Raw genomic sequence first — 72,089 nt, 5'->3', positions numbered from 1 at the left:
AATCTGACAGATAATTCAATTTTTAAGTAATGCATCTGTGACAAACACATTCATTTGATAATTACACATGAAATGTGATTGCATCCTGTTTCTTTAAGATCCTAGCAGTATTTCTACACTTTATAAGGACACAACTGAGCGACGTCTGCAAAGAAACTAATGGGTCAAAACGTACACCTACTAATTTATTAGTAGTTGAGTCGCCTTCTGTTTGATGAACGTATGCAGTTTCTGGACTTATTCTTCATTCTATGGATGAAATATTTTAAATTCTAAGTTCTTATCATCCAAAATCACTCGCAAACGAGTGGAGGCGTATAAAAAAAAAAAAAAAAAAAGTTCTTATCAATATTATTACGACTTGCTTATTTGTTTTATTTGAAAGTGAATTTTTCGAGTTCTGTCGGTTTAGGGATAACACCGTATTGCAGTGGCGAACGGTGACTTTTTTTATAGGTAAGATAGATTTTTTTTAAATAATTTGCACCAGCATGTACATCCATACATATAAGTAATAAAGTATATATGGGTACATGGCTTCGTTTTCTACGGTTTTGTGTAAAAACAACTTCATCTCTCCAGCTCTAATTTTACTTGCTGACAACAGAAGGCGGAATACCAACTTATTTTTAATCAAAAACAATCAAACAACAATTGATAACTATGCGAAATATGTAGGTATATTTTCCATTATTTTACAGTACGTATGCAAAAGATTTTTTTTAAAAATGGCAAAAAATAAGTTTAATAAAATAATTATATTTATAATTCCTTTTTATGTAGCACTGATTGAAAACACCGTATATTTTTTTTAAATTTACATTTTATACTAAAAACATTTACCAATTAAAAATAAAATAAACATAGTATTGTAAGACGTCACTCTCCATTATCTAGACAAAAATTGTTTTTTTATTTTATTTATATATGGAGACACTGTTTAATAATTTCTTTTCCATAGCTACTAACTATGCACGACACTCTCCGATTCCGCGTTTACATTCCTTAGCCAACAAATTTACTTGTGAAATAGACATTTTTAATACGACAATTATCAATTTTAAAACGTTCTTAAATGCACTGTTTGAAACAAATTATTAATGTCGTAATAAAACTTTCTTTTTCATACAATTCTTTCTCTGTTCTTGATGTGTATTATTATTATCTTATCTCTTTCTGATATTAATTTATCAAATATGTTTATGTACCGTATATTATATTATTTTTACATATATACTTACAACAATGTTTGATTATGTCCAAATGCTTGCAGACTGGCTGGATTTCCTCCCTAGGGAGTTGTTCATATTTAAATTTATTTCAACAGAGAGGGAAATAAAATTAGAGACCAGAGAACCATTAGAAACCAGAGAGGGAAGGAAAAAGTTGAAATAAATTTAAATATGAACAACTCCCTAGGAGGAAATCCAGCCAGTCTGCAAGCATTTGGACATAATCAAACATTGTTGAATTACTACCTGGTAAAAGAAGAAGTATAAAAATTGGAAAATTGTTTCCAGGCGTTGCCTAGTAGGTGATTTGGTTCAGCCGGATGAATCTCACCCACGTGATAAAGGTTTCAGCTCTTTCACTTCACAAAAGTCAACAGATGGAAGAGTTGAGGAAATGTGGATGTTCAAACATGGGCAGAATGGTGAATGTTACACAGTGTGTAAAGTGGCCACTTAAACCAGCCAATGACAGGTCATAAGCCCTGTAAATGCCTAGACTTCCATATTCCCTTCTCGAAAACTTTTTCCCTCTCTGTTGAAATAAATTTAAATATATACTTACTGTTAACTAATTTTCATTATTTGTTGTCAACAATAATTTGTTGATACCATTTTTTTAATACTTATAAGTATATGAAAATGTATTTATTTTTTTTGTTTGAATTCTTTACAAGTTATTTACAATTAGCCTTTTAATTCAATTACTTTTCTTATATCATTTTTTTTTTTTTCTTTTTTACTATGTAAAGTTTCACTTTTTATTTTTCATGGCAGTATGCTTCTTATTGTTTCTACATGTATACAAAAAAGCGTTGTTTATATTTTAAATTTTTACGCACTATGTGTGTACTTACCTGTATATTTTTTGTAAATGCCCCTTGGGCTTATTGTAAAATTAAATAAATAAATAAAAATAAATAAAAAAATTATTTTAAAAAAAAAACAAGACTCGCAACTTTAATGATCGTCCGAGTCCAAGGTATAATTTCTCTAGAATGACGCATGATATGATGCATTTGCACCTTCAAATGACCAACTCCTTCTACGTTCAAACTATCAAATGAATACTAATTATATTCAAACTAAGTGACATCAGTCGTTTGATAATGATCAATTAATTGAATAATAAATCAAACTATTTTGGGCGTCCTTAAACGCTTCTCAAAATGTTTTTTTTATTTTATATTATTCAAATAAAATTAAGGACAGAGCCTATTTTCATCATAAAATTATAACGAAATGTACAATATACTATTTTATTTTATATTTTTTTTGCATAAAATGAGTATACATATTTGATAACAGGGAATCTTTATAAAACTGGTGAAAAAAAAAAGAAAACGGAGGGTTCTCTGTTTAGGATAGTCTCCATCTAACATGGCTCAGCCTGTTCTAAGATGGAGATTTTTTATCTTTAAAGGATAAGTAGTTATATACTAATATAACAATAACAAAAAAAACAAAAACTACTTAATTATAAACCCCTAGCTAATCAAATGTAAGAAATAAATAATCGTTATTATACAAATATAAAGTATATACAGGGTGTTCATTAAACCCTGTCACATCCGAAACCACGATGATCAGCATGACCATAAAGACATATTGGCACATTAAAATATTTTTTAGAACGAATTTTAAAAACAAAATATAAAAAAAGCAAATGGTTGCTTACTTCTGCAGGGGAGAAACTAGGAGGGGGGAGTCTGATACTACGCCACGCTCCCCTCACTTCTTTCCTGCAGAATTAAGCAACTATTTGTTTTTTTATTTATGTATTTTTTTAATTTTCTTTGTTCTAAATATTTTTTTAAATATGCTAATATGTCTTCTTGCCCATGCTGATCATCGTGGTTTCGGATGTGACGGAATTTAAAGAGCACCCTGTGTATGTGCCAATGATACATGTTACTTAGACAAAAATAAAATAAAATAATATATAATAAAAAACAAATATAAAGTAATGAAATACTTAAAAATTTAAATAATATGTGTACCAATTATATTAAGTACTACGTTTATTGATTTACATATATTTTTCTAAATAATCTCTCGCTACACTATTTATATGTGCAGTTATTTTTATTTTAAAATTAGTTTTACATTTTGAGTCTTTTATATTTGGCATCAAATTATTTACATGATATTTCTATTTTGTATATTTTTTTATAAGAATTGTATTATTTATGCTTTGTATTTCTCGATTGTTATTATATTACATCACATAGTATTATAATTCAATTAATTTTTATATTATTTTGATGTTTTTTTGTAGATATCTTTTGATAAAACTCCATAGTTAATAATTTAGATAAAATTATTAATAAAACTTATTGGTTCAGTTTCACTTTTATTTAATTTGATCAACGTGCGCTTTCGCCTAAGAAGGCATCTTCAGGACTGGAAAATCGTTCAACATTTTGAACTTTTATAATATTTGAAAGGAAAGGTTTCTTAATCTTAACAATTATATTTTTTTATTTAACACATTAAAATACATAATACAAGGGCGGGCACATTGCCTTAAGGCAATTTCTTCCTGCCTACCCAAACCGTTTAGTTTGAAAAAATTACAAGTACACGGACATATTGAATCTTACAATTTTAGACTAAAATTAAAAACAAAGATTAACAAAATAAAAATATATTTAAAAAATAACACTATACTATGAAGAGAGGAGAGGGGATGGGAAGGAAAAAAGAAGGATAAAGGAACAATTTAAATATTTAGATAGTGACATTTCAATCTTGACTTAAATGCAAATAAAGAAAGGGCGTCTCTAACATTAGTGGGTAGATTATTCTGCAATAGAGCAGCTACTACTGTGAAAGAGGAGGCAAGAAAATTAGAGCGGTGAAGGAGTATTAAAATGGTTCTCTCGTTACTTGAACGCAGAGATAGTCCGTGTTGTGATAGAGGTTAGAAGAGCTCTCTCAGATAAACAGGCGAAGTAGGATTATTTAAAATATTGAGAAGAAGTGATATAATGAAAATGTTTCTTCTATGCCTGATACTGAGCCAGTGTAGTTGCGTGCGATATTCGGTTATGTGTTATTAATTAAGTATACCTGCATGCATGTACTTGCGAACTAATATGCTAACAACATCGATGTCTTTAACGTGAGTCTTGTATATTTTAAATATCAATGTATATGTTCCATATCAAATAGAACTTAATATTCTGTTTATATTGTATTTTATAACATTATGTACCTAGCTGATTTAAACTGCATTTCTTTGATATGTTTGTATTTTATTTGTTTATCTATTTTTTTTTTTTTTTAAATATTAACTATACTTCTAAACGCAGTTATATATATAATTTCTTTAAATTTATGTTGTTTACATACTCATCTTCTTTTTTTATACCAACTTTACTTCTAAACATTGTTCTATCTTTTATTGCTTTATATTTTAGTTTTTAAATTTTATTTTATTTATATACTCATGTTTTTTATAACTTCCATGTATATAAAAGCCTTATGGGCGTGAAAAATTAATAAAATAATATAAAAATAAATAAATGCCTGATTAGATTTACATTCTCGCCTGATTTCATCATTCGGGTTTCAGTATTTTATTTTTAGTGTCCCATCCTTCGTGAATACTTAAACTCATTTAAATATCAATATTTGAACCCATTAGTTAACCCATTTTTTTTAATGATCCTTAAGATAAAAATCACTTTATTTAATTTACTTTCATATAATTTTGAGTTCTCTATCCTTACCTCTGATACCAGATACCAGTCTCGAAGATGTCGCGAAAGCGATGAAACCGGTCACTGGATATTACAAATTTGTGGATTAAAATATCACTCGTCTTTTATTTACGTAATAAATTACAATGAACTTCCATCAAGAATTTTCACTTACAAACTTAAATGTTTTTAATTTATTTTTAACCACTTATTTTTTATTTTTTCTACCGACCGGTTTCAAAGCTACACAAGCTTCTTTATCAAGGTATAATTATCTAATTTTTTTATTATTTTTATTAGTATAGATAATTAGCTTATTTCATATTTATTTTATTATAACAAACTAGCGGACCGGACAGACGTTGTCCTGCCGGAACGTTGGCTTTTCATTGATAAGTAGGTACCTAGGTACTTGTTTATGATTGAATTCCAAAACTGAAAATTATTGTTTCTCAAATATTGAATTTAATTAGGTACCTAGGTACTTGTTTATGGTTGAATTCCAAACATAAAATAATTCATTTTCAAATATAGAATTATTTTTGCAAATGTCAAACTCGGCTGTTCTTACCAACAGATTCATGAATGCGATTTTCAAAAACGTATTAAATGTCAGTTAATATTATTTTAGTATTACCAAAAATCCAGTAAAACGAAATAAATGGAAATAACTTATAAAGAATGTAAGGAAAGAATATGATTGGGATCTACAAAAAGCGAATGTTGTTTGTTAACATTCAAAAACAAACTTTTTTTAAAAACAAAAAACGACATCCTTCCATTTTTTTTGTATGCGCATTCTCGTCAAATGCAACCTTGGTGGGTCGATGAAAAATAGATTTATGCTTCTAACCTTTTTTTATTAGATTCGATTGAAATTTTTTATATCTACGAACATGCGCAGCGCAAAGATCTACATTTGCTGAAAACCGAACGTAAATCGGTTAAGCCGTTTAGGAGGAGTTCAGTGACATCACGCGTACAGAAGATTTTTATAGATAAATATAACCACAAAGTTGGTGCTTCAAATATAAATTTTATAAAATCATCTCATTTATTTTCTTATGGTTGGAATATTTGGCAATCCGGATGACTGCAGTTCTAATAAACGTTGCTCTACAGCAGTAATAAAAATGTCCCTTGTCTCGACATGATCCTTTGCAAATATCAATGATTAGTTTATTTTCAAAGCACGTTGCAATTATTATAAAGTAATCCGATTATGGTGCATTTAATGACACACTTATGTCACCTTAGGATAATCTAACAATACTGTTTTCAGAGTGTGACTTGTCTATATTTTCTATCATTTTATCTGCATACTCAGGTGAAAGCGCTTGTAGGTCAATAAATAAAATAGTACAAATTATTTAATTACGAAGTTCGATGCTAAGTATTAAAATTATGATGAAATGGATGTTAACTTTATAAAGAATCTTTACTGGCAGCAGACAGCTGTGATAAGATTAGTTCACAATGTAACGAGAGATATTGCAATTAAGCGTGGAGTGAGGCAAGGCTGCATATTATCGCCCTTACTTTTTAACTTATACTCGGACAAGATATTTAAGAATGCTCTCTCTGATGTCAGGAAGGGAATAGGAATTAACGGCGAAATTATCAATAACATCAGATATGCTGAAGATACCGTTATCCTGGCTGACAACGCATGTGTCCTTCAGGAACATTTTAGTAAAATTGACAAAGCTGGTAGAGCTTGAACATCAATGTGGCCAAAACAAAGATGATGGTGTTTAGCCGAAACCCTCACAATAATGCTGTAATGCGAATAAATGGTCAAACAATCGAGAGAGTGACTAACTTTAAATATTCAAATCACTTCTGATCTGGATCCGGATAGGGGAATAAGATACAGAATAGAGATAGCACAATCAGCATTCAATGCCATGAAATCATTCTTCTGCAGTGATAGCCTTCATTTAAAACTGAGACAGAGGATGGTCAAGTGCAATGTGTGGTCAATACTGCTCTACGGGGTTGAACCATGGACTCTCAAGGTGAACTCCGTGAACCGATTGGAGGCTTTTGAAATGTGGCTTTACCGGAGAATGCTAAGAATTCCGTGGACAGATTTAGTGACCAACGTGGAGGTGCTGAGACGAGCCAATGCTGAAAAAGAACTACTGTCCTCAATAAAACAGAGAAAACTCGCATATCATGCGCGGAAGCAAATATGCTCTTCTACAGCTGATCATGATGGGGAAGATCGAGGGAAAGCGTGGAGTTGGAAGGCGACAGATGTCCCGGCTGAGAAACATCCGCGACTGGACGGGAGTGCGCGGGGTTGAGGTGCTGTTCCAGTTGACACAGGACCGGAACGCCTACTCTAGACTGATCGCTAACGTCAGGGAGACCTGATATGGCACATAAAGAAAGATTTATATTATTGACTGACAGTATTCATATCGGCTACTCGACGGCATTAAAGTTTTGCTAAAAACATAGTGGGCATTACATATAATCCCGGTATAAAATTACGCCTAGGCAAAGTCGTAGAATCTTCTTTTTCTTTTCAACGTCCGCTCCCAAGTGGAGCATGTGGACATCCAAAACAGACATCCAATGTGGACCTAAAAAATGATATGTCAATCCTTAAAGCACTCTCTTACACACGTTTGTCTTAAAATAATGTAAAAAATAAATGAAATTGAGCGAGAATTTTGCGTACCCAATATAAAACGAAATAATGCACACTAAAATGGATACAAAGTCATTGGAACAATAGGCACCATCCCCCTCTCGGCAACTATGTACATATGGGCCATCTTCAAGGAATTTAGCAAACAGCCTGTGTGTGCCACTGTGACTACCCAAAATCTACGAAAGCTACCCTTCGGATATTTTTATCCGTTTTGTTATCCATATTGTTGAAATGGTGCTTTATTTGTTTTCCTTTTTTATTGTTTACTTTTTAGAATAAACGCTTTACAAATTTACTACTATGTTCAATATTTATTTCTGTAAATTTATTGATAATTTTAAGTTGCTAGAATTTCACTCGTCCATGCACTTTGTAGCTGCAAGACGATTAGTAATCTAGCTTCAATGGGTAAATGTTATCAACTATCTAAATTTAGTAAATGGGGTCTAGAATTTCAACCGTCCATGCGCTCAGTAGCTGCAAGACTTGTTGTAATCTAACTTCTATTTTTATAAATCTGTAAACATCACCTAAACTCTAACTTCATTGTCAAATTTTAAAAATGTAAATAGGGGCTAGATTTCTTACGGTCCATGCGCTCTGTAGCTGCAAGACGTGCTGGGATATTTATTTATTGTACAGCGCCCTTGAGGTGATTTTCACAAAGATAGTACTATATTAATTATCCAACTATAATAATAATCGGAATAATATTTCAACAATTTTTGAGTATGTCCAAATGCTTGCAGACTGGCTGGATTTTCTCCGTAGGGAGTTGTTCATATTTAAATTTATTTCAACAGAGAGGAAAAACATTTTTGAGAAGGGAATATGGAAGTCTAGGCATTTACAGGGCTTATGACCTGTCATTGGCTGGTTTAAGTGGCCACATTACACACTGAGTAACATTCACCATTCTGCCCATGTTTGAACATCCACATTTCCTTAACTCTTCCATCTGTTTACTTTTGTGAAGTAAAAGAGCTGAAACCTTTATCACGTGGGTGAGATTCATCCGACTGAACAAAATCACCTACTAGGCAACGCTTGAAAACAATTTTCCAATTTTTATACTTCTTCTTTTACCAGGTAGTTAATTCAACAATGTTTGAGAATGTCCAAATGCTTGCAGACTGGCTGGATTTCCCCCGTAGAGAGTTATTTATATTCAAATTTATTTCAACAATTATTTACTTTTCACAAAAGTAAACAGATGAAATACTTTTTATTGGACCAGAGAATTTGAAAACAATTGAGGATTTTCGCTAGAAAAATGATTGGTCTTTGCCAGCTTTTTTTAAAGATAAGTAAATATTTGTGTCTCCAAATAAAATAATAAATAATGCTTTAATTAACGTTTGGGAACTGTCCAATTTTTTTACCGGTCCGTTTTTATGTGGACTTGGCCTACATTTTTTAAGTTAAATATTTTATATAACAGATTTACAAACAAAAATTACCGGCGCAACTATTCTGAAGGTTATCACGCCCGTAGATAACACATTTTTTTTTTTTAACAAAAGAAATATTTGCGTTCTTATTATAATTTACGCAAATATTTTATTTTTGAGGGCCATTTTCAACGAGTTGTAAATAACTCACTATTAGAAAATGGGAATCAAGTTGGGGTAGAGTAAGAATCGAACCACGGACCTTTGATCCGTGAGTCCGAGGTACTAGCCACGGGACCACAACCCGATTCAATATGTAATACATAAATACGCGCTATAAAGGCGTTTTCTACGGTTGCGAGAGCGTTTAGAATAGCAGCCCTGATTTTAAAAAACCCCTTCTCAAACAAAACAAACGGACTATGACGCAGAGAGGATAGAACGCCATTTCACTCTGCATTCATACATCTTCTCATTCACGCACGCCGATTATTCCAACTCTTTACATGTCTATCTTTAAGTATTTGATGGACTTGATCGTGCCGTATCTTTCTCGGTCTTCCTCATTTTTTGCTTCCATCAACAAACCCCTTCTCAATACAGATTTTTTAGCGAGTCGGGGCAAGTTAACAGGCATGGGCCGCTCGTGGCTGTCTCACTATAAGGAGTGTCTCTGTACTCAATAAATGTATACATTATGTAATTAAGGTGAATCTAAACGAAAATATGAAACTTATTCTTCATAGATGGAGCTTTTATAATTTTTTGTTGAAAATGCAATTTTTACGTTTATTTTCAATGGAAATTTTACAAAACTTGGTTTGCGGAAACTTCACACTAAACTGATTGTAACCAATACCATAACAATATAATTTAGGTCTTGTTCACAAAATGGTGTACAAAATAAAAAATAAGTTAAGTAATTTTTTAAAATAAGAAGTTATTTTTAGTTTTGTACACGATTTTGTGAAAAGGACCCAAATTATATTGTTATGGTATTTGTTACAATCAGTATAGTGCAAAGTTTCCGCCAACCAAGTTTTGTAAAATTTCCATTGAAAATAAACGTTGAAATTGCATTTTTCAACAGAAACTGATAAAAGCTCCATCTATGAAATCGCGAATTCACCAGTACTGCGGATGCATGTGCTTGCGAACCAATACGCTAACAACATCAATGTCTTTAATGTGAGTCTTGTAAATTTAAAATATCAAAATATATCATGTTCCTGTTTTTTATATTTTATAACATTATGTACCTAGCTGCTTCAAACCTTTATTTTATTTTATTTGGGAAATCAACAGTTCTACATACATATTTTTAGTAAACAAACAGATATAGTGTATAAACTCAGAACTAATAACAGATTTCCGCATAGTATACAAAGTTAGTAAAGAAAATATTTTACATATCAAATAAATACATACAATTTATACATATAAAAATGTTATTTTCATGTACTCAATAATCAAATATTTTTTAAATATTTATTTTAAGAACATTAAGTTACTGTAAATTGGGCGGAAAAAGGACAAAAATGCTTGAAGAGAGGATAAGGAGGGGAGGGGAGATGTACATATTTATTATTATAATGTCTACTAAGTTACATAATACATTTTTAGTGTAAATTTCAAATCTGACAGAGTGATGTTTGTATAATCTATATTTTTAAATTTTGTATTGTACATTGAAAAAGTCCTACGAAAAAAAGCATTTTTAACATACGATGTTTTACTTATTGGTACATGAAACAGGTGGTACCGTCTACAAATCCTGGCTGGCACATGTATTGTTATTAAACCAAGCAGCTCTGTACAGTCAACTATTCCTGTCATAATTTTGTAAAGCAGTAGTTGGTCCGCACACACTCTGCGGTATTGTAGAGAAATGATTCCATGGAAGGCGGAGGCAGTGAGAGTAGATACATAAGAAATACCGGTTTTGTATTTAAGGTACTTTATAAATTTGTTTTAAATATTTTCTATTCTACTTATATATATGGCATACTGGGGATTCCATATCTGAGAGGCGTATTCCAAATGGCTTCTGACAAATGTATAATATAATGAAATAAGGGCCTTTGGATTATCAAAGTGTTTACTCATTCAAATTATGAAACCTAACATGCTCAATGCTTTGGAGGTAATTTTATTGATATGCGATTCAAAAAGTAGTTTTGAGTCTAAAACAATCCCAAGATCTTTAATTTCGTGCTTTCTCATTAGTACATTATTGTTTAGTTTGTAATCAAAATTAAGAATTTTTCTTTTCCTTATGAATGTAATACAGACACATTTATTTATATTCAAAAACAGTTTTTTTTAATACAATAGTCAGTTAGACGATTAAGATCGTCTTGAATCATGAGGCAATCTTCTCGAGATTTAACTTTAGCGGATATTTTCATATCATCGGCATAAAGAAGAAATTTTGAATAAGGAAAGCAAACATCAATGTCATTTATATATATATATATATAAGAAATAATAGGGGACCGAGTAGACTTCCCTGGGGAACACCAGAGGATATTTCTGCCCAGTCAGATTTATACCCACCAATTACTACCGATTGACATCGATTAAAATATATGATATCAGCCAGCGCAGAAGATCACCAGAAGATCATCACTTTAATCTGGATTTCTTAAATATGTTTGTATTTTATTTGTTGATCTATTTTATTTTTTTAAATATTTTTATTTTATTATACATCTTATTTTTATTACTATTTTTTTCTAAAACTAACAATACTTCTGAACACAGTCCTATATTTCATTTCTTTATATTGTATTTTTTGAAATTTATGTTGTTTATACACTCATCTTTTTTCAATTTTTATTTTTTTATACCAACTATACTTTTTAACACTGTTCCTATATTTTATTTCTTTTTAAATTATTGCTGTTTATATACTCATCTTATTTTTCCAAATCACAACTTATGACATCAAAATAATTATACGCTAAAACAATACTCACTTACAGATTCAAAAACTACTCTGACTCAAATGAAAGACATAACCCATACAATACATCACATACAAATAATATAATCACTAGATCCTCGACACAAAGACAACTTAAACAAATACTTACTAATACCACTTCCGGACAAAGGGATTTTGAGTATTATTCAATTAAAATCTACAATATACTTCCACTTTCTATTAAAACTATTAGTAAGGAGAAAATGCTTAAAAAGGCTATAAAAAAATGGATAGTAGAGCTAGGTAGAAGTAAAATGGATTGTCTCATTTGCCCAAACCAATATTAAATCAACTGCTCCACAAGTGTATAGCTGATGTTAGGTTTTTGTTATTTTCATTGTGCGTTTTGTAATATAAATGATGTCAAATATGTTAGTATTATAAATTTTTATAAAAGGCAGATATGCCGTTCATGTTAATAAAATAAATAAAATAAAATAAAAGCAGGTTTTTTTTTAAACATGTTCAATTATAGGTTACCGACGCAGATTCTTTAAATTTTCATGCAAATATACTTATTTTCATACACAATTATCGGTTTTTCTTTATAGACAGTCGAAGATAACTCTGTTAACTTTCCGTCGTAATCGGGGCCCTGGGTTGCTTACCGTCCACGGACCAATCAGCAGAACTGTCCCAGAAGAAGCGGAAGAGAACTTAAGCTAGGGTTTCCTAGGACAGCGGTGCCCGTATCTTAACGGCCGTAGTGAACGGTGATGCGGTGGACAGCCGTCGTAGTGTTGACTAGAGAGTGGTTTTATTTTTTAACGGTGATATCAACACCATTTTTAAAGGAAACCACTCTCTAGTCACCGTTACGACGGCTGTCAACCGCATTAATGTTCACTACGGCCGTTAAAATACGGGCACCGCTGTCCTAGGAAACCCGAGCTTTAGACGTCACACGCGGATGGATCTCAGAAATACGAAACTTCTCAAAATCATGGCGCTGATAAAACGATGCATATTTTTTAAAACATTTTGGCTTACTTTGATGGATTAACAAATAAAAAAATATGAAAAATTCTCTGAATATCATCATTGATTATGACAGTGGCAAATAAATTATTCTTAAAATACTAGCAGGGACATGATATTTCAATATGTACGTTTTGCCTAAACAAATTTAGACGAAATATAAATATTGATGGAATATGGATTCGCCTCGTCACACATACGACCGAATACGTAAATTACAACGACAAAAATAAAGTACACGCATATAATTAAGGAACCGCATACGTGCATCAAACAGAAGGCGACTAAACTACTCTTAAAAGAGTAGTTTTACGTTTTTTTAAATTATTTTTTTGTTTGTTTTGTTTTTTACAATAAACATAAGCGATAAAACAGAGTATTAAAAAAATAAAGCATAATTACATAGCAATGAAATACATATTAATAGTAAATATCTTCTTTCAAGTCGGTCCCTCAATGCTGAGGATCGTGATCACCATGAACACAGCTAATTAGTCTGTTCCACTCCAGTCTGTCCTCAGCCCGACGTACTGACTCATCAAATTTTAGCCCCGTAGCCACCTTTATTTGGTCAGTCCATCTATATGGGATTCTACCCCGGCTTCTCCTACCTTCAATTCGGCCAGACATTATTGCCTTTTCTAGATTGTCTGGCTCACGTCTATATTTATTTATTAATTAATTAATCTATTTATTGATTTATTTATTGATTTATTTATTTATTTATTTATTTATTTATTTATTTGTTTATTAATTAATTAATAAATTTATTTATTTATTTATTTATTTATTTATTTATTTATTTATTTATTTATTTATTTATTTATTTATTTATTTATTTATTTATTTATTTATTTATTTATTTATTTATTTATTTATTTATTTTTTATACGGCCTAAGCCAATTACAACAGTTACATGAAGAAACATAAATGCAAGAAACCGAACAAAAAGAACATAAAACTATTTAGCAAAGACAAACAAGGGCAAAACAATAATTATATACAATATATTTATAAAAACGAAAGTCCAAAAACTTTGAGCTAAACCATGCCAATCCAACTTCATCCCACACTGTTTAGTCGCGAAGAGATCTTCGAAAAGCCGGAAGATCTATCCCAAAAAATTCCAAGCCGTGTGATGGATTGACTAATCTACACATTCTGGACATTGGGGCATAAAAACTGAAGTTGCTCTTAGAAGATTTTATAAATAGCAGACTTTGACTTTTATGTCCAAAGAAAGACAGTATCCTTCTCAAACACACCACTGATAGACGAGTTGTAATATGGAGCTCTTCCAGTATCGATGCATTCGTCCATCTGGCTGTCCAAGGCACTCGCATCAGCCTTTCCAACACCACATCTCGAATGCATCGATCATCTTCCTCTCGTAGGCACGCAATGTCCACGTTTCATAGTAAATATAGTAAACAAAAAAATCCCACAAAGGCATGGCCTGTTCGTGGGTATACAAGAAAATTTTAATGAATTTTTGCTCCTATAATAAATAATGGACATTTATAATATTTTTGTGTAACATGAAAAAGAAAAAATAAAATATTCTGCAAAAGATAATAGGTATGGTATTTCTTTTTTATAGTAATTATAAAAGGAAATAAAAAATATTTATAAAAAAAACAAAAATATTCTTTATTATTAAAGGGCAACAAAATAAATCATAGAAAAAAAGAGTTCATATCTTTAGTTTGAATTCAGGACCCATTAGTTTCTTTGTAGACGTCGTTCAGTACGCAACTCCCGATTTGAATTCAACTATGCCGTGTTGTGTCCTTTTAAAGTGTAGAAATACTGCTAGGATATTGAAGAAACAGGATGGGATCACATTTCAAGTGTGATTAGCAAATGAATGTGTACGTAGCAAATACATTACTTAAAAATTTATTTATTTTTCTATCTGCCAGATTGTCGACGAAATCAAAATGCACATTTCGTTAGTGTTGGCAGGGTAGTAATTTTGTTTACCCTACTTTGCTCATCTAATGAAAGAACTTATGACAGTTGGACCTCGGATTAAACAACACCGTGGTGGACATTTGATCGACATTATCTTTAAAACATCAAATATTATTTAACATGACATAAAAATATCCGTTTTATGTCAAATAAAATTTGTTTTATATTTTAAGTTCAAAGGTAATTAATTATATTACTCGTATTAAATGACCCCTTACTTATCTACTCTGTTGTGTCAACCAATGTTTCCGCGTGCACAATAAAATTTTAGAGAAATAAACAAATTGCTTTTTTTTGACCTTACGTTTGTGTTGTGATCATATTTTTTTCAATCTGGCAACATTACGCAGCGACTTCGCGAATGCGCACGGCGAAAGTGGGGCAAAATGGGGGGATTTTTGGACACAGTCCGATGTATTCAAATATGATTCTACGCTCCTTGTGGACTATTAATAATTCTATGATTCAAGATTTAAGAAGAAGAATATATTTATATCGTATCATATATTGTGTTGTACGAATTTTCGATAGACATTTGCTTACTGGGTCTATCTTTTCCACTTAATTTTAGACATCTTCTTTCCTTGAATTGTCCTATGATCAATAGTGTGATAGTCAAACATTTAAGGAAACACAAAAAAAATATCTAAGACACGAAGTATATATTCTGACAAACTAAATAATTTACCAATTAAAATTATGCGAATTAAAATTAAATGAATCACTTATTATTATTTTATTGTTCAGCCCTGTTCTATAAGTTATTTACGCGTGATCCGCTCGTTAAATGTTGTCAAATCTTTCGTTAATTTGCAACAATTTTGCAACCTTGCAACAAAAACATTGGTAAATTAAGGCATGTATCACTCAAATTTGGGTGCTTTGCCGAGAAAAAAAAATATTGTTGCGTCAGTAAAAAAAAAATATGGTGCGTCGTGCACTGGTTTATTAAAAACGTTTTAAGGGTATTTTTGTGATTAGTTTGAAAATAATACCTAAGCCTGTTTTTGTCCTCGCAATTCACGCATTCGGCCTTATGTGCGTCGAGCGTAAATAAACAAAATAAATCAACGTTTCAATAATTTATTATCGACTATTTGCGTTCGCGGATGTTGACTGATGCGTTTATTTTCGTTCGTATTATATTACCTACATAATAATGGCGTCATCTGGAAATCGATCGAACGAGCTATTTCTGACGCCATAGATAAATTGCAGAAAATCAATGTATTCAGGGCTGAACCAAACTTCCAGGTGCTTACTGATTCTTCTCTCCCCCGGAGAGCGGTAAATTTGGGTATTTATTTTTCGCCTGCGTTTACACTTTACTTATTAAACTTCAAATTAATATGAACACGTGAATCAAACATGATGATTTTCGTTTAGAACATTATTGCGACCTTAAAAATTACCCAAAACACCTAGGGCCTATTTCACTACCTCTAGGAAGGAATGGAGACGTTTGGAAGAGGCCTTTATCCAGCAGTGGAGAGAATAAGGCTGCAAAAGAAGAAGAAGAGTAAAGCTAGGGTTTCCTAGGACAGCGGTGCCCGTATCTTAACGGCCACAGTGAACGGTGATGCGGTGGACAGCCATCGTAACGGTGACTAGAGAGTGCTTTTCTAGGAAAACGGTGTTATCAACACCGTTTAACATCGTTTTCCTAGGAAACCACTCTCTAGTCACCGTTACGACGGCTGTCCACCGCATCACCGTTCACTACGGCCGTTAAGATGCGGGCACCGCTGTTCTAGGAAACCCTAGCTCTAGGTCTTGATTAAAACTACTCGTTGAGTAAAACCAAAAATCTATCTCGCCACCGCCAAACAGCGCTGTTCGGCGAGTAAGTGCCAAGTGCCTGAGTAAACTACTCAGAGCGCTTTCCTATGATTAACTGATAATCATAACCTAGAGAAATAACAAGATGGCGGCAAAACAATTTGACAGCCAGCGAAGATGGTTTGTGTTTCGATTTGTCAATTTAGAAAGCATATTAAGAATAGTCCAGAAACCGCATACGCACATCAAACAGAAGGCGACTCAACTACTCATAAATGAGTAGGTTTACGTTTCGACCAATTAGTTTCATTGTAGACGTCGCTCAGTACGCAACTCCTGATTCGAATTCAACTATGCCGTGTTGTATCCTTTTAAAGTTTAGAAATACTGCTAGGATCTTAAAGAAACAGGATGCAATCACATTTCATCTGTAATTTGCAAATGAATGTGTATATAACAAATGAATTACTTAAAAATTGAATTATTCTTCCATCTGTCGGATTGTAGAAGAAACAAAATGGAAATTTCGTTTGTGTTGCCAGGGTAGAATTTTTTTTACCCTACTTTGCTCATCTAATAAAAGAACTAATAAAAATTAGACCTCGGATTAAACAACGCCGTGGGGGACATTTGAACGACATTTTATTTAAAACGTCAAATATTATTTAACATGATTTAAAAATATCCGTTTTATGTCAAATAAAATTTGTTTTATTTTTTAAGTTCAAAGTTAATTAATTTTATTACTCTTATTAAATGACCCTTTACTTATCTACTCTGTTATGTCAATCAATGTTTCCGCGTGCACAATAAAGTTTTAGAGAAATTAAAAAATATATTTTTTTACCTTACATTTGTGTTATGATTTTTTTTCCCCATCAAGCAACATTACCCGGCGACTTCACGAATACGCGCGGCGAAAGTAAGCCGGAGTGGGGGAATTATTAGACACAGTCCGATGTATTCAAATATGATCTACGCTCCTTCTGGACTATTCTTAATTCTATGATGTCTAGATATCTTTATTCCCTTTTTAGAAATATTATAAAGAATTATTTCGCTCGCGACAGCCCTGCGCGCTTTTCCCGCGTCTCATTAAACTTTTCCCAGTTTCCCGCTTTTTTACAACCGCCATTTGCCATTACGCATTACGTCACCGCGGCACTTGCGCGTCCCACAATTCACCAGAAACCGTCCGCATGTTATTTATACACACAAACACGACTTATTTTATCGTCCCACATCTCCAGCGCAAATGAGCGAAAGAAATAACGGAAAACATCACAAAAAATAACAAGCCCCCGTCAATTTGCCGCGTTTTATTGACAGCCGGCCGCCATTACGCGGATTTTGACATTCTAGCTCCAGTGGCGGCGAGGAATTATGGAAAAGTTCGAGGCCTCATTTTTGCGTTTAATATGAACACTGAACACACATGCAGGTAGGTATCGTTTATCGTTCCTTAAAATAGAGTAAAAATTCACCCAAAATACAACTATTTTTTTGGCCCTCAGTATCAATCAAAGATGGCGAAACGCTAAAAATAGTATCAAAAGCGGCCAACTGCATATTTAATGGTTAAAAAAATTGCGTTTCTTGTTATGTTAACCTTAAGGTTAATTAACAATATTTTGAGTTTGTCAAAATTTTTGTAGACAAGGACTGGATTCAACTCCCTGGGGAGCTGTTAATATTAACATATTACAACAAAGATGAAGAAAATTTAAGATAAAGGAATATAGAAGTCTAGGCATCTACAGGGCTTATGACCAGTCATTGGCTGGTTTAAGTGACCACTTTACACACTGTGTAACATTATCTATTCTGCCCATATTTGAACATCTATGTATATTTCTTCAATTCTTTCATCTATAGATGTTTGTGAAGTTAAAGAGCTGAAACCTTTATTTACGCGGGTGAGATTTATCTAATTGAATTATTTCACCTACATACTAGGCAACGCCTGAAAATGTATTTTTTTTCCATTTCTATACTTCTTCGTGGACCGGGTAGATTTATTAACAATATTTTGAGTTTGTCCAAATTTTAGTAGACAAGGACTGGATTCAACTCCCTGGGGAGCTGTTAATATTAACATATTACAACAGAGATGAAGAACACCTCAGATAAGGGAATATGGAAGTCTAGGCATCTAGAAATGGCTTTAAATTAGACAGCGGAGAGACTATCACTCCCTCTCACTTCTGTTTAATGTACTTCATAGTCCTAACGCTCCTATATACCTGCGTGAAAAATTTCAACGCTTATCAGTTCATGGTTTACCTCTTCGTTCTAATTCTCAATGCACTCTCTTAATACCCATCCACAATTCCTCTTTCTTCTCTAACTCATATAGTGTCCATGCGGCTCGATTGTGGAATCATCTCCCATCCACCATCAAAGATGTTACTACATTATCTCTGTTTAAATCACGTCTGAAGAAACATCTCCTTTCTCTTCCTTAATCTCTCATACCTTCTTATTTCCTCTTTTTTCCCTTTTCCCATTGAGTAATAGTTTTGATTGAAGGTAATTTATAAATAAATACGTTTATTTCTATTTTTATATACCTTAAGCTTTTTAATCTTTATTTTCTATTGAATATGTTCTGTAACTTGAATTATAAAAATAAAACTTTTATTTTATTGGTTGGTTGGAAGAAATTGCCATTTGGCAATACCCGCCAATGTACAAATAACATTATGTACAAAAAGTTAAATGAATAAATTAATAAATAATAGATTATCACTCTGAGGTATGAACTATTTGAAGGAATAAATAAATAGAATTCCTCTCACAATCAAGTGAAGCAGCAAAATCAAAAAACCAAAAAACTGTCAATATAAGATTATTGAATCGGGTTGTGGTTCTGTGGCTAGTGTCTCGGACTCACGGACCAATGGTCCGTAGTTCAAATCCCACTCTACTCCAACTTTATTTCCATTTTCTAATAGTGAGTTATTTACAACTCGTTGAAAATGGCCCTAAAAATTAAATATTTTGATTAACCATAAGAACGCAAATATTTATTTTTCTTTAAAAAAAAAGTTAATAAAATATAATTTTACTACTAAGAAATTGAACAACTATCAACAAATTGGTCAGTAACAGACTAAACTAATTAATTTTCGAACATTTACTGAATTTTTAGAGTTTAAGTTGTTTTAATTAGGACATTAAAAACCTGTATCAGTAGTCAAATATATTGAAATCAATTTGTAAATGGATATTCATTAGATTTTGGTAAGTGCCTAATTAATTTGGAATTGAAATCTTATGTTTGACCTTATTTCTAACACTGAAAAGATATTGATTTTTTTAGCACTCAAAAGACTCGTAAATAATTCATTTGCGCGCGGTGATGTAATGTCGTGTTCCCACAATCAAAAGACGGAATATTCTAAAGTTCAAACATTTGAAAAAAAAAACTTTGAGACATACTGTTTAATAACTAAAAACCAATGAACTAAAAACATATCAAAAATAATATATCAATAAATAAATTTAAAGTTAATCTATTTTTTTTATTTTTTTTTAATTCGTGTAAAAACAACATTAAATTTTAATTAGTATGAATGTATTTTGTTTTATGTTTTTTCTTTATATATCCTATGTTTTTCTTTTTCTTTTTCTTTTTCAAGTACTCGTATTTAAAATTATATAAACTCTTATAAATAAACAACTAAAACAGTGTAAGTCACTCTCCAAGCACAAAAGTTAGTCTCTTTTTTTGGAGAGTTACAGTGATAACATTTACTAGATGTGTACAAGTAGATATGTTTATAATTTTACAAAAACGTGTACTTTTTATGAAATTTATGAATAAAAAATAAAAAAAATCTTTTTCCATAATTTATAAAAATAAACATTTAATTTAGCCCTGATATAGCCAAATAAATTTAAAAATCATAAATACGCCATTCATCTTACATGCGTGCGTCCCCCATCACTGTCGATAACCGACTGAATCTGTTTTATAGAACACAATTTTTTTGTCAATAAAAATGAGAAAATTATAATAAAAATATATGATTTTCATCAAAAAAGAAGCTATTTAAATCAGATTTTTTTACCCATAATTTAAACAAATATTTCAATCGAAACAAATTCAAATAATGAATCTCTATCATATTGTCCTTATGAAATGCGTTGAACGGTTTTGGAGCTATGAAAAATGAGTGTCTTTGCCCGAGTCTGGATTTACAATAAGGGATTTCAAGTAAACTATTCAATCTTTGACTGTAGAAATTAAATAGATATATGTATGATTTTTTTAGGAAATAAATGTTGGCACATAAAAACATATTTTAGACATTGCTGGCAATAGATTAAGTAGCTTTAAAAGTTCAGTTCAGTTCAGAAAAGTTGAATTTTTATGAAGTAATATTTTAATAATTAGTTTTGTACGGTTTCTAAAGGCTTAATATGATTATTTTAGATTCCTACCCATCCAATAATTCCATAAGAAAAATAAGACTGTACAAGAATATGATAAACCATTTTGATAGTGTTTGGATGAACAAAACTAGTTAAACGCTTGAAAACATAGGTCAAATATCTTAATACGTTAACATTTTTTTCAATTTGATTAGTCCATTTATGTTGACAGTCTAACACAGTGGTTGGCAAACTCATAAGTCAAAAGAGCTTATGATCAGCAGTTGAACAATTAAGATTTCCTTTAAGAACCAAATTCCTTAATGTTTTGAACTGTTTCTTCTGTAATGCCAACGTACCTTAATGATAAAGTACGTGCATAAGCAGCAGAAAATATGCGTAATCGCTCCCCATTTTAACTAGAAATTCTTTAAATTGCCGATGATTTTTTTATTTTTTTTAAAGGAAAACCCCGCTAAACCTCTGTTTTGAGGCTCGTCAGAAGGTGTGATAGAGGGGATATGGAAGGAGGTAATGAAAAATACACCAAAACACCCAGACCAATTAGGAAAAAAATCTTTCTTTGAATAAAAAGCTTGGATAAAAACCTTTGGCTAAAATTGTGATGACAACATTGATCATTTAAACATTTCTTCTGGAAATGTCTGCGCACAAAACGGTTCTTGATGAATGATGCAATTGTAAAGAAGTATCTCGAGATATTTTTTTTTTTACTTCAAAATATTGATAAAAAAAAACATTTTGCCCCATTTGCATCTTTGAAACAATTTTATCGAGTTTAATATGATGTTTTTCCATGCATTTAATGACAGCATTTGCAATATTCTCGCCAAGTGTTAGAACCATAGAATTAGGAATAGTTCAGAAACCGCATACGCACATCAAACAGAAGGCGACTCAACTACTCATAAATGAGTAGGTTTACGTTTTGACCATTTATTTTTTTTGTAGACGTCGCTCAGTACGCAACTCCTGATTTGAATTCAACTATGCCGTGTTGTGTCCTTTTAAAGTTTAGAAATACTGCTAGGATCTTAAAGAAACAGGATGCAATCACATTTCATCTGTAATTTGCAAATTCATGTGTATATAACAAATGCATTACCTAAAAATTGAATTATTTTTCCATCTGTCAGATTGTCGAAGAAACAAAATGGAAATTTTGTTAGTGTTGCCAGGGTAGTAATTTTTTTACCCTACTTTGCTCATCTAATGAAAGAATTAATGAAAATTAGACCTCAGATTAAACAAAGCCGTGGGGGACATTCGAACGACATGATGTTTAAAACATCAAATATTATTTAACATGATATAAAAATATACGTTTTATGTCAAAAAAAATTGTTTTATATTTTAAGTTCAAAGTTCATTAATTTAATTACTCTTATTAAATGACCCTTTACTTATCTACTCTGTTGTATCAATCAATGTTTCCGCGTGCACAATAAAATTTTAGAGAAATTAACAGATTTCTTTTTTTTACCTTACATTTGTGCTATGATTTTTTTTCCCATCAAGCAACATTACCCGGCGACTTCACGAACGCGCGCGGCAAATGTGAGACGGAGTGGGGGAATTATTGGACACAGTCCGACGTATTCAAATATGATTCTACGCTCCTTCTGGACTATTCTATGGTTAGAACTTTCAGTGGCAATAATCCTTCTTTAGAACCGGTAGATGAAATAAATCGAAAAAAGGTTAAACTTGCGCTGTGCGCGCGCCGAATCGCAGTTTGCCGACACAATCAAAAGTTCGATATCAATTATTGTGTTTAGTTCAAATAAGATATGTAGATTATCATTTTTGTGTTTCAGATTACTTCGATTGTGAGGATGTGCGTAACAGGGAATAGATAGGTACCGCGAAACCGTTGATTTTCTCCAAAAAAATGTACATTGTGCTTTGTTTTTTAATTACGAAGAATGACCTTGGTAATCATTGAATTGGGTTACAATTGTAAATTCAGTCATATTTAAATGAGATTTCAAGCAATTTAAAATTTTGATGGCGGGCAAAATTACCTGCATGTTCCTCCATGTTTGCCCGCAACCATTATTTGTTGAACTGTAGCTCATATTTATTTATTTATTAACGGACATTGTCCATGTATACAATTTATAAGGTTTAAATATTACAATAAAATAATAGTTTAAAACATTTTTTAAAAAAAGAAAGAAGCATTGACAAACATAAGGGACATCGAGACAAGATCTGGACTATTTATTTAGTGCTCGTTTAAATCGTTGTAAACTTAAACCAAAAAAGTCCAGATCTTGTCTTGAGTTAACAATACGACAAAGGCGGGTCATTGGAGAATTTAGGCCATAGTTTGTTCTATGCTGATCGATGAACAGTACTTCATTGTTTCTCAATCTACGAGTCGGAATATTGAATTTTACTTGTCCCAGTAATGATGGAACATCGATTATACCATTTAGTATGCCGAACATATATATGGAGTCAATATTAGTTCTACGTTTTTGTAGACTAGAAATATTTAACATTGACTCTATTTCAGCATAAGAATAATTATCTCTCTCTAGTCCAAGCATCCACGCTATTTTTCGAAGCAAGCGATGTTGGACTGATTCAATGTGATTTATGCGATTGACATAGAATGGAGACCGGACCACAATTCTAGGAGGCATATTCTAGAAGAGGGCGAACAGTTGAGCAATAAAGAGTTTTGATTGTACGGACATTAGTAAAATCAGAGGATATTCTGTTAATGAAGCTGTCATATGACTTTCTTGTCTAAGAACTACTTTATTGAATTATTAATTCAAGGGCAAAATTGTCGTTTGAGCATATTTTCAAAGGCTAATTAATAAAATATTCGTCTAAAAACAATTGGGCAAATTTGCCCGCCAAACTTTATTTGTTTTCATACAAGCAATTCATAGGCCTTAGGGTTATCAAAATGTGGTTGATAACTTAAGAAAAATTAATAAATCTTGATTATTTAAAGAAATGTTTCATTTAAGTACGCATGCCAATAACATTAGTCATAATTACCTAAATTACATTTTTTAATATCAGGTAGGTACACAATTTTTTCGAAATGGTAAATACTTATACCTATGTTGTGAGAAATAATAATTGTTTCAGGAATATAGTTAACTCTTAAAAGACTGTGGTAAATAATCCCTTTGCGTGCGGTGATGTAACATCGTGTTACCACTAGTAAAAGACGGAATAATTTAAATTTCAGACGTTTGAATAAAAAACAAACATGGAGAGATACTGTTTAATAATTCCTTTTTCATAATTTATGAAAATAAACATATAATTTAGTCCTGTTATAGCAACAAAAAAAAAACAAAAATATTACGCGCGTGCGTCCCACATCACTGTCATCAACCGACCAAAAACTGAATCTGTTTGACACAACACCCGCTACAGAACAGCGTCTCTGTCTTTCTTGTTATGAGTTCTATCTTCGTGCTCTCTCTTATACATATGTGTTGCTGAATTAGCGGAAATTCATCCGTCGCGTGGTAAGGATATATTTTTTTGCATTAACATCCAGCATAGTTGTACAAATTTTACTTTCTAAATCCAGTGTGAAAATATCCATTTGAAGATTACAAAAAACACGAGTTCATCATTAAAAAAAATAAGAGAGATATATCAAGTTTTGTGTCCCATGTCGACTAGTGTGACATCACAGCCACACAAGAGTTAACGAACAACTAAGAAGGTTAACGACATCAATTTTAAAAATTAATATAAATTATTTCGGAATTTAAGTCCATAGCTACGAAAGTGAAATAATATCATTTGAGGGTGGATAATAATGGAGGCTGGTTAACTCCAGATATAATGAAAATGATCTAATATAGAAACAAATTGTATACCATGTAAAAAATGATAAATGCTTCAGAAACTATTAAAAAGCAATATAAGGAATATAAAAACACACTATCAAATGAATTAAGAAAGGTAAAGAAGAATTACATTTAATTATCCACAAAATGATAATATTTTTGAAAATCTAAAATACCTAATGTGTGCAAAACCTTCATAATAGTTTTAATTTAATTAAAACTAATTATTAAAATAAGAAAGTGACAACCCTAACACATTTTTTCGTTAGGGAAAAATTGACAACCCAGAGGCTCAACTTATGCATTTCAATTTGCCCACCGTCATAATTCTTGAGTTAAGCTACTAACAGCACATAATATGAACAGGAAATAATCTGAAAACCTTTGTCTTTGCTATCGAGCAGTATATTAAAAAACACAGAGTCGTAATTGGCCCGCAAAAAAATATACGCGCACTTTGACAGGTTCTGACAAGCCACTGAGTAAAGCTAGTGACTACAGCTTCTGAGGGAAGTTAGTGACATAAATCTACTTTCGTCCTTAATGTACCAAATTTACCGAAATCAAATGGAAATATGTTTTTTTAAAGGTTGATCATAGATTAGACTTTTTGGGCAAAATATCCATTCAGGCAAAATTGGACGGTTTCGCGGTATTTTAATTATTTTTCTGTCAATGTCTTGCAGATCCGGAACTGCGCGAAAAAGACCACTGCATGTCGAAAGTGTATTAATGAATCAATGATGTCGAAACTTTTATGTGGATAAATCAGTCGGCATTGAAATTCAACCTAACGGCGTCGATGATATTCATCGGAATAAACCAATGAACCATCAACTGGCCCCAAAAATCGGTATTATCGTAAAATTCACTCGGAGAAATGTCGAGGATCAACTGAAGAGCAAAATTAAATTGAATAAAGGACTCACCACAAAATACATCGACTTTCCTGGAGACGAAAGAGAGATATTCTTCAATGATCACCTTACACCAATAAATAAACTACTTTATAAAAACTGTTGGAAAACTGGGAATAGCAAAAACTACAAATAATTACTGTTGGATCCGTGATTGCCGTATGTTTTAAAGAAAAAACTAGATGTCATATCACCGCTAATTCCCATCACTCGCGAGCAGGTTTCGCAAAATATTATGATTACGATTCTTTATTTATTAATTTCGTGTTGCGTTACGTCTTTTCAGCACTCTCTAAAATAAAATAACACACTTTAATCGCCATTACAAAAAATACGTTTAGAAACACAAATTGTTATTGTCACGATTCTGTTTCACGCAGATTTAAAACTGCATCAATGTAGCCGTGCGTGTACGTACTGGTATGTTAGGAAAAGCCGACGCGACCAAATCTTTACACTTTCATCATTAGAAAAATGAAAAAGTGTCAGTATATTTTTTAAAAATATATATTTATTTAATGCACAAAATACACAATTTTATCGTAGCAGTTATATTTTTTTATGTCCCGACTTGTTAGAAAATTCCGTGTTAAGTCGGGACTCTTCTATATATAAATCAAAAACATTTGTAAACATATTAAACAATATACAAAATAATCAAAACACTATACAAAATAATAATGAAAAAAAAAAACCAACAAAATATAAATGTCAAGAATTGGAATGCAGAAAAGTTATTTAATAATACATAGCAATATGTTATTAATAATTTATACTAACATATGACCTGTCAATGGCTGGTTTAAGTGGCCACTTTACACACTCTGTAACATTGACCATTCTGCCCATATTTGAACATCTACATTCCTTTCATCTGTTGATGTTTGTGAAGTCTCCACTGTGGAATCATCTCCCATCCACCATCAAAGATGTTACTACAGTATCTCTCTTTAAATCACGTCTGAAGAAATATCTCCCTTCTCTTCCTTAATCTCTCTTCCTTTCCTCTGTATTCCTTTTTCCCATTGAGTAATAGTATTGATTTAAGGTAATTTATGGTATATACGAATACTGCAATTATACAGTTATTTCTATTTTTATATATCTTAAGCATTTTTTTAATATTTTGTATTGAATATGTTTTGCAACTTCAATTATAAAAACAAAACTTATATTTCATTGGTTGGTTGGAAGAAACTGCCATTTGGTAATAATCTTGCCAATATACAATTAACATTATGTACAAAAAGCTAAATAAATAAAATAAATTACTATTACATAAAAGCATTTTATACTTTACGGATCTAAGCTTGGAGGTGGAGTTTTAGCAAAATGTAAACTCTCGCCTTCCACACAGAAGCCAGGCTCTTTATAGACCTGGGCTTGGAGGGCTAGAACTGTTCACGGGGACCCGTCACAATAGATCTTCACAGGTCGCAGTGATGTCAGGAGCTTGCATAGTACTGACCCCCACCTCTAAGAATTATACACTGGCTCAAACATTTGATTTCAACTCTTAATTTATACTTACTTACATCTACTACCTGCATCAAATAATTTATTGTTGGTTGTGATTTTTTACAATTAAATTTAAATGTTCATGGAAGCAGAGAGAGAGGGAAGAAAGTAGAGTAGCTATACAATGTCTTCTCCTTTTTATGAACTTTTTAGGTAATATTTTTATTTTTACTTTTTTAGAATTAAATTATTTTTCCCCTCTCCTCCTGCATTCATTAGTGTGAAATCTGTAATTGGTATTACTTTTTTTTATTGTTTTTTTTGTACCTTGTTTTATATAAAGACTGTATGATTTCATTAATAAATAAATAAATAAATACCTGACGGTACATTCATTTAGTCCTAGATCTTTTCCCGTGGTATTCCAAAGGTAGAAATGAAAGGCATAGTGTTTGTATGTATTTTAATTTCAGCATATGGATACATAATACTTGATACATTACATAAGTCAATAATAAACGTACAGTGTAGTATTCAAACATGCTTATGTTATTTATAATGTCAATCTGCCTCACATTACAAAGAACTTAATATTGTTAAGCTTAGAATCTAACGTTACCTAACTATATCTCTAGACACAATAGTTATTATACTTGGATATAATATATACTTAAGAAATCTTAAAATATTAGACAGTTAATACATATTTCTGATAGAAACTTTTTTATTGGTTAAAAAACACTTTACAAAGAGAAAATTTTATATCGACCAGAAATGACACCGTAATATTTGTCTTCTTAAACCTACCTATAGTAATTTACAATGAACTTAAATGGAATGATAAAAACGTTTAAAATTTTGACTAAAAAATCAAAATCGTTTTGTATAATACTCGAGATGTGTTGCGACTTCTGTCGGCGAAGACAATTAATATGAAATCTTGCGTCTGAATGGAACCAAAGACTAAAAAATCAATCGATAAAAAATTAAATAAACTATAGTTTTTTACACGTTAATTTAAAAAATAATTAAAGCAAAATGTCTCGTGGTTCGATTCAGATTTGATTTAACACGTTTTTAAAAGCTCTCGTAATCGAAATGATTTTTTTGAATATTTTTAAATAATTTTAAACAAATAAAAATACAGTCAAAAATTTAATAAATGCCTTCCATTGAGCCCTTGGGAAAACATTCAGAAAACTTTTAAATCAAATAATAAATAAATTAATCATTTTGATTATTTTGAGCTTAAACTGTATATGAAAAAAAGAATTACATGGATTATCATATTAAAATCTATATATTTATGTATTCATTCTCGCGATGTTAAAAACTCATTCCGTTAATTTTTAAATCTCTTGAATTTTCAATATTCTGTTCTTTTTTTAAAACACGCGCATTCGACGACGTTCCATTCTTTGTTTAAACATTTAAATCTCTATTCCACTTTTAAATACATCGATTAACATGTACATAGACAAATACTTAGATATTTTTTTTCTGTATTTATAAAACGGGTCCCGAATAAAATATTTTTTAGATAAATTTTGAAGAATCGCAACAATATTAAATTATGTTATTTTTAACAGGGATAAATATATTTTTTAATGCTTTGGAAGCAATAGAAGTATTTTTTTTAAATGGCAAATAAATTGGCATAATCCATCATTCTTCTTAAAAATTAAAAATATCTCGTCAAACATTTTGCCAACTTATTGGACATAACTTTGTTAGTTTCCTGGACATTTATCTAAGAAAACATATTATAATACAATAACTAATTGTTATATATCGTAAAACACTATGTGGCACATATAAATAATTTTCCTTCTTTTATTTTTAAGCCAGCATCCATCTTTGTTCAATTTTCACCACACAAATGCCTATATCTATCGCATTTACTCCTCGCAGTAAACCATACAAGAGTGAAAGAGATAGCGATTATACAAAATTTAGTGTTCCAAAAAATGTTGCCAGTAAAAAAAATGTAAACAGCTACCAATGAAGAAAATTTTAAAATTCAATTACGGGGTAATATTGATAAATTTTCCCTTCTCATACAAACAAAAATATTTTAGAAAGTTGTAAGCGTAAAATATATATTTTTACAAGTAAATACGTACATTACAATATTAGTAAAGGAGGGATAGTAAAATTAAACAGTATATTTTTTTGTAAAAAAATAAAAAATAGACTGCAATAATTAATAATAAAAATCAAGTTACTTAAAGTTTTTAAATATTAATAAATAGCACAACCAAGTTTTGAAAAAAAAAAACAACACAAATACTGATTTTTCAAAAAAGAAAATTATCACTTGTCAAAAAATTGAGCTAAAAAATATTTTTACATAGTAAAATTATAACTTACTGGCATTTAATATATATGTGTACATAACAATAATTCTAATATATAATATATGTGAATACTTCTTTGGCACATAAATAAATGTTTTTTTTATATGGTAAAAAATATTATATACTACTCAAACACTGGCAAGAATTTTTTTTTCAATATAATTTCTTACTCTGAAAAATAATCATTCTGTAATGGCAACATGCTAATATACTGAATTATTTTAATAACAATATTTTTTAGTTGTCATAGACATTCCAGAGTACAATTATAAGTTGTGTCATTATATGTACATTTCAGAGTACAATTAAAATTTGTGTTATACATTCTAGAGTACAATTTTAAGTTATGTCAACAAATGTACATTTTAGAGTACAAATTGAAAGTTGTGTCATTAAACATTCCGGAGTACAATTTTAAGTTGTCCATTATATGTACATTCCAGAGTACAAATTTGAAGTTGTCATTTATACATTCCTGAGTACAAATTTAAAGTTGTGTCATACATTCTGGAGTACAATTTTTAGTTGTGTCATTATACATTTAATTTGAAGTTGGTGTCACTATACCGTTCCAGAGTATGTGTCATAATACATTCCAGAGTAATATTTGAATTTGTGTCATTTATACAATCCAGAGTACAATTTTAAGTGGTGTCATTATATGTACATTCCAGAGTACAAATTTGAAGTTGTGTCACTTATACATTCTATAAAACTTTTTGATGTTGTGTCATTATACATTTCAGAGTACAATTTGCACAAAATAGTAGTATGAAACTTGAAAATAAAAAAAAACATTAAATGTTTTTGCTGCCTTCAATATTGTTTTTAAAATGTTAAGATATTTTAAAAAGAGAAGCATTCCTACTATTTAAAAATGTTCAAAAAAAAATATTATAAAAATTAATAAAAAAAAAATAATGCATGATTTCAATAAATAAAATTGAAAAAAAATATTCCGAACTTTTTATGCTAATATTTCAAATATTAGTAAAGATTTTCACACATTTGCCAAACATAGGAATACATAATTCGTCCGTACCATCAAATCGTACGCACTGACAAAATTTGAGCCGCCAAATTCTAAAACATCGAAAGCCATACTCGATTCAAGCGCACACGTTTAAGTACGAGATTAATTAAAAAAATAAACAGTACGTCAACAATGTCCGTCTTCAGGCTGTCTCGGAAACACTAATTTACGCGAATTAAAATTTTAAATCGTACGAGAATTCACGGCTAGGACAGCATTTCGCATTCGTAAAAAAGTAATTTTTATTCAATACGTGACGTATTTTTCCAAATGTTAGGCTTTGATATTCGCGGAATATTCACGTGAATTTGCGAAGATCTTTCGGTCGATTGCAAAAAACGCAGAAGTTGATCGAACCGAGTTCGCAATAAGTAATTAATATAATTCCGATTATACGCAAACGAGTCAGACACCTAATTCTGCGTTTTCTAATAAATACGTATTTTTTGCGTAATTTCAAAAAAAGCGCGACAAGCCGATTACACACCCATTAGCCATTTTTAATTCCGATCCGACAGTCGGGAGACTACAACAGTCACTATTTGAATAGTCCACGTGACATTTTAATCTATACCAGACAGATGTTAAATTTTTTTCGAGCGATCAAAATGATTCTAATTCTTTTTTGACAGTTTGACCTGTAACCAAATAGCCGACCGTCTGCGATCTATCACGATTATATTTATTTAATCTAATGACACTGATTTCATCTAAATAAAACGTAGAATATTTCTTTCTCTCGTATTCCAAATCTGGGCGACGACTAATATTTCACCATGCTGTTTTTCGCACAAATTTCACGAACACATTTTATATATTCACGCGGTTGTTTATTCACTTTGTCCAAACGACACGGTTTAAAAAAATGTGGTAAAAACGCCAACCACCGACGACCGCGTCAATTGTCGACCACTGACCACCATTTTTCATCCATCTTTTTTTATTCCCTTTGAACCTCTACAAAATTTTTCTTTTTACCCCTGGAGTAATAACCGTACACCGATTGTGGAGTGCGTGGATCTTTTGCGCATGAAGGCTTGTGTTCCAGAGAAAATCGTGGTTACAAAACATGTTTAAGTAAATTTATCACGTTGCTCTTCTCTGGATTCGAAGAAGAATTCGTGCGTTCAGATGCATTAATTACGCAGATCGAGTTAGAAAGGCGGGGTAAAGAGTTCTTCGGCGATTGGATGATGATGGACAGGTGGTCGGAAGCGTATAAGAGAGGAGACATCCCTTCAGCAAGATCAGATTCAATTGCTGGTTTATTAGAACATATTTTTTTGCGGTGTTTTTCCAAAGGTTGGCCGTAGCGGAATGGATGAGTATATTTCATAAGTTATTCCAGTCTGAAACCACGGTGCCAGAGAGGTTCTTGTCCCCTCTTGCGGGGGGCATTTGTAGTGGCCATTTAAGATATTGAATCTGCAGCAAGTCTTTAGAGGATAGATCTTTGAGTGATGACCCTGCCGACGCGTGCTCGGGTCGAGTTGATACACCTCTTGCAGAGGGAAGTCAAAATGAAGCATATCTCTTCCAATGATTTCAGCTTGGGGAGGATAGAGTTTCCAGTGATGAGTCAACAAATGGGTACTCGAGTTAAGTTGACACATATTAAAAGGGGCAGTCACAGTGACTATTTGGGATCTTGTATGTCTCCGAGTCCCTTCTCTGGGATATTAAATTCTCTGCCAAATACCCTCTCTTCCAATGACTAGACCAATTCTTTAGAGGATAAACCGCCCAGCGATGACCCTGCAAATGCGTGCTCGGGTTGAGTTGACGCATCTCTTGCAGAGGGCAGTCGAAACGAAGCCTCGTTTCTTCCAACGATTTTAGTGGGACGAGGGGCAGTCGCAGTGACTTGTATATCTTGTATGTCTCTTATCTCTTATCTTCCGACGATTTTAGTCCCAGGGTGAAGATGGCACTTCTCCTCTACCCTGGTGACCATCAGTGGTGTGGGTAGGCGTGCAGAGAGCGCTGGAGGGGGGTGTGGCGGCCGCCGGAGACGCCGCAGCTGATGCAGCACCAGTGCACGGCCTTGAGGGGAGGGTAACACCACAGGCACGGGACGAGGATGCTGAGCAGCGCGAGACCCAACCACCTAAAGAAGAAGTAATTAGAAAGTTACATTTAAATTTAATTTTTTTTATTCACATTGTGATATATATTAAGCATTGTTTTAAAATTACCTTCTAGTGCAACCCTCTTCGTTGGAGTTACAGGCACAGGGGTGGGTGGCGAACTCTCCTTCAGCATCCGACATACAGTGGTACAGCATGCACTGGAACATTCCAAGTAAAAAATAAATAAAACAACTTTGTTTTAAACCATTAATTTTTATTTTCCACTGACCGGTTTTAAAGCAAACAAGCTTCTTCGTCAATTTTTTATTTATAAGTTTGCGTTTTTGTTTTTGATTTAATATTTTATCAATTAAATTCTCATTACATCCATTATTATTAGCAATCCGTTTTATTGTACTAAGTTCTTTTTTTGAATTAGTATCATCTAGTAGTATTTAGTGAACATGATAAAAATAAAAAAGGAATCAATTCATTAGTTACGTAAACCTTGACGAAGAAGCTTGTTTGCTTTGAAACCAGTCGGAGGAAAATAAAAATTAGTGATTAAAAACAAAGTTTATTTTATTTATTTTATTAAAAATAAAGTTGTTTATTATTTATTTTACTATGATGGATAACCACAAAGTTGGTGCTCCAAATGTTATAAATTTGATGAAATAAAAAATACCTGAGCGCACTGAATTCCCGTGGCAGCGTTAATGCAGGACTTGAAGCAGTCCGGAGCATATTGACAGCTGCCGGGCTTGTTGCTGCTCTCTATGTACCACTCTTGGCAGTGCCTGCGAAAATTTATTTATTTGACACTTTATATACATATACATATACAATATACATACATATTACAGGGCGGGCATATTGCCTTAAGGCAATTTCTTCCTACCTACCCAAACCGTTCAGTTAGAGAAAATTATAAATACATGGACATATTGAATCTTACAATTTTATACAAAAGTTAAAAGCAAAGATTAACAAAATAAAAATATATTTTTTAAAATTAACACTATACTATGAAGAGAGGAGAGGGGATGGGAAGGAAAGAAGAAGTAAAAAGGAACAATTTAAATATTTAGATAGTGACATTTCAATCTTGACTTAAATGTAAATAAAGAAGGGGCGTCTCTAACATTAGTGGGTAGATTATTCCACAATTGAGCGGCTACTACTGTGAAAGAGGAGGCAAGAAAATTAGAGCGATGACAGGGTATTAAAAGGGTTTTCTCGTTACTACTCGCTACGAAGAGATAGTCCGTGTTGTGAAAGAGGTTGGATGAGCTCTCTCAGATAAACAGGCGAAATGGGATTATTTAAAATATTTTGAAGAAGTGATAGAATGTGAATGTTTCTTCTATGCCTGATACTGAGCCAGTGTAGTTGCGTGCGATACTCGGTTATGTGGTCAAATTTGTGAAGATCAAAGATATAACAATTACAAATATTCTGCAATCGTTCTAACTTATCAAGTAATTCAGAGTTAGCATCTGGATAACATACTTTATTTTTTTATTTTCTTTTATTTAGGAAACATACAATACAGTTACAAAGTTTAATATTTTACACAGTTGGACTTAACTCTAATGGACCAGCGAAGTTCTCATATTATAAAGTAATTATATGTAAGGTTATTAATGAAAGTATAAAAAGAGAAGGAAAAAAAACATAAATGGAAGTTGTTTAAAAATTAAAATTTAAGTAAAAAAATGTTATTTTAAAGTTTGTAGTTTGTAGTGAGTATTTACAAATAGAAATAATATTAAAAATGAAGAAAATTTGTAAAAGTAATTAAAAGTTAAGAATTAAAATAAAGAATGAAAAACATGCTCAGATGTAAAAATAAAATAAAATAGTATTAACATTTTTAAAAAAAGGAAAAATATAAATATACATAAACATATTTTAAGGGATTCAAAGAAACGATGAGAAGAATCTTTAAGTGAAATATAAGACAATAAATTTAAGTCAATTTAAAAAACATTTTCAAAATTAATGACACATTATAGTAAGAGCAGCAATATATTGATTTTATATACATATGTAATATAAGTAATTAATCAGCAAAGTCAAGGAGTGGAAGAATTAAGCTCTGGACTAATGTTTGCTTAACATTAATTGGCAAGAAATTCTGTTATCTTTTGAGTGAGTGCAAACTGCCATAAAGTTTACGACTAAGTTCATCAACACGATCATGCCACCCTAAATGCTTATGAATGATAATACCTAAGTTTTTGACTGAAGTCATGAATGGAATTCCTCGAAGAATTTAAGTTCATTAAAAAATGTTTCTAATTGTTGGCAGACGAGGACCGGGAGAAATCCATCACTGACTGAACCAACTGGCCCGAGAGAAGTGTAAAAATATGAAAACATTTTCAGGCGATGCCTAGTGTGCGGGTGAAACCATTCACCCGCATCAAATAACCTACTTCCACTATCTATTAAAACAATTAGCAACGAGAAAATGTTCATAAAGGCTATAAAAAAATGGATAGTGGAGCTAGGTAGAAGTAAAATGGATTGTCTCATTCGCCCAAACCAATATTGAATCAACTGCTTCACAAGTGTACAGCTTATGTTATGTTTTTGTTCTTTCATTGTGCGTTTTGTAATACAAATAATATAGATGTACATAAATTAATTATAAACATAAATACGTAGTGTTTAAAACTGTCTGAACATTTTATTAATTATCTCTCTTATTAAGTCTTCTTTGTTTATTCTCAAATGTAGAAATATTTATAAAAAAAAGTATATTGTTAAGTATCCTCGGCACGGGTAACCCCAGTGAGGTCACATTTTTTAAATTTTTATCATAGTTTATAATGGAAAAAAATATGAATAAATAAATAAATATAATAAAATTAACCAACAATGTCAACTGAGTCTCAACACTCATTGTACCAGTGGCGAATGGTGATTTTATTTACAGGTAAGCTATAAAAAATATCATATATTTTTACCTACATAGGAGGTACATAATATAATGTAAGTAATGTACTATAAATTGATATTTTTTTGTGGTTCTGTGTGATACAACAACTCTCATCCATGAAATCAACCCCAACGATGTAACTTCGTGATATATTATATTATATAGATATATTATCCATTACTTTAATATATAATTCATTAAAAAATACCACTATGAATTCAGTCGATATTAGGTATTCAATTGAAATGTCAACTGGCCGCATTGTTCTAGTAATTACTAGTGCTAAAAATGGCCGCGTGGAGTGCTATATGTTCTGCAATATGACGCATGAAAGTAATTAGGGTCTTATGTCAAAATTACCATCTCAAAGAAAAATAGTCCTTAAGAAACAATGTTTGAAATACTGTTTTCCAATTCAAGAATCTTCAAATAATTTGTGTAATCTGCAAGTTTAATCTAGGATAAAAAACCCGCACTGGGGTTAATACATTCAAAATATAGTAGACTTATTTGTATGAAAAAATAAGCTGGAATAATCGGCTAGTTTCTTGGCTCACCGCAGGCGCTGCCGCTGGGCGCGCTTTATAAATATAAATATTTATATTAGAATAAAAATACATGGAAATGATTTAAAATAAACAGTAATTATTTATTTGTTTTTCTTTAAATAAAGTTACAGTAAAACATTATTATGGTTTGTCAAATATAATGGTAAGCTGTGCATAATCGCTTCTATAAACGGTTCGCCCCCACATTGTACAAGGGATTGAAGCTGTACAATGAGTTGCCTGAAGAAATAAAAGAAATAGAAAGCATTCAAATACTTTTAATTTGTTTGAAAAAATAATATTATTATCTTGAGAAATTTTGACAAAAAATTGTAATGTTATTTTAAAAGTTTATAACTTATTCCTCACGTTTTTATGTTCCTCAATTTTACAGTTTCCCGCTTTTTACACCGAAATGTTTAGGATTAATTTTTCTTCATACATTACTATAAAAATATTCTCCTCAGTTGGCATTTTTTACATTTTTCATCACCCCTGTTTTACGTTTAAAAAAATTCAGAATTCATTTGATGTGTCAAAGAAGCCAAAATTATGTCGCAATAATGGTGCCGCGGTCCGCGCGCCACCGCGTGTGCCACGCAAATGAAGAATAAAAACAGGTAAACAACTAATAAAGGATAAATTATTGTCTTAACATAAATTCAAAGCAGGTGCAGTATAATTGACCTTTTTGTTTGAGTTCCATAATTAGTATTCTATAATATGGTCTCCTAATAATAATATTCATACAACGCAGATTGAATCGGTGCAATGTAAATTTTTTAAATCGTTAATTTTTAGAATCAGATCAAATACTTTCAAAATTAACTATTATGATCGTCTAGAGTACTTTCATATCTTTAGTTAAGAATTCAGTAGGATTTTGGCTGGTTTGATATTTTTGCACAAATTTATATCTAACTGTATAGATGCCCATAATATCCTTGCTCAGATAAACCTTAATGTACCTCGCCGTAACTTGCGTACCAATCCTGTCTTTGCTGTGGGAAATTATAAAACTAACATCGGATTCTTTTCCCCTCTGCCGAGGATCCTCAGAACAGTGAATGAAATCTCATTAAATGGTACTGTCGATGTGCTCCTACAGCAAGGGCAGGCATTCAAGAAGCAAGCGGTATTGTTACTCCTGACTCGCGATGACACACTTGCCATGTCCGCCTGGATTATGCCATATTTATACCGTTTGTTTATTATACATTTTGTAAATTTAAGTAGATTTTAAGACCGTTTAGATTAAGTTTTACTCATTAATGCCAATCTGTTAGGGCTTACTTAAGCCTGTTGATTGACTTAAAAAAAAAAGTGTCTCCTTAAATGAAAACTAAAACTAACCTTAAAGGAAGACACTTAAACAAAGCATGTTCAAAAACAAAAAAAGTCATATTGATTTGCACAAATCATGATACGCAGTTGACAAACGTTTAGGAAACATAAAGTTTTAATATCAATGGTGAATGATGAAGATGGTGTTTGTAATCCCCACCAGTACTGCGAGGAACGGAGGATTACCATACACCTAGTGTCTGATATCCCCGAGGTCGACGACGCTCAGCATCGAGCAAGTCGAAAAAGAAATAAAAAAGACTGTTTTCTTTACTAACACAGATGCCGATATATTTACCTGCACTTGAGACGGGAGTGATAACCTTCCAGAATAGGATAAGGCTTCTTGTCCCCGGTCAGTGTCGGCTCCCCGTACAATCCACCTTGTCCTCGTTTCTTTAGAGAAGATCCTAAAAGATCAATTAAACTCATAAATACATAACAAATTAAAAATAACATCAGAATTGATCAAATCCAAATAATTGTCCCTTGTTTTGGAAACTTTTATTTTATCTAATCATTTTATATCAAAAGTTATGTATGAAAACTTTTCTCCGCAATATCATCATCATCAGTTAGAGATCAGAATATTACGACGTCAGCCTTATGGTGCATAGATGTTTAAATGTAGGCAGAATGTTAAAAAGTGTGTAAAGTGGCCACTTGAACCAGCCAATAACAGGTCATAAGCCCTATGGATGCATAGACTTCCATATTACCTTCTCTTAAATGTTCTCCATTTTTGTTGTTTAATGTATGTATATTGTAACGACTATATTTCATCCTGCCCCATTTAAGTAGCGCGTGATTAAGCGCGAGTCTAAATGATATTTTGCTGTGTTAAAATTCTAGCCTGGCAATACCAGGTTAGACCGTGGATTGCTTGAAATGAAAAGATCGCCCGTGAGGAGCGGACAAAATCAAGGATGTAATCCTTTTATTATCGAGGAAGCATGGCCTTACAACATGTAAGTACTATCTAATTGAATTTGTAATCGTATTGTCATTTCAATTTGCCAGAACAAAGAATCTAATGAGGTATTTTTGTCCATAATTATAGGCTTCCTAAACACCCATTTTATTTTTAATATATTTATAATATATGATATATTACCAACTTTATGATGGATTATCATTACATCTGTCTAAATCCTGACAATTTACCTATAAAATCTAAATTATTAAATCCGAGTTTGATTCGACAACAATAAAATGGGTCGAAGTATTCTTCAGAGGAATGACGCGAACAGCGAGGGCTTGCCCCAAGATTTTAGCCAGAAGTACCTTTGAAAATTGGAACCTTCCATATCTCTGGCTATTTGATACGAGAAAAATTTGAATGTCTACAAAGAAGATTTTTTAATAATTTAACCTGGATGATTGGTGTCAAGAATCAAATATTTAATATTTATTATCATTTTTAATTTAATTTTCTAAATCATTTGACAATTTGGTCTTTTAGGTTGTATATTTAGCTAGGCAAACGCATAAAACCGTATAATATTTTTTGCTTGTAAAAATAAAATTGTAATTTCGAGAGATGCCTTTGTTATTTTGAAATTACCCGGTCTACATGTTTTAATTAGCAATTCACAGTTTACCCGGTCTACATGTTTTAATTAGCAATTCACAGTGATTATTGAGGCTCCGAAACAATTAAAAATTTTAATCCTATTTTTATCTTGAATCTTCACACATCTGGTGGAAAGGTCGGACATAAGTTCTTTATTGTACCATTTTTAATACAATTTACAAGTTTTAAGCAAATATTTTTTTTCATACTTAGCACCCATACACACGCACCCTCTCCCTCATTCATTCCCACACGCACATGTATCCTCTCCCTCATTCATTCACGCATACACACATTCACATACACATGAATACAAACGTCACACAAATACAATTACTAAACTTCTTTTCTTATATATTATGTGTCATTATATTTACAGTGGATTTTTTAAATTGGCTTTAGTATTGTTAAGATTTTTCTAATTATTTTTTTTATGTAATAGCTGTAAAAATCCCAAATAAAATAAAATAAAATAATTATTGTCCTCATTTTGGAGAGATTCTCATCTTTGCCGGTTGAGCGACACTGGTGAATGGCGTATATTTTGTGAGGAGTTTGATCTGCATTTATTTGTTTGGCTTACTTTTTGCATTGTCTTACAACAATGCACAGTGCGTAGCTGTCAACCAATAAACGCACAATTTTTTTTTATAATTAAATTTTAAATTTTTATTGTAAATCTTTGAAAAATGTTGACACGTTGAGTGTTGACATTCTTTTATTTTAAAAGAAGATCTGGACATTTTTTTTACACTCCTCACAGAAGGCCGTTACAATATCTGGGTACGTATTTTGATGGGAAGTTAAATTTATCAAGTTTATTTATCTTCAATTTTATCTACGAAGTATAATTTATTTATTTATTTTATTCACACTCTTCATCAAAATACAATTCCATGTTCACTTTGCCCAGCTAACAAGGGTACATACCCCGTTCCAAGCTAGGCAATTACATTTTTATATATTATAAAAGTTAACAAATTTATATAGAGCACAGACAAACAAAATATAAACTTATTCGGATGCACATTTTGATTCATATACATACAGACATACACATATACACACACATATATATATACACATATATACACATGTACATACACACACACGTACATACACCCATGCGCATACACATACATGCATTCATAAAAACATAGACAATTTATTTATGTGAAACTTCATGGTTGTCATCTATAAATATATTTTTTAAAAATTATTCCTTATTTTTTATATTTTATTTTTGACATCCAGTAAGATTCTCCAATCCGTGGCATGCATCAACTTTTCTGACTCCCTACGACCAATGTCATGAAAGAGCGAGGTCAACACCTTCCGTAACTTGACAACACTCCCGTCTTTCCACGATTCTGGCAAAAGGTTATGGACCTTTTCGCCTACGTAATAGTGTTGTCTCGATGCCAGAACAGTGTTGACCCCTTCACTTAGTATCAGATCCCTATTATCTTGTATTATAGTTGTGGTTGACGCTCGGGTAAATGTCTCTATTTATGTGTGTAACCACTACGGTTCTCAATATATACTGTTGAATAATATTCAGTACTCTGAATTCTTTGAAGAGCAAGTCACTTGGATAACGAAATGTTTTTTTTTAGATGACTCGGATTAAAGATTTCTGTGCAATTGCTACAGGTTCAAATTTAGTTTTGTGTTTTGATAAATCGAATATGTTCACAATTTTTTTTCTTAACACGTTCAATTACCGGTAACCAACGAAGATACTTTAAGTTTCATACAAATATACACACTTTCGTACAGAAATATCGGTATTAGTTAATACCGTCTCAGTACATACCGATGAAGATAGCCCTTCATAATACGTTTGTTTGTCTGTCACAAGAATTCCACGGAAACAGAAACTCGTAGCGATGTAAATTTGGACACGAAATTATAGATGCAATTTTTACGTGGACAGTGCTATTTTCCAGACATATTTTTCTCGGCTTTCTTCAGCACAAAAGGTGCAGATTGTAGGGATATGAATTTGAAGAGTTCAAAAAAAAATTTAAAGCGGGACAGAATATTTACCGGAATCTCTTCGCTGTAAGGCGCTTTGTGAGGGGGATCTGTCGGAAGAGACGGTGATCAAACCACTTCCCAGTGAGGGGTATACGTACTCGTGCACCTGCAAATTATATTCAACAATTAACTGTCACCCTTAATAAATTATAATTAGACACATTACAAGCGTGTAATAGATGGCATTTCTAAAAGTAAATTGCAAAAATTCTGATTAAGTAATTTTAAAATCTGCACCTGATGCGTAAGACTGATCATCTTACTCTCATGTAGCAAAAATGATGTTTTAAAATAACGTTTCTTTTTCTTCGCACCAAACAGGCCAGGAGACCCAATTAAAGTAGGGAATTACAACACAGAACACCCAGGCTATAGAAAAATCACAATGATTTTTTTTGTGTTCACACCGGGAATCGAACCCAAAACCTTATTGAAAATAATATTTCGCGTTGCCGCGACGCGCAGCGCAGATACGCTCTAGCGCAGATACGCTCTAGCGCAGATACGCTCTAGCGCAGATACGCTCTTGTGCAGATACGCTCTAGTGCTGTTTGACACTGTTAAAATTATAAAATAGAATTATAATAATTTCCAAACTGTGCCTTAATAACATGCTCAGAAACCGGTCAGTGATTAAATAAATTATAAAAGGAGTTTTGATTTTTATTTATATTATATAATGAACAACCACAAAGTAAGTTCTTTAAATATTTAAAATATTTTTTTTTTAATAATTTTCAATTTCAATTTTTTTTATTCATATATATGTACATTACAAATTGGAATATCTTAATTCATATGTATAGAAATAATTAAAATAATTAGGTAAAATTAGGTAAGGGTAGGTGCTGTCACAAGAGTAACCCGTGCAGAGCAGTGGCGTCTTTGATACCAAATTTCTAGTGAAGCTCAGATTTCAAGGATAAGTATAATATGCGTAAATGTCAAGTAGGTACCTCTAATAAATAACACAGTACGGACCATGTTTGTAGGAATCTTTAACTATTTTTATATTGGTTTCTAGTTTTTTATCTTCATAATGTGTTGATATAAAATAATAATAATATGAAATAATATAAAATACGTATTAGGTACTGGAGAATAGTTTCTAACTGAATGATTTCTTAGTGAGGCTCAGCCCCACTTGCTTCATATGCTCCTTCCTCCCTGGTCCCTGGTGCAGAAGAAACTTTATTCACTTTGATTTGAAAATACTTACGCGAATAAGGAATTAGCGGTTAATTTTACCTGCGTCAATTGAACGTAGGAGTACGTTTCAGCATTGAGGGGATCCTCTACAAACATGGGAGGTTCCTCACTGCATGACCCGGCAAGTTTTTTCTTCAGTAGAAGCTCACGAGCTGATGCAGACAGGCCTAACAGAAAAAACATAAATTAAAATTCATTTTATAAAAAAAAGTCATTTTATAACAGTATCGTAGGTTAACAAATTTTATATCGTGATTTGCTATATCCTGTTTACAAATATAATACTATTTTTTATACCCTTGTAATATCCTTTTTACAAATATAATACTATTTTTTATACCCTTGCAATATCCTTTTTACAAATATAATACTATTTTTTATACCCTTATGGTGGGGTTCGAACTGTCAGTAGGGTCGCAGTGAGTCGCACCTTGCTAGAGGGTGTGATTCTATAAAAAAAAAACCCTAGGCTTTGTTATCAAAACAAGTTTGGTACTAGATCTTTACAATACATAGGTTTCAAGGAATTTAATCAATTTCCACAAAAATTTAAAGTACCATTTCAAAATGTAGAAACAGGACGTGCGAATTGAAAAATTATTTTTTCCAGAAGTACTTTGAATAAATAATGTCAGTTTATCCAGAAAATGCATCTTGAACATATAACTTTTAATATTTTACCGTTTTTGCTTGTATATGTAATTTTTAATACTATTAAAATGTTATTTGTGATTTTTTTTATACTTTTTTAGCTTGTATTATGTATACGTAATTTTAATATGTTTTTGATATTTTTATAACCAGTATTGGGTGCGCTTTTGGGTATATTTTGTTAATTTAAAAAAACTTTTTTACTCTTGTAATTTTTAACATTTGCACTCTCGTACTAGTTCAGTTTGTATATATACATACATGTAATTTTTTAAACTTTTAAGATTTTTAAATTTTTCTTTCCTAGATTGTATAATGTATAAACCATTTTGAATTTATTTCCATAACTAGTATTATGTTTATTTTGTTATTTTTAAATATTTTTTCATACCCTTTTAATTTGTAGTGTATCATAATTTTTATTCTGCTTTTGTAAATAATGTTATAGTTTAAAATATAAAAACGTCTTTAAATAAATATTGTTATCTGCATGTCCCTAAATAAGTTTTTTTTTTAAAACTCCTTGGGAATATTATATAAAATTATGTGTAAATTTAACAAAAAAAACCTAAAAAAAACAAGAGAGTTTAAGTCTGTTGATGCATTAAAAATATTATGCATGACCTTAGTAAGAAGCCAGTTAGAATATGGGTCCTCAGTTTGGTCTCCTCATTACGTTACCCATATAAACAGTGTGGAGAAGGTCCAACACAAGTTTTTAAGATTTATAAATTTCAAATTAAACATTCCAATTGAAGAGCTTAACTATAAATGTTTAATGAAGCAGTTAAAATTAATATGTATTAGTGATAGAACGCAAATTTCAGATTTAGTGCTGCTTTTCAAATTATTCAATAATGTTCTTGACAGTCTCGAACTTTTAAATTGTGTGAATTTTTATGTGAGACAGCGTGGGACGAGACAAAATACTTCTTTTGCTGTTGATTTGCATACTTCAAACTATGCCAAATACTCACCTATTCCACGGTTCCACATGTTAGCAAACAAACATGGAAACTTGGACTTATTTAATTTATACCAATTAAAATCATTACTTTTTAACTCTTGTGTGGCTGTGATGTCACACTAGTCGACATAGGACACCAGACTTGATATATCTCTCTTATTTTTTAAAATGATGAATTCGTATTTTTTGTAATCTTCAAATGGACATTTTCACACCGGATTTGGAAAGTGAAATTTTTACAACCATGCTGGATGTTAATACAAAAAAATATTTATCCTCGCTACGCGAAAAAAGAGTGTCCGCTAATTCAGCAACACATATGTATAAGAAAGAGCACGAAGATAGAACTCATCACAAGGAAGACAGAAACGCTGTTTTATGGCAGGTGTTAGTGTGAAAGAGACAAAAACAAAACTAAGTAAAGTGTAAAATAGATTCAGATTTCAGCCGGTTGATAACAGTGATGAGAAACGCACGCGCGTAATCTGAGCGGCGTATTTATGATTATTAATTTATTTTACTATAACAGGGCTAAATTATATGTTTATTTGCACAAATAATGGAAAAGGGATTATTAAACAGTATGACTCCATGTTTTTTTTTCTTTCAATTTTTGAACTTATAATTATTCCGTCTTTTACTAGTGGTAACACGATGTTACATCACCGCGCGCAAAGGGATTATTTATCACAGTCTTTTAAGAGTTAATCACTTCTTTTTTAAATTATAAAAATGTACCAAGTGTTATACTTGTTTTACTGTTTATGCAATGAAACATCGCCTCTGTTACTTCAATACTTTTTATATTTAAACCCTTTATTTATTGTTAATTTGCTGCATACCTATGTTATAATTTCTTATTTAATTTTCCTTTATTGTTTCCTTATTCTCTGCTGATTTTATTTCATGTATCTATATTGTCTATACTGTGTTCAGGTGTTTTGTTTTATTATAATTGTTTTTCAATATTATTTTATACTTTGTTAAAGGCGTAAGCCGTCGAAATAAAATAATAAAATGCTGTGAACGCCCAGTCATATTCCACAAGCAACACTACTGACTAGTCCAACTTCTTAGCGTTCACATCGCGAACCCTGGGCAAGATCACATAGATTACACAAAAAAATTAAATCAACAAATAAATTAAATCAAAATTAAATGAAGATTAACAAAAAAGTTTTTTTAAAAAAATGCTCCGGGAGACCATAGATAACCTCCTGATGAGTTTAAAAACAAATGTTTCGTGCCAGGAATCGAACTTGGGGCCTCAAGCACGGTTGGCGAACGCGCAAACCAGCCTGAGAGCAGCCATCGAATCGAAAACGGGGGTCCAGAATTCTGGTTTTATAAAAATACAAACACAACAACAATAAAACCATCACACCATTTCTCTGTAAGGGTAGGCAGAGAAGACAGAATACCACATCCCTCTATCGTGTATATATATTGTTTTCAATGTTTAAAATATATATTTAAGAACCAAAATGCATTTACAAGCAATTCAAATAGATCAAGTCAAAGAAGGAATCGTGTGTTAGAAATACCACATTGTAAAACGAGGCTCGCACAGAGACATGCATATTTTATAGGCCCAAAATGTTTAATTCTTTTTTTACTGATAATATTTCATTGATCCCAAACTTTCAAAATTTTGCTTCTTTTAAAAAACACGCACTATCCTGGATTCAAACTAAAGACATTAACTCTTTTTTTCTATGATATATTTTGTTGCCATTTATAATAATAAGGAATATTTTTATGTTTTTTGAATATTTTTATTTCCTTTTTTTATTACTATAAAATAAAAAAGTACCTTATAATCTTTTACAGAATATTTTCTTTTCTCTTTCTTATGTTACACAAAAATATTATACCTGTCTATTTATTTTAGGAGCTAAAATTCACAAACATTTCTTGTATACCCACGAATAGGCCATGCCTTTGTGGTATTTTTTGTTTACTATTTTTACTGTTATTTTGTATTTTATTGCCATGTAATTATCCTTTATTTTTTTAATACTTTGTTTTACCTCTTATGTATATTGTAAGAAAACAAAAAAATTTCAATAAATATATATAATCTCGCTTCCTCTACATTCACACATCTTCTCATGCACGCGCGCCGATTATTCCGACTTTTGACATGTCCATCTTCAAGTACTTGTTGGATTTAGTCATGCCATGTTTTTCTCGGTCTTCCTCTATTTCTGCGTCCATCAACATTCGCATTGTAAATATTCTTAGCCGTTCTTTCGCTGTCCATTCGCTCTACATGTCCAAACCAGCGCAGAGCTCCTCTCTTGATTTTGTCGATAGTGCTTATCTCGGCCTCACATAATGTACGGATCTCTACATTTGTGCATCTATCGTACATGGCCTAAGAGATCGCATTTCGACAGCATTCAGCCACTTTCATCCCTGTTTTTCCAACTCCATACTTCGCTCCCGTACATCAAAGCCCGGACCAGGTCTCCAATATATAATCCAAAGATACGATAAATTTTTAAAATTGAAATGAGGCCCAACTGTAAGGATCATTATGGTGTATCAGTCACTTACCCGAGAGATGGAAGGGTGCGTGCGTCGTGGTGTTGGCCGTGGTGTTGGTGGTGGGGGGAGCGTGCTGGTGGCGATGTACGCTGCGAGAGGCCGTAGAGTTCTCCGAGCTGGAGCGCGAGTCCGAGGGAAGGTTCAGGCACTGGAATCAAACGCGGCAACATCGGGATCATGATCACAAATTTGCCGCACACTACACTGCTATCATCCCCCAGGATGTAATGTACATGCTTCCATTTTCCATTATGTTGTATCCCAGCTCAACACAGGGCTGTTGGCCTCGTAGAGTTAGGGATACGTTATTATTTTTGTATAAATAAATTGAGTAGGAGAAGATGATGGACTGACCAAATAAAGGTGGCTACGGGGCTAAAATTTGATGAGTCAGTACGTCGGGCTGGGGACAGACTAGAGTGGAACAGACTAATTAAAAGTGTTCAGGGTGATCACGATCCTCAGCATTGAGGGACCGACTTGGAAAAAGAATGAATAAATAAAATGTGCAGCAGCACACGCCGTCAGGAATATCCGACTCATAACGTATGTAGCTACAGCAAGAATAGTCTATTTTAGCTACTTTCACACTGTTATGTCTTATGGCATTTTAGTGTGGGATATCTGACTATATGCCGATATTTCTGCAGTTTTTGTTTTGCAGAAGAGGGCAGTGAGAGGTATTTACAACATAAATTTTTGGGATTCTTTAAGGGGGTCTCTGGTTTTTTTTTGTTGCATAAATTGTTTCTTTAATATATCTAGTTCAAACTGTCAGTAGGGTCGCAGTAAGTCACATCTTGCTGGAGGATGTGATTCTATAAAATGCTGTAAACGTCCAGTTGCATTCCACCGGCAACACTGACTAGTCCAACTCGTCAGCGTCCACGTCGCGAACCCCGGGCAATGGGATCACACTTATAAGGGTGGTGTTGGTGATCACAGCAGATAACGAGAGGATGAAAGGCGAGTTTTTGGCGCCTCAAAACCAACCAGCTAAGGGAAGGTAACCCCGACATAAAATCCACCAAAGAAGGCAACGGGAAACCACTCTGGTTATATTTTCCCAGGAATCACTACGGCGAGTACATCAATAAGCAGTCGTCCTGGCTGCAAAATGTAAAATTAGCGCAGGACAAATACATATGCTTTCGCTGTAGTGATCGCCAACGTCGTAGAAGAAGAAGAATATATCTAGAATATGTTGGTAAAGTGTTTTTTTTTTTTATTCGAAGCCATTATAAAGATACAGCAGTTAGAAGAGGCAGGTATTCGGAGCGCTGGTATGAGTTGTAACTGTACTCGAAACTTCAAACGTGTTTTTCTCAATACTATGTTTTTCGAACTTACCTCCATCATATCTTGAAAACGGCTTGACCGAATCACTTCAAATTTGTAGGGTCGACTCAACATATAGAGACGCATGGAATGATTTATTATCATTTAAAAATTTAAAATATTTCTATTTTTTTTTTAACAAAAAGTTTACAAAAAAATGGAACGTTTTCGCAAAATGATGTAACCTTGTAAGAACGTCTTTAATAATTAGGTTTATTTTAGTTTTTTTTTAGTTTTAAAGCTGATTTCATATATTTATGTTACATGTCAAGCATTAAAAAAAAAATTTTTTTGATAAATTTCATAAAAAGTAGATGTTTTTTAAAAATTCTATACAGATCTACTTTTATACATCTAGTAAATGTTATCACTGTAACTCTCCAAAAAAAGAGACTAACTCTTGTGCTTGGAGAGTGACTTACACTGTTATAATTGTTTATTTATAAGAGTTTATAGCATTTGAAATAAATGCGTACATGAGAAAAAAAATAAAAACATAGGAAATATGAAGAAAAAAACATAAAACAATAATACAGTCTTATTAATTAAAATTTAATGTCGTTTCTACATGTGTTCAAAAAGTTTCTTTAGATTTACTTTAAATTTATTTATTGATATATTATTTTTAATCGTTTTTAGTTCATTGGGAGATTATTATAATTTTTTACACCTTTGAAGACAAAGCTATTTTGACCATGACTTGTGTGGAATTTAGGAATTTTAATATTATGTTGGTATCTGAGTGACTTATTCATCTCAAATTCTTTTATTTTTTCATTGTAATAAACGTCGTTAATAATTAGGTTTATTTTTTATTTTTTTTAGTTTTAAAGCTTTATGCATTCATGTTGATTTATATGTCAAGCATTGTATTAAAAAAAATAATTAACATGCCAGGTACGAATGATTTTCGTGTGTCAATATAAATCACTCTTTAGACGTCACTACAAAGTTATGTCGTCACTTTTGCTGACAACTGTCATTCTAATCAAGCTATATTTTAAGGACTATAGGCGATAGTATTGGATTACCGTCGGCGATATATATTTATATTAACGTTTCCCATTACATAAAGGAAAAAGAATGTATTTTAAACCTCTGTAACACCCGACGAGGCATGAAAAAAACACCGTGACTTATCATAATTTTAGCCTATTTTAAAAATAAAAAATGGAAAAAGACTTGTGTTTTTAATATTTTGTTTTGGACCCATTTCTGAACTAACCTCAAATATGTTGTCGTCTTCATCTTCTTGCGGAGCTGGGTTGTGTTTTTTGTACGCGTGAAGTGACGGCCACGCCCCACCCAGACCTTAAAACAAAACAAATTGATCATCTGAAACAGGCATACTAAAATACTACAGAAGCTCAATGCTTTTCAGTTCATGGCTAACCTCTTCTTTCTCATTCTACTCTAATACTCAATTCCTCCCACTTCATCGCGGAATCATTCCATATTTTTGTTCAATCATACTAATGAATGCGGACAATTGCTGTTTTCACAAAACATTGATTTTGAGGGACCCATGATTTTAATAAATGATTGTATAGACTCATAGCAGTGGCGAACCGATATTTATTTTATAGTTAATCTACAAAAAATGTTCATTAATTTGTATAATAACGTCTGCTTAGAGGTAAAACTCATTATTTGCAATATTGAGCAAAAATGAATTGAGTGTACAAAATTCATCATCTAAATTCAATGTATGATATGTAAAAATCATTATATGCTTAAAGTGGCCGTTCAATAAAATAAAATCACACAAAATCATTAATTACATTATTTAAAAATTTTGTAAGAAGTAAAATTAATTATGATTTTTACTTGTAGTTAAAATCAATGCAGTTAAAAGTCACTAATTGACTGAATGAATTTTACTTGTCAATAGTTTAAGATGTATCTACTGCTGTATCTATCTTTCGGGTGGGGGTTAAGTGGGGACAAGCGGGGGGATATCGCTTTCTCTCAAATATCAGCGCGATAGAAAGAGAAAGCTACAGGGATGGGCCATTTAGTGAGCCATTGGCCATTCAAGAATTAATATCATTAATTGACAAACCTGTCAGGACTGACTTTTGTTAGTTAATTGAGATTTTTCAATTTTAAAGCAAAAACAATACTAAAATAAGGTAAAAATAAATAAAGATCCAAAGAAAAATATTTACCACAATTCCTAAAAAATTTTTTTTATATCATCAAAAAATAAGTAAAATATTTGAGAAAATGTAAAAATAATTCCGCAACTTTTATTATTATGTAAAAAGATGTTCATAAGAACCGCTATTTCTTGTTTTCCTTGCATTCTTGTATTATTTTAACCTTTTAATGCTCGATGTAGCATATCGTCCGCATAAACTAAAATATGAAATTAAAACAGAAAAAAAAAATTTTTTTTTTCATTATTTTTCCCAGTATTTGCACCAAAAAACATACATAAAAAATATTTTTAGCAAGAATTAGAAAAATTGGGCATTGAAGGGTTAAAATTTAAAAAAATTACAACTCTTATAAATTAATTACAAAAATATTACATCCTTATAAATTAATTACAAAAATTTCTTAGAGATACTATTTTTTTAGAACCATTAAGTTTTCATTTGTTCTTTTAGGTCTTTTTTTTGTTTCTTATACTAAAATATTTAAACTGCGTATTTTTTTATTGCGTACACGCGTTTATTGTGAAGTAAAACAGATAAAACCATGTAAACCTACGCACAGTCTATGCCTATGATTTTTTTAAAATTATTTTATACTGTTTTATGTTATTTTTGTATGCTATGTAATGTAAGAAAATTTCAGTAAATACGTTTTTAAATATCTATTTATTTTATGGGAAATTGAACAATTTGTTGAAGGAATAAATCTATGAAAAAATTCAAGTAGAATAGTTACATATTGTATACCCAATTTCCATCCTATTTATGTGGCATAGAATGCTACTTTGCAATTTCTGGTCCATTTCTCAAAAAAGAAAACATTGTCCACTTTATATCTATTCCCTAAACAATCATTACTTGTTAAAAAATGCAACGTGAACTCACCATGGAGAAATCCAGTGTATGCGCAACCAAATAGAAAGCACATTAGATAAATTAGTTCATATATAAAACTTAGCTCACACATTCATTTTATTTTTCTATAAATTACTATATTTTGCACTTTGCCAAACACATTTAGAATATTGACTAGCAGGGTTCAGTTTCGCTGCGGCTAGACATCTTCAATTAATAAAAAGGAAATATATATTTTTTAAATATTTAAAAAAATATTTTTCATTTGTTAATTTATTTTACAGAAACAAAGAGTCGACAATGATATAATAACATTAAGAAAATACAGTTTAAAGACAGACCAGCGAACTAAAAAATAAAAACCATACATATTAAACTGTGGTACAACAAAGGGGAATGAAAACCATGGTTAGTTCTATGGTTATTGGTATGAAAGAGTATGTTTTGTCTGAAGTTTTTCCTTTTATTTTATTTTAAAAGTTATGTATGAAAACATTTCTCCACAATATCATCATCATCAGTTAGAGATCAGAGTTATTAGGACGTCGGCCTTATGGTGCATAGATGTTCAAATACAGGCAGAATGGTAAATGTTAAAAAGTGTATAAAGTGGCCTCATAAACCCTGCAGATGCCTAGACTTTTCTGTTGTAATATGTTAATTCTATATTCAATGTATTTTGTCATCAATATACATTTTTTTTAAATTAAATTAGTAGTAGGTACCTATATTAAATTTTAATAAACATTTATTTAATGAGAAAACAGTCCAATTTCAATAATGCAGTTTTTGTAAAAAGAAACTCTTCAACTGTCTTCTGAACATTTTTGTAATTTGGATTTGGAAGGCTTTACAAGTAAGCCGATGATATAATTGATATGTATTTTATTATTCATCATCATCATCGCCTTTCCGCACCTAATGGTGCATAGGGCACTGGATTGGCACACCAATCGCAGTGATCATTTTTGTCACATGAAGGTAAGATGATCAGTCTCACGCTTCGGGTACCAGTTCAGGGACTATGAAATATTGTTAGTGTAACATTTTTCCTAATAATAACCCTCCTCAATAAATATTACATATTGACCATGTCGGGAATCGAACCTGAGACCTTTGGCATGGTAGGCAAACGTGCTGACCCTGAAAAATACCAGGATTTAAAAATAATTGTTAAATTAGGCATCCCCGAAACGCTTGGTAAAGAGCATTATTTTCATGTTAAACAAAATTTAAAATGAAAATAACTGCACATATAAATAGTGCAACGAGAGATTTTTCTGAAAAATATATATATTTTTTTTTTAAATATGTGTTTTTCTGTTTTTTTTTTTGTTATTGTTATATTAGTATAGAATTCGGTAGTCAGATGGCAGAAGGGACCATCTGTATTTTTGTCTATGTTTAAGTTTTCAAAAGTTTTAGTTAATATTTCAGTAAATACACTGCGTCATTTAGAATGGTAATTTATTATTGGAAAACAACACTAAAATATTTTAGTTTGTGGATTAAAGTCTTGAAATTGAGACGTATTTCAGCTCTCCTGAATATTTTTGAAAATTACAGATGCTCCCTTCTGCCATCTGACTACCGAATTACTTATGCTTTAAAAGATAAAAAATCTCCATTTAGAACAGGCTGAGCCATGTTAGATGGAGACTATCCTAAACAGAGAACACTCCGTTTTTATTTTCTATTCACTAGTTTTTTTTTATTTTTTTTTTTTTATTTTATTAGGGAAATCAACAGTTCTACATACATATTTTTAGTAAACAAACAGATATAGTGTATAAACTCAGAACTAATAACAGATTTCCACATAGTATACAAAGTTAGTAAAGAAAATATATATTACATATCAAATAAATACATACAATTTATACATATAAAAATGTTATTTTCATGTACTCAATAATCAAAGATTTTTTAAATATTAATTTTAAGAACATTAAGTTACTGTAAATTGGGCGGGATAAGGACAAAAATGCTTGAAGATTAGATTCCCTATTACTAAATATGTAGGCTTATTTTATGCAATAAATTTATGAAATACTAAAAAGAGTCAATTAAAAAGACTTACGATAATGAGATAGATCTCATTATTTTATAAAATATTTTATTATTATGCTATATGAAATATTTTTTATGCAAAAATTATTTCAAGAATCCTCCTCACAAGGAAACCTGTTCTAAGGAGGAGTGTACGTACAGCGTTCGGAGATTTATGTCAATATTGCAATATTTTAGTAACCCTGCTCACTAGCCTAACAGGCTGATTACGGGTAGGTCAAGTAGAGATGGGCTTACAGTCTGTCATTACGCAGCGGGTTGATATAACACGCCATTTGTCGCATAAATAAATATTCACCGTCCAACAGGTCCTCTATGGCGGTGCGGACGCCGCGGTCGAAGGCGCGCGCGTCGGCCGCCGTCTGGAAGGTCAGGCCGAAGCGCTTCTCATCCGTCAGCCAGTGGTGAAAGGTCGGCATCACCTTGTTGTACTGGAAGTCCTTCTTTATCGTGCACTGCAAGACCACCTGGCGCAACAAACCATACATTTATTTATTTACAATATTTTGAGTTTGTCCAAATTTTTGTAGACAAGGACTGGATTCAACTCCCCGGGGAGCTGTTTATATTAACATATTACAACAGAGAAGAAGAACATTTAAGAGAAGGTAATATAGAAGTCTAGGCATCTACAGGGCTTATGACCTGTCAATGGCTGGTTTAAGTGGCCACTTTACACACTGTGTAACATTCACCATTCTGCCCATATTTGAACATCTATATTCCTTCAATTCTTTCATCTGTTGATGTTTGTGAAGTTAAAGAGCTGAAACCTTTATTTATGCGGGTGAGATTCATCTAATTGAATTATTTCACCTACATACTAGGCAACGCCTGAAAATGTTGTTTTTTCAATTTCTACACTTGTTCATTCTCTTCACAAACATCAACAGATGAAAGAATTGAAGGAATATAGATGTTCAAATATGGGCAGAATGGTGAATGTTACACAGAGTGTGTAAAGTGGCCACTTAAACCAGCCATTGACAGGTCATAAGCCCTGTAGATGCCTAGACTTCTATATTACCTTCTCTTAAATGTTCTTCATCTCTGTTGTAATATGTTAATAAATTAATTAATTTATTTATAAATCAACGGTTCAAAGAACCTTTAACAAAAAAATAATAATTTACAGAAATAATCACAGCAGTGCACAATAATCATGTAGTAGTTTTTTCCAAATTTAAGGCTATGTTTATTTTTAGAATATGTATTTTTTCTCTTTTTCTCTTCTAATGTTTAATAAATATAATGTATAAAATATGTAATTTAATACATGCATAATATGTAACAGTATGGAAAAATAAACAAAAAAAAAAAAAGTACATAGTATGAAATAATAGATTAATTAAAACTAAACAATTTAGTAAACATATAATACAAAAAGTTAAAAAGAAACATAACATTTCTAAATAAACATAGCAATAACCATGAGAAAATCTTATGTACTAAATATAAATATAACTCAGTAAAGTTGAGAATAACTAGATAATAATAATTAAAAAAATTAATACAACATTAGTATTTTAAAATTATAAGTTTTTTGAGCAATAAAATAAAAAATAAAATAAAAAAACCTTAATTAACTAAAATGTATCTTTATTTAGTGAAATCATCTTCATCAGTTGGTTGGAAGAAGTTGCCATTTGGCAATAAATCCACCAATGTACAATTCAAATTATGTCTAACATTATAAACTTATAATTAGAAATCAAACACTGATTTGAGTCTACTGAACACTTTATTTTATTTTTACAAATATAAAAACTTCGTGACAATTGTTTCGCCTTATTAGGGCATTTTCAAACAAATGTCAATATATTCAAACGAATGCCCTAATAAGGCGAAACAATTGTCACGAAGTTTTTATTTTTATATGTTTATATTTGTAAAAATAAAATTAAGTGTTCAGTAGACTCAAATCAGTGTTTGAATTCTAATTATAAGTTTAAATATGGAGTTCTACAAAATAAACACCAAATCAATCAATATGTCTAACATGTTAAAATAAAGAAATAAAAAATCCCTTTGTTTTACAGACATCAAATTGAACGTTGTTATGCAGAAAACAGCCAGTCCACAATTAAAAATAAATAAATAGATATTGATGTTATTGGGTGCAGTAAGGTTAATTCTATGTTCTGCTAAAAACAGCCAGACCGCTTTCATACAAAAAATTGTTTTAATCACCTTCTGAAAATGGTGTCCATCACAAAAACGGTATTTCTCAATTCGCAGAAAACACTCACAGCACTAGAAAAATCTTAACGAATTTAAAAAATCATTAAAACTGGTCAAATACATAATTAAATTCTTGTTTGTAATATAAAAAAAACTCATATATTCCATGTTTATCATTTGTTAAAGTCAAAAACATTTTAACTGTTGTGTAGATTTGGTTATTGACTCTTCACAAATGTGCTATTATCTCAGTTTCACTTTTCTATGGCTGGCTGCTTTCTGCATAACTACGTTCAATTGTTCCAAAGAGTCCAAAGACAAGCAACAAAGTTGTCACTGAGCCTAAAACGGCTTCGTTATATTTTAATTAGGAAAATGAATTATTTCATTGAATTATAAAATTACGAAAGAATTTAATCACAAATTTTAGATACATCATCAAAATTTTGCTACACCGTGTATTATTAAATAACTAAATAAACAAATAAAATTAAATATCTCGGTATATACATAGACCAAAACTTAAAATGGAAAGACCATATTAGTGAACTAGTTAAACGAATTAGAAAATGTATATACATATTTATTAAATTAAGGAATATTTTAAAAAACATTAATTTAAAAATAGCTTATTACTCAATTGTACAATCTTTGTTACAATATGGTATTGTAGGGTGGGGTGGTGCATATACCAATATATCAAACCCACAAAGTACAAAGATTAATTCTTAAAGTAATTTTAAAGAAATCCTTAACATTCAATAAAGAAAGTTTATTTAAAATATTTCAGGTTTATACAGTAGACACTCTTTATAAAATAATATTTTATCATACAAATTTATAAAGAAGAAAAAATAAAAGAATTTGAGATGAATAAGTCACTAAGATACCAACATAATATTAAAATTCCTAAATTCCACACAAGTCATGGTCAAAATAGCTTTGTCTTCAAAGGTGTAAAAAAATACAATAATCTTCCCAATGAATTAAAAACTATTAAAAATAATATATCAATAAATAAATTTAAAGTAAATCTAAAGAAATTTTTTGAACACATGTAAAAACTGCATTAAATTTTAATTAGTATGAATGTATTATTGTTTTATGATTTTCTTTATATATCCTATGTTTTTGTTTTGTTTCTCTTGTACTTGTTTATTTAAAATTATAAAAATTCTTTTAAATAAACAACTACAACAGTGTACGTCACTCTTCAAGCACAAGAGTTAGCCTCTTTTTTTGGAGAGTTACAGTGATAACATTTACTAGATGTATAAAGTAGATCTGTGTAGAATTTTTTAAAAACATGTGCCTTTTATAAAATTTATTAATAAAAAAATAAAAAAAACTAATCTGAATTATATTTTTGATATGATTTGATTTTTATGCGACGGTTGTCGAATATGGGGATGATGAATATAGAGACTCCACTATACGTACAGACTGATCGTTGATCCTTTTCCCGTAGATGAAGTATTCATACTTGGGAAGCGCGGGGCGTTCTGTATTGGTGTCACTCGAGGAGTCGGGAGCGCATCCTCGCTGACCGGCCTTCTCCAGCTGTGTGCCGCTACCTCCCAGCTAAAACACGAGATACCGCCAATTTTATTACATGTCACACTTCATACCACTTTTTTTAAATTGTAAAAGATACATTAAATAAAAGATAATTTTAAATGCTGTTTTTTTGAGAGCATGTTTTTAGATTTTTAATTACTTTTAATAAATAAATATTACTTTTCTAACTATAATTTGCTATTATTTTTGATATTGTCTTTTTAAAATTTTTTTTTTTCTTATCTTTTAATTTCTTTTATTATAACTTTTCATCTGTTCTTTTTTTTAATTTCCTCAAAATATCTTTTTACTAACATGTTGCGGACTCACGCATCAGATTTCCGAGGTCTAAACCCCAGTCTACTACAACTTGATTTCCATTTTCTAATAGTGAGTTAATTACAACTTAAAAATTTATTTCAACAGAGCTTCCATATTCCCTTCTCGAAAACTTTTTCCCTCTCTGTTGAAATAAATTTAAATATGAACAACTCCCTAGGGATGAAATCCAGCCAGTTTGCAAGCATTTGGACATAATCAAACATTGTTTAATTACAACTTGTTTAAAATAGCCCCAAAATCTAAATACATGGGTAAACAATAAGAACGTATTTATGTATTTCTTTTTTATAAAAATAAATATGAATAATATTTATTTATTTAATACACAATTTTATGACGGAGCACAATTATAATTTTTGATGTCCCGACTTGTTAGAAAATTCAGTGTTAAGTAGGGACTCTTCTATATTTAAATAAAAAACATTTATTAACATATTAAATAATATACAAAATAATCAAAATAATATACAAAATAATAATAGAAAAATATAAATAACAAAAATTTATACATTTCGAAAAATGGAATGTAGAAAAGTTATACAATAAAACATGGCAATATGTTATTAATAATTTATATTAATTTTATAATTAAATGCGGTTATTAATTAATGGTAAAAATAAATACAAAATAATACAATAAAGTAATAATAGTAACACATCTACATATATAGTAGAATATGTAATTTAATAAACATAATAATAAAGTTATTTTATTATTTTTTTTTTTTTTTTAAAAAGAAATATTTGCGTTCTTATGATTCACCCAAATATTTAATTTTGAGGGTCATTTTCAAGGAGTTGTAAATAATTCACTATTAGAAAATGGAATCAAATTGGGGTAGAGTAGGATTCGAACCACGGACCTTTGTTCCATGAGTCCGAGACACTAGCCACAGGACCACAACCCGATTATATAATATATATTTACAAATATTTATATGCGTTTTATTTTTCCTTTTTGATTTTTTTTGTATTTGAGCATGTTTATTTAATTACTTTTAGTTTATGTTTTTGCATTTCTAATATTACTTTCACTTATGTAAAAACTGATTAGATACTTTAAATATAACCTTTTTACATGTTGTTTCTGGGGGGTTACTTTAAAGATTTTTTTTTCTTGTAATTACTTTGAGCATGTTTTTCATTATAATTTAATCTTCAAATTACTTTCTGTTTCGTTTTTTTCCCTCAAATTATTATTCTTGTACTTTTAATCCCAAAAATTAAAAAAGTACACTAAAAAAACAATGAAATATAGTAACAATTAGTGACCCATTGAGCCGGTAAGGTGGGATGTGGAAAATAATCGATTTGAAATCAATTAACAATATTTTAATTTTGTCCAATTTTCCCACAAAGTTTAGTCGCGAAGAGATCTACGAAAAGCCGTAAGATCTATCCCAAAGAATTCCAAGTCATGTGATGAATTGACTAATCTACACATTCTGGACATTGGGGCGTAAAAACAAATGTTGCTCTTAGAAGATTTAATAAATATATGAATAACCTAAATATTTTTTTCTAATCCACGTGAGGGAAGCCGAGGGTAAAAGCTAGTAAATAAATAAATCATACAATGTTTGATTATGTCCAAATGCTTGCAGACTGGCTGGATTTCCTCCCTAGGGAGATGTTCATATTTAAATTCATTTCAACAGAGAGGGAAAAATTTTTGAGAAGGGAATATGGAAGTCTAGGCATTTACAGGGCTTATGACCTGTCATTGGCTGGTTTAAGTGGCCACTTTACACACTGTGTAACATTCACCATTCTGCCCATGTTTGAACATCCACATTTCCTCAACTCTTCCATCTGTTGACTTTTGTGAAGTAAAAGAGCTGAAACCTTTATCACGTGGGTGAGATTCATCCGGCTGAACCAAATCACCTACTAGGCAACGCCTGAAAACAATTTTTCAATTTTTATACTTCTTCTTTTACCAGGTAGTAATTCAACAATGTTTGATTATGTCCAAATGCTTGCAGACTGGCTGGATTTCCATGCCTAGACTTCCATATTCCCTTCTCAAAATTTTTTTCCTCTCTGTTGAAATGAATTTAAATAAATCATAGTTTATAATATATAAACTGGGTGCAGTGTGCGTTTCCTCACCTGTTTGAAGTGATTTCCTTTGGGTTGGGTCGAGGGGGGACCCTGAGAGACATTGGATGGCGTATGGCGATGCCCCTCACAGAGGAGGGACTCCAAGTTACCCAGGGCTGAAAATATACACAAATATTATTATAGAAGATGGCGTAGAATTTATTATATAAATAAAACACGAGTGATACTTTAATCCACAAATTTGGAATATCCAGTGACCGGTTTCATCGCTATCGCGACATCTTCGAGACTGGTATCTTTATTAAAGAGTTAAATGTATTTGTACAAAACAGAGGTAAGGATAGATAATTCAAAGTTATATGTAAGTAAATTAAATAAAGTTATTTTTCGTGATGGATTTTGTCTGGCAGATGAGTGCTCAACTTGATGAAGCCGAGGAGCCGGTTTATGTTTTTTTTTAGTTTCCATACTCACTGTGAGTGGGCCGTTTGCGCACCATGACGTTGGAGAGCCCCCCCCCTCCGAGGGGCACCCAACCGCCGGTCCCCTCGTCCCGACACATCACCTGCGCACGCACTCGGACCAGCCAATCACTGAAACAAAAAACACACAGTTAGAAAAGACTTCATCAGAATAAGGGAGTTCAGTGGTTTATTTATTTATTTTTTATTTGTTTATAGACTTGTACGGACCAACGCTCAAACTAATCTATACCTAATATAAATGTTCCACTAGATGATACTAATTTTAAAAAAGAACCTTATACAATTGAGTACGTCCAAATGCTTGCAGACTGGCTAGATTTCCTCCCTAGGGAGTGATTCACATTTAAAATTATTTCAACAGAGAGGGAAAACATTTTTGAGCAGGGGATTTGGAAGTCTAAGTCGGCAAACTGAATATATTTTTGAAAATAAACAAGTCCCTATATGCTTGAAAAGACAAGTATATGAATCGTGCATATTGCCGGTGACAACATATGGACTAGAAACCATGTCTATAATAACACAAAAAAGTAGCCAGAAATTAAAATGCACGCAACGATCCATGGAAAGACAGATGCTCGGTGTACGTCTAAGAGACAGAATAAGAAATGAAGAAATAAGGCGCCAAACGAGTCGTGGATATCATAGATCGTGCAGCAAAATTAAAAAGGCAGTGGGCAGGGCACTTGGCGAGACAAAATGATGGCAGGTGGACACCCAGAATAATAAAGTGGAGACCATGGTCAAACAAAAGAAGTGTTGGAAGGCCACAGAAAAGATGGGTCGACGACATTGCCTCTATTGCCGGTAAAACGTGGATGATGAAAGCGGGTGATAGGAAGGAATGGAGACGTTTGGAAGAGGCCGCCATCCAGCAGTGGAGAGAATAAGGCTGCAGAAAAAGAAGAAGAAGAAGAAGGCATTTACATGGCTTATGACCTGTCATTGGCTGGTTTAAGTGGCCACTTTACACACTGTGTAACATTCACCATTCTGCCCATGTTTAAACATCCACATTTCCTCAGCTCACTAGGGAGGAAATCCAGCCTGTCTACAAACATTCAGACATACTCAAAATTTTGTTAATCTAATCATCTTTACACAAAAAAAATTCACTACATATAATAAAAAATAAATAATAACTCAATGAGTGGTTAAATCCAGTGCTTGTCTACAAAAATTAAGACCATCTCAAAATATTGAAAGTAATCAATCATTTCTACCACCTATTTTTAACACAGTTATTTAAAACAAAAATAAAATGGCCAAAAATGTTTTAAATTTAACTAAGTAAATGAAGACCTAATCCATTATTGATGCAGATGAGATTCATCTGACTTTATTATTTCGCCCACTAGGCAACGCCTTAAAAGATTTTCCAATTTTTATATACCAGGCAATTTAACCGACAATTTTTTGAGTATGTCAAAATCTTTGTAGACTCCCTAGGGAATTATCAAGATTTTAATTCAGCCGGATGAATTTCACCCACGTCAATAAAGGTTTCTCAATCGCTTCTCAAAAGTCAACAGATGGAAGAATTAAGGAAATATTGATGTTTAAACATAGGCAGAATGGTGAATGTTACACAGTGTGTAAAGTGGCCACTCAAACTAGCCAATGACAGGTCATAAGCCTTGTAAATGCCGAGTATTTGATGTACTATTGTAGTGCCCTATAAACCAAATAACATGTCATATGCACTCTGTAAATGCCTAGACTTTTATATGCGCTTTTCAAAAATATTTTCCATTTTTGTTTTTTAATTAATAAATAATAATAAAATAATTATTCATCTAGTAAATAAATAGTAGTATTTCTAGGTCTCAAAACGTAAGTACGCGACCTAGAACAGGTGGTAATATCTTAATTCCTAAATTAAAAACAACTACTGCACAACATCATTATACTTACAGAGGAATATTTTTTTTTATATGAACAAAGATAATAAAAAGTACAGCCAGGAATACAATATATTTAAGAAAGAAGTTAAAAATATACATTTATAATTCTTCTTTGTGTAACACTGATTAAAAACATCATTAATATCTTTTTTATAATTATATATGTTATTCTAAAAATACTATTGATTAAAATAAAATAATCTATTGTAAGACGTCACTCCCCATTATGTACACAAGAATTGTTTATTTCTTTTACGTAATGGGAAACGTTAATGTAAATATATGTATTTGATTAATGTAAAAAATTGTATTTAGTTGTAATATTGTATTTTAATTTGTTATTAATAAAAAAAATATAAATAAAAAAAATACATCTGACTGAATCATTTCATCAAAGATATTTTAATATTTAAATTTCTTCCTGGACCAATTATTAACTATTTAAAACAATGTTGATTGATTAATACGTTAGGTTGGTGCGTTATTTTTGGTTTGTTAATTATATTAAAACTAGCGGACCCAATAGACGTTATTCTGCCCGAACGTTGGTTTGCCTGCTATCAGCTTAGAAAAATACTTTTCTTCGATAAGTAGGTTCCTATAGTCCTTAAAATGTAAGATGATTAGAATGACAGTTGTCAGAAAAAGTGACGACATAACGTTGTAGTAATGTCAAAGGAATTATTTATATTGGCACACGAAAAATCATTTGTATTTGGCGTATATGTATGGCTAACATAAATCAACATTAATATATAAAATCAGCTTTAAAACTAAAAGAAAACTAAAATAAACCTAATTATTAACGACGTTCTTACAAGGTTACACCATTTCTCAAAAACGTTAGAGATGAGACAAATTGATCGAATAAAAAAATAATTAGTTTGATGTTCTTCACGAAAAATGTCTCATTTTTTGGTGAATAATTGTGTTAAATACACTATAATAGCCTTGTTTTTGCGTTTTTTGTATCAATTTTCGGAAACAGAGTTCCATGATTGCATGAAATAAGTGATAAAATCGATTTGATCAGTGATCAGTAATTTCCATCACTAATGAAATTATTTTGACAGCTGTCATTCTAATCAAGCTATATTTTAAGGACTATAGGTACTTGTTTATGGTTGAATTCCAAAACATAAAATAATTCATTTTCAAATATAATATAATTATTTTTGCAAATATCAAGCTCGGCCTTTTTTACCACCAAGGGTGCACTTTACACATGAATGCGATAGTTCAAAAATGTATTTAATTTCATATAATAAAATAAATAAAACAACTTTGTTTTTAACCACTAATTTTTATTTTTCACCGACCGGTTTCAAATATTTTCAAAACAATTATCAAATTCCCTAACATCAAACATTAAACCAGCTTTCTACACAACTAATAAAATAGGAACATTGTTAAAAAATCACATAGAGACACATAAGACAAAGTCCATAAATATAATAAATCTGGAATATACCAATTAAATTGTAATGATTGCGATTCAATCTACATTGGAAAAACTAAAAGAAACTTTAATATTAGAGTAAAAGAACACTTAAGATGCTTAAATAATAATAATTTTTATGAATTTGCAAATCATCTGATAGAAAATAATCATAACTTCAATAAAGACACTGGATTAAAAGTACTTCATGTTGAAAATAAAATATTAAAATAAAACAACTTAGAAATCTTAGAAATTAAAAAAGCGATTCATAATAAGAAAACAATAATTTATAACCAAATAAACAATATTTCTTTTAGTCCTCTCCTGGCTTACTTCGAAAATAATGATATCAGATTACCACCCGTGTAAGAAAAAAAAAACACTTGATTTATTGGGTCCACGTGTAGTATTTAGTGAACATGATAGAAATAAAATAAAAAGGAATCAATTCATTAGTTACTTAAACCTTGACAAAGAAGCTTGTTTGCTTTGAAACCGGTCGGTGAAAAAAAAATAAAAAAAATTAGTGGTTGAAAACAAAGTTGTTTTATTTATTTTATTATAATGAATAACCACAAAGTTAGTGCTTCAAATATAAACTTTGTATTTAATTTCGGTTAATATTATTTTATTATTACCAAAAATCAAGTAAAAATAAATAAATGGGAAGAAATTATTAAGGAATTTAGGGAAAGAATCTGATTGGGATCCATAAAAAGCGAATATTGTTTATAAACATTCAAAAACACAAAAATCAACATCTTTCCATTTTTTTGTATATGCATTCTCGTCGAATGCAACCCTGGTAGGTCGATGAAAAAAAGATTTATGCTTCTAATTTTTTTTTACAAATTCAATTAAAATTTTAATATTTACGAACACATGCAGTGCAAAGATCTACATTTCGCTGAAAACCACACGTAAATCGGTTAAGCCGTTCAAGAGAAGTTCAGTGACATCACACGTACAGAAGAATTATATATATATAAAGATTGCTTGTTATAATTATTAAAATTAACAAAAGATAAAATTTGGAAAAAAAAATGTTTCACTCATTATGTTTAGAGGTGCATATTAAAATATTGAATTCGCAAGACTCGCAAATAAACGAAATACAATAATCAAAAGTTTAAAAAGCCGTATATAATTGATTTGTAAAATAAGCTAATGAAATGGAAAAAAGGTGTTTGAAAACATTACCAAGCAGTTCCATTCATCTGCCAACCGAGGTGATTACTAATATTTACGAAGAAAAACTAAATGAATTTTATGTGAAATCATTTCGCGTTGAATGCAACCGGCCGCGAAAATGTCCAATGCGGATTGAATATGACCGTAAACTTGATAAAAGCCATACGAAAGATGAAATGAGAGGATTTTATGAATGAACCAGTGGCCTCGGTCATTGATTGAAACAGTTATGTACCTAGAAATATACCCGTCCGCCCAAAGGAGCTTAAACACTAAAATAGGCGGAATAACATCAAATTGACGCGGATAAACGCTTCTAATTGGATTCAATTTAGATTCCAGATCGAAAAAATCACTCATTAAGCTCTCGTACGAGACAACACAGAAAATGGCTGGTCGGAGACCCTACCTACAAAAGGTACACGCGATGACATTTCGGGTGAAATAATAAGTTGGGGATTGTACTCACTCTTCATATGCCTCTGTCATGGTTTGACACGTCAAATATTCTAGTTTTTGCCCGCCTCCTCGCTTGTTTCACCATTTTTAAAGCATAAATACATCAGTTTTCACTTGCAGAATTTGTCGTCGCTCTCGGCCCTTTGTCGGGCCGGACGCGCCTGCGTCCACTGCGTCGCGAGAACAACCTATTCCTTTTCGCTATTCAATGAAAAGCCACAAGTTTCATCCCAAATCGCCCATCTTTGCATCGGTCGCTTTTCCGTTTTGGTGCGACGTGAGCGCCGCGCTCTGCCTCCGGATTGGCCGCGGTGGAAATTGTAATTTTCCTTCACGTCTTTCGCCCAATGGGGAGCCGGTTTACGGGGGATGAAAGTGAAAACTCGACGCAGAACGATGCGATGTCAGCTTCCCGCAGCACACTGCGCGCCGCTGTCATGGCCGCCATGGCCGCTTGCGCCGTACCGAGCGGAGACTGTCGAACCTAAAGTGACACTAACGGCTCGTCAGAATTAAAACTGAATTGTATTATTAATATATTTTATTTAAGTTGTAAAACATTTGACAGAAGTAAATTGTTTTATTTATTAATTAGAATAAAGTAGTTTAACCACATCTCTAATAAATACGATATTCATAAAAACTCTGCGAGAATGATTAAGTGACGTAAAAAAATAAATAAAAAGTAATTGACCATAATTAAACTAAGTCGTCTCGTTTATGTATCGTATTATCAGCGCTGTGTTTTTTTCAAAGTTTTGTATTTTTGAAATTACTTCGTGAGTGACGTCTCAAGTTCTCTTCCCCTTCTTCTCGATAAGTTCTGCTGATAGGTCAGTTGACTTACCGTAAACCGAAAATCTATTACAACTCTTTTATCATTGGTTGATTCGGGAGAACTATAGACGTCATGCAAACATTTTTATAAAATCTTTTTTTTTCCATACATTTTCAAGAAACTTCCCCATACAATTTAGTGCTGTAATTTTTACCGCGCTTAATTTTTTTTAAAAATCCAATTTCCCGTAGGGCTGAACTTCCTCATTGTTTGACGTTGGGAAGTAGGAACAATCTTTTTAAAATATATCGTACACTTATCCGCACCCAATAGTGCATAGGACAATAAAATATTGGTTTTAGTTGTCCTCTTCGCTTACCAGATTAAATTCTCTTTTTTATGCAACAACTTGTAAAAACAATTATACCTCGAATTTATGCATTAGATGTACCTGTAGAAATTATAATTGACTCAGTATTGATGTAGACATTTTTAACTGCACGTTGCATTTATACAGAAAATTTCTTCATGGAGTTGATTATTTGGGATAGTTAGTTGCTGAATGTACATCTTGAGTGTTTTATGCTATGTGTATGTACCGCATTCAATGTATATGTAGTGTATGTTTTATATGTGTATTCATGTGTGTGTGCGTGGATGGCTCGGAGTGTGCATTCGGTATTTTTATTTATTACCAATGATAACCTTCATGGAAGACGCAAATGATAACAATTATTTTTTTCTCACTTGAGTTTCTTATTTATTTATTTCTTTGTGATATTTAATGTCATCTTTTGCATAATTTATAAAAACTTAATTGGTCTTTTTATGTTAGAAAATCGTTGTTTTTAATACTTATTATGTATGACTGTATGTTTTCTAAATAAAATAAAATTTTGAAAAATAAAAAAAAACATTGCATTGGAACACCAAATGCAGCGTATCTCGATTGCTACTAAGTATTATTAGTAATAGCTAGCTTTAATTTTTTTTATTTGTATATTATTTCAACTGTACCTGTATATTTTGGTGGCTTTCAAAAAGAATTTCAAGGCTCTTAAAAAGTTTTGTAATCATTTCAGCGAATTGATCATGTCCAACCAATTTAATCCGAATCAGTGAACAACTCATCACTTCCCTCTTTTCTTAATCCAATGAAGTGCATATTATGTGCTTTGGATAACCTTCTTTCAGCACAAAGATGCTAAGGCTACCAGATTACAGAGAGCTCCTTCGAATAGTTTTTCTTGTTCGGCAACGAGGAACTTTTCCGTGTATGTGGGCTCCGCCAAGGAGACTTCTGTCCTCGAATGCGGTGTGCGATATGTGGTGGGCAAGCTGTACCTCTGTGTACATTATAAAGACATGTATTCACCATTGTTAAATGGACTAAATAAGTCCGTACATAAATATATAAATTATGAGTACTTACCTAGGTATATTTGGAAGATGAGTATAGTCATCGGAAGTCGAAAATTATTATTCGGAGAAGTGAGATGTTAAAAAATCATGCTACAGAGTGTTCATTTCAAAGATTTGTGCAAATTTCAAATTGTTCGTGATTTCCTAGTCTTTCTCTACAAAATCAATCAAAATTCTGACATTTTTGATAGTCCAAATTACGTTTGCACTCATTTTCAAATACAAAAACGTTCATCGCTACTCGAGAAAAAACGTTCCGCAACTGTTTGTACCGCTATGACGGCCGCCCTGAAAATGATGGCACCGCCAAGGTTACATTTAATACAAAGAGGTTCTAGTATATTAAAAAATATATATTAGCAAGCGAATATTGAAGTGGCAGGGATATTATAAATTTTTTCTTCTACGTTTTTGAATTGGCGCCACTGCTGGCCATTTCATCTCATCTTCGTTCCTAGAACCGCCATCTTGAATCCGAACGCTGTCCAGCGCGCGCCGCAGTTTCCGACTAAGTTCGCGCGTATCAATCGGCGGTACGTTCAAAACGAAGCCTGGCCATGGCGGTTTTATCAAGGGAAAACTAGGTCAACTAGACTCCATTAAAATGTCCCCTCCCGGCGCGTTGCATTCATAAATGATTGATCCAGACCTGGGTACATCGCCGGCCCATGAGCCTTGCACTACGCTTCCATAGAACCCAGCCTGGCTCAATGGAGGCTCGAAATTAGGTCAACGGTACAACGACTCTCCCGCTGCAATTGATCGATTTTTGGTTCATTGTTTGTTATGAGGCGCGGGAAAATGATAGGTACCTACTTTAATTACGTCAGATATGGGGATGTATTTTTAAACTGAATGCATTTCTAAAAATAGATCAAGCAATAACATTTTAAAAGCCACTCAGGATATTGGAAAAATTTTCATTACTGATAACAAAGAAGCCTTGTAGAGAAAATATTGTTATTTTAAATTAAATAATACTTTTGGTTAGACCTTTTTTTACGTACAATGATGTATTGGGTGATCATAAATTATGTCCATTTTTTTCCAACTTCAAAAAATTAGTATTAAAAGTTTAAAAAATGTAAAGGGTATACGTCATTCGAAAGAAAATTTTCTGCTCTACGAGATATTGTATTATTTTTTACGTTACATGTATTATTTTATCTGATTATAAGCCTTCAAAATGAAATGCCAAGAAGACGAAAGTGAGCATTTGCAACACCTCTTTTTGTTCGCGTTCAATCGGGAATAAAGTTGCCAAAGCTGCTCGCGATGTTTGCGCAGTGTACGGTGAAGATGCTGTAAATTATTGACTACTTTGTTGTAAAAAATAATGAAGGAGAATACATTGATGACTAATTTAAAATAAGTTGGCCTCGTGGTGTAATAGCCAGCGTCTCGGGTTCGATTTCCGACATGGTTGATTTGATATATTTATTTAAAAGGGCGCTTTTACACTAGAATATTTCATAGTCCCGGGACTGGTACCTGAACGTAAGACTGATCATTTTACTTTCACGTAACAAAATGCAAAATGCAGTGCCCTATGCACCATTAGGTACGGAAAGGGAACAATGATGATGATGAACATAAGTTATGTACGTTTTTTTCAAATAAAGACAGCAAAAAAACAATGAAAAAAATTACGATTGGCAATTTCGTCTGCATGACGTTCCATTTTGAAGAGTTGAAAATAATATATTTAAAGTAAAAGCGAACACAATATATTCAAATGGCGTATTTATTTATTTACTATTTTTTTGTTTACATTTGTTACATTTTTTATTACATTATATACAACAATATTTTGAGTTTGTCTAAATTTTTGTAGAAAAGGACTGGATTCAACTCCCTGGGAAGCTGTTTATATTAACATATTACAACAGAGATGAAGAACATTTAAGAGAAGGTAATATAGAAGTCCAGGCATCTACAGGGCTTATGACCTGTCAATGGCTGGTTTAAGTGGCCACTTTACACACTGTGTAACATTCACCATTCTGCCTATATTTGAACATCTATATTCCTTCAATTCTTTCATCTGTTGATGTTTGTGAAGTTAAAGAGCTGAAACCTTTATTTATGCGGGTGAGATTCATCTAATTGAATTATTTCACCTACATACTAGGCAACGCCTGAAAATATTATTTTTTCAATTTCTTTACTTCTTCATAGACCAGGTAATTTATCAACAATATTTTGAGTTTGTCCAAATTTTTGTAGACAAGGACTGGATTCAACTCCCTGGGGAGCTGTTTATATAAACATATTACAACAGAGATGAAGAACATAAATAAAGGTTTCAGCTCTTTAACTTTAACTTAACTAACTCTAACACAAAAATCAACAGATGAAAGAGTTGAAGGAATATAGATGTTCAAATATAGGCAGAATGGTGAATGTTACATAGTGTGTAAAGTGGCCACTTAAACCAGCCATTGACAGGTCATAAGCCCTGTAGATGCCTGGACTTCTATATTACCTTCTCTTAAATGTTCTTCATCTTCTTCATTCAATTTTTTTTGTTTTTTTTTTCGGCCTTGTAGTGTAATGGTCAGCGCGTTAGCCTGCCATGCAAGAGGTCTCGGGTTCGATTCCCGGCATGGTTGATATGAAATATTTACTTAAAAGTTTTCACACTAGAATATTTCATAGTCCTTGGACTGGTACCTGAAGCGTAAGACTGATTATCTTACCTTCATGTAACAAAAAAATGATCAAGATACGCTACGATTGGTGTACCAATGCAGTGCTCAATGCACCATTAGGTGCGGAAAGGGAACGATATTGATGATGATGAAATTTTTTTGTTTTTTTTACAATATACGTAAGAGGTAAAACAGAGTATTAAAAAAAAGTATAATTACGTAGCAATGAAATACATATTAACAATAAAAGTAGAGAACAAAAAATCCAACAAAGGCATGGCCTGTTCGTGGGTATACAAGATATGTTTATGAATTTTTGCTCCTATAATAAATAGACAGTTATTATATTTTTGTGTAAAATAAAGTATTCTGTAAAAGATTATGTTTTTTTTATTTTATCGTAATTTAAAAAGTAAATAAAAATTATTAAAAAACATTTTTAAACAAATTTTTTTCTTAGTAGTATTTATTCATTTATTTATTAATGAAATCATACAGTCTTTATATAAAACAAGGTACAAAAGAACAATTTTAAAAAGTAAGACCAATTACAGATTTCACACTAAGTTATTATGAATGCAGGAGGAGAGGGGAAAAATAATTTAATTCTAAAAAAGTAAAAATAAAAATATTACATAAAAAGTTCATAAAAAGGAGAAGACATTGTAAAGCTACTCTACTCTACTTTCCTCCCTCTCTCTCTGCTTCCATGAACATTTCAATTTAATTGTAAAAAAAATCACAACTAACAATAAATTATTCGATGCAGGTAGTAGATGTAGGTAAGTATAAATTAAGAGTTGAAATCAAATGGTTAAAATTAAAAGTAAAAGTTAAAATTAAAATGAAAAGTTTAAATTAAAAGTTAAAATTAAGAATTAAAATTAAAAAGTTAAAATTGAAAGACAAAATTAAGAATCAAATTAAAAGTTAAAAGTCAAGCAGGAGATAAATTTAAAATGTCTTTAACTGATCTGATAAAAATATGGTATTTATTAAAGGGCAACAAAATATATCTTAGAAAAAAAGGTTCGTGGGTATACGAGAAATGTTTATGAATTTTTGCTCCTATAATAAATAGACAGGTATAATGTTTTTGTGTAATATAAGAAAGAGAAAAGAAAATATTATGGGTACTTTTTTATTTTATAGTAATTAAAAAAGGAAGTAAAAATATTTTTAAAAAACCAGAAATATATTCCGTATTATTGAAAGGCATCAAAATATATCACAGAAAAAAAGAGTTAATATCTTTAGTTTGAATCCAGGATAGTGCGCGTTTTTTAAAAGGAAAATTTTGAAATTTTAAATGACTTTTTGGAAAAAAAAATTTAGGATTTTTTTTAAAGCTTACCATGAGAAATGTTCCTCTGAAGTTTCGCGGTCTGGCCCTGAAAAACCGTGTGTAACTTTGTACACTGTGTTATTTACCATTCTGTTCATTTTTGTAATGCATAAGAGCATATCTGCGTCCAGGCGTGTGAAGAATACGGTTCTGTGTGTGAAAATGTCTGGACAAGTGTTTTTGACTTGATGGCTGCTCTCGGGTGAACATCCAGAATAAGGAAATCGAGTGGAGATAAGTCTGCCTCGTAGTGTAGTGGTTGGCGCGTTCGTCTACAATTTTTGAGGTCCTGGGTTCAATTTCTGGCAGGGTGGATGTGGAATATTGATTTCAAAGGTTGTTTAAACTACAATATTTTGGGACTAACCAGCTTACGTTCATGTGACAGAAGATCAAAATACGATGCATTTGGTTTAACACTGTAGTGCCCTATGCACCACTTGGTGCGGAAAGGGGAACGATGATGATGATAAGAGCATCGTGAATGCTACGCAGCAAGTAAAGTGATCACTTAAACCAGCCAATGACAGGTCATAAGCCTTGTAAATGCCTAGACTTGCATATCTCTTCTCTAAAATGTTTTCTTTCTCTGTTTACAATAAATTTTAAAACAATATTTTGAGTTTATCCAAATTTTTTCAAGACAAGAACTGGATTTAACCCCTATGTAAGCTATCAACAATTATATATATATTTATTTATATGTACGCCCAATGGGCATTTTTAAGGACATATTTATACTTAGAAAATTATTATAAAAGAAAGTAGAAAGACACAATGGTATATAGTAGACTCGGTGGGAGTGGAAGCGGGAGACAGGTGTTTATAATTGAATTTGATTCAGTGATCGTTTGAAAGAAGACAACTTGTTATCAAAGAAATCAAGACTAGTATGTTTGCTGGCAGACCTAAGAATTCTAGGCATAGGGGAATGAAAACCATAGTTAGTTCTATGATTTTCGGTATGAAAGAGTAAGTTTTGTCTAAAGTTTCTAGTTGGGATATTTTATATCACAACAGAAATGAATAACATTTCATAGAAGGAATATAGACATCTAGGCATTTACAGGGCTTATGACCTGTCATTGGCTGGTTTAAGTGGCCACTTTACACACTGCGTAATATTCACTATTCATCAACAGTTATGGATTAAATTCCAGTGTGTCAAATCATCAGAAGAAAACATCTTTCTTGGCTTTGAAACTTCCGAGCATGGAACAGGATTAGTTTCACACTGCTCAGGATAGGGAAG

The 72,089-nt window shown here is 31.6% G+C and overlaps 1 protein-coding gene across 2 annotated transcripts; it reads right to left on the bottom strand.

Moving 5' to 3' along the window:
• Nucleotides 1-31,662: 31,662 nt before the first annotated feature.
• Nucleotides 31,663-65,069, bottom strand: Spred (Sprouty-related protein with EVH-1 domain). 2 transcript variants are annotated; one of them, XM_088227205.1, is made up of 13 exons: nt 64,652-65,069; nt 59,636-59,754; nt 59,210-59,316; nt 56,639-56,779; nt 53,316-53,484; nt 49,159-49,244; nt 46,605-46,743; nt 42,467-42,594; nt 41,228-41,324; nt 37,904-38,015; nt 33,455-33,566; nt 32,893-32,984; nt 31,663-32,804 (listed from the first exon to the last, which is right to left on the bottom strand). In XM_088227205.1, exons 1-13 carry the CDS (start codon nt 64,669-64,671, stop codon nt 32,651-32,653), a joined length of 1,476 nt encoding a protein of 491 aa, XP_088083331.1. In that variant the 5' UTR covers nt 64,672-65,069; the 3' UTR covers nt 31,663-32,650. The 2 variants fall into 2 exon arrangements, with proteins under 2 accessions (XP_088083331.1, XP_088083332.1); XM_088227206.1 differs by having other exon boundaries at nt 49,159-49,193; nt 64,652-64,894.
• Nucleotides 65,070-72,089: the final 7,020 nt, after the last annotated feature.

The sequence above is a fragment of the Micrasema longulum genome, unplaced genomic scaffold (genome assembly GCF_059751315.1).
Source record: "Micrasema longulum isolate JH-2025_06_02 unplaced genomic scaffold, ASM5975131v1 h1tg000493l, whole genome shotgun sequence".
Classification (NCBI taxonomy): Eukaryota; Metazoa; Arthropoda; class Insecta; order Trichoptera; family Brachycentridae; genus Micrasema; species Micrasema longulum.
The sequence above is the reverse complement of the archived record's forward strand: the minus strand, read 5'-3'. Positions and strand labels throughout refer to the sequence as shown.

What these genes read in the sequence shown, in the direction of transcription:
- Spred (XM_088227205.1), bottom strand. Translation starts at nt 64,671, where the DNA reads ATGACAGAGGCATATGAAGA. An exon ending in ATGACAGAGGCATATGAAGA is followed by an intron (nt 59,755 to 64,651) that starts GTGAGTACAATC and finishes TTTTTGTTTCAG; the next exon opens with TGATTGGCTGGTCCGAGTGC. An exon ending in AAAGGATCAACGATCAGTCT is followed by an intron (nt 53,485 to 56,638) that starts GTACGTATAGTG and finishes TTGTTGCGCCAG; the next exon opens with GTGGTCTTGCAGTGCACGAT.